The sequence below is a fragment of the Xenia sp. Carnegie-2017 genome, unplaced genomic scaffold (assembly GCF_021976095.1).
Source record: "Xenia sp. Carnegie-2017 unplaced genomic scaffold, XeniaSp_v1 HiC_scaffold_6, whole genome shotgun sequence".
Classification (NCBI taxonomy): domain Eukaryota; kingdom Metazoa; phylum Cnidaria; class Anthozoa; order Malacalcyonacea; family Xeniidae; genus Xenia; species Xenia sp. Carnegie-2017.
The window spans coordinates 14,385,637-14,444,013 of record NW_025813526.1 but is presented as its reverse complement, the minus strand read 5'-3'; the positions used below and the strand labels follow the sequence as shown (position 1 = coordinate 14,444,013).

Sequence of the window (58,377 nt, the reverse complement as noted above, 5' to 3'; positions counted from 1 at the left end):
AAGTCGATAGCAGTGGTAATCTACATACAAGTCTATTGCGCTTCATATTTTACTTACGTTTTTGCATTAATCTTTTTAATTACGTACAGTAGCTATTAAAATTATGTTTTACGTTTGTTACAAGCTAAGATGTTACTTATAATTAAGTCTGAAATGTTACTGCAAAGACAAAAAGTTTTACTTAAATACAACTGTTATTTTCATCAAATCTTTTGATTGCCATTCACCAAATTTATTGGGCGGAGTACCGAATATATGAATCAAAAGAAGTCAAAGGTTTATTCATATAAATAACTTGATTTCTTCATGCTTAACTTACTCATAAAAATATAAAGATTTTAAAGGAATAGCTGAAGACATTCTATGATCTCTTCGTAAAATTCTGTTCTTATAATTGCTAAATTGGACATTGTATATACAGGAACATACAGTTTCATGCATATATCATTCATTGCCAAACCACAATTGTGTGGTGGTTTTGTTTGACGATGTGCAATCGTGTCTATGATTTACGCATTTGTAATGACCAAAATTGTCTTCATTAAGATTATTACTACATGGAGTCCCGTTCCAAGTCCGTCCACAAGAAGTATCTGTTGAATCAGCATGAAGAATACTGCTTTCGTATTGATAAATGCTGATGTTGCAACGGCTGCACGAAGCTCCACGAATTTCAACATATTCCGCGAGAACACATTTCCCAATATACTTTGACTTTTTTTCCTCCAGTAATTCAATGTTTTTATGCGTTGCCTCAAGACGATCCCCAATATTCCAATTAATGCTTGTGTAATTGCAAGTTATGCGCCATCTGTCATTTTTGTCTTCTTTTATGCCAATCATTGTCTCCAAAGAAAGTCTGTAGTCTTTCCAAGATGGACTTGTTACGTTTCTGGGGAAGTTTTTGTAGTAAGGTTTATTTTCGTAATTTATTGAATTTTCAAAATTAAATGATTGGACAAGTGTCTATGCGCGATGCCCATGAAAATGACAGTAAACTGAAATTAATTGCTCGTCATTAGTAAATATTTTATATTGTCCGTTTTGTTGACCACGATAACTTCTGCACGATCTTGCCATAGTTTGACAAAGATCTCCAACATATCCGTCATCACAGTTACATGAAGCTCGTCTTCTACTTGATGGCTTACTGAGTTCACATTTTCCTCTATTATTACAATGACTGGACGTTCGACAACAATCAATTTTTGTTTGGCAGGTTTCTTTGCAGCAATTTTGATTTTTCTTGAAAAGAAATCTAATGTGAATAACTCAGTGACAAAAGCAATAAACAAGTAATGAATTTGATTTTGATGCCATAAGTAATGAGCAGATAAAAACGTCACTCCTGAAGAAGGATTGCAAAGCGACATGCATGCAAAACAAAAGTAAACGCAAGGGAAATGCTATAACCTACTTAATAAGTAAACGAATAAGACAAAATAAAATTCTTTCACTCTTTGTCCTTGCGGAGTTCTACTCCACAAGTTGTAGCTTATTGCTCTGAAGATGACTATAATAACTTTAGTCGAAACATGCCTTAAAAGATATTGCTGTTGTCATGATGATTCTGCTATAGAATTGGTTAATGTTATGTTTGTTAACCAATTAAGGATCTGAATAAAATAGGATTAAAAGAGTGACAGGATAAATCTACTGCAATAAATTTTGGTTAACAATACCCTGCTATAATGCCAAAGTGCTAAAGTTCAAATAACAAATTCACCATCCGCAAGATTTCGTTGTTTTGCAAGAAGAAGGAGAGAAAGGATTTTATTTTGTAATTGCTGATTTTGTTATAGCATTTCAGTGTTTAAGTTGTAGCTTATTGATTCAAAGATGATTAATCACTTAAGAACTTTTAATATCTTTTGTTAACTCATACCATTTATATGAATGTTTTCCCACCACATCTATTCTTAATTGTCGCGGTGCCGGGTCTACTAACGCGAAAAAATTGAATTTCATGTAACAAAAAATTATTTGGAATCAGATTTTTAACAATATATCTGAAAATTTCCACCTTGACATACATGAAATTTCTTATACTTTTCTTTTAAATTCCTTCGCCAATAGAGAGCTTTTTTTTGTAAAGATATTAAAAAACTCTTTGACGACCGTGTGTCGATTAGTTCTTTGTTGATAAATTTCGATATATATAGCTAAAAAAACAAACTTACCACCAAATTATATCTTGAACAATGTACTTCCTATCTGTTGAATTTTATCTGTTTTGACACTATTTCACTCGAAATATCTGGCTTTGTTTAAACGTAAAACAAAATTTGCATGCATTTAACTGTTTACAAGTTTTATTTTGATGTATTTTAATAAAATCCATTCAAATTTCACTTTTAAAGACTGAATCAATCGTCATCTTGAGAGCTTTCTTTCTAGCCTATCAGCGCGCTCATATGATGCACATTATACCTTATATGGGGGCTATTGTTGGCCTAGCCAAGGAGACGATGCAAAGTTGCGCTCATCATAATGCAATTCCGTCACTAGAACCGTAATAAGTTGGTAGGCGGTGTGTATAAGTGTATAATAATATATATTTTGCTGGCCTCACTTGACAAAGGAAAGCAGGAAACACAGCTTAGGACGCACTGCAATTAATTTTGAATATAGTTCACGGACGATCTCAGCGTAATTCCGCAAATAAATTTTTACGCCACAAATGTAATGAATGTCTTTATATGACAGGATTTTGGTAGAATCTAATTTCTTTTTTTTGGCTATTGTAGTTATCTTTGGTAAAGAATCTTGAAAAAATTAATAGACACATAAGGATATACATGAAACTTTGTGGTATATTTATTGTCTGAAGAAACAACGCATACGATAAATTATAAATAACTATATTGCTTTTATCTGCAACCAATAAATTTAGTAATTTATTCATAATCTAAGTTTAATATGTTTTTCAGTATGAAGACGTTGTATAAAAAAATCATGCGAAGTGAATAGGTATTTTACTACACTGAGAAATTTGAGACTTTTAATATAATATAATGAAGATTTTCCATTTTCGTTGAATCTTCAACTATTATAAACTCACCTTGATATCAGATATATGCATTGTGAAATGATTACATTGACTAATGCCATCTTCTTTTAGTGATCCTTCAGTTATTGTAGTGGAAAGTAGTTGACAAACTGTACCACAAATTTGAAATGATAAACACGAGCAGTTTTCCATACAGTTATGCAGACAATGGTGAATGTTGGAATTACTGATGTTTCTTATAATGTAATTAGAATGCATCCTTGCTAGATGACGTTTGATTTCCACGATGTAGTTGCTGGAGCAAATGGGAAGGAAATACAAAAGTTGGATCACCGCAATCCAACAGATCATAATTACGTAAACGTTTGCCTAAAGATAAACATTTGTATAAGTTTTATATCTTTCTAATATCTTTACATGTTTTCAAGCAACATATTAATAATATCATAGATATTTTTTGCTTTGTTGCATGGACGTGACAACGAAGTTAGAAAAATTAAAATATTAAAGTTAGGGAATTTATTATATCCACAGCAAATCTTCCATTCTTACTTACCTGCCAATGTTAAGTTAACTTTATGATTTATTTTTTACTTTTGCAGAGTTGTCGAATCTTCCATACAGTTGGCGACTCTGATGTTCAGTGAAATTTAATGAGATAATAAAACTCCTTTTATAGCAAAGCAATATTCGTCAAAATAAATTGTTTACTTGTCTTACATTTTGTTTAGATAGTTATACGTTCACAAGTTCACTTTTATAGAATATCTAGCAATAAAGCAATAATACATTTCATAACATCTGCATGTTGTCTCTTCCACCTGCAGTTAAGTGTTGTGTTAATGTTAGTGTTTGTGTTAAGTCTCATCAATATAATTTTCTTGAGTCAATTTTTATTAATTTTTTTCCATTGAATAGTTTTCATTTTCAAACGTCCCTTTCTCTCTGAAGGCTGCTACTTATTTAAGGCCATGCTCCTACTTTTAGTATAAAAAATTATATTTCAAATGCGGTAAAAGTTGCGATTCAGCCTAAACTTTCTAAAGCTTTTGTACATTTTGTGCAGAAAGTTCTTTAGAATCAACCTTGCATTCAGAATAAGCGTGTTCAAGACTTGATAGTTTACTCTTAAATATTTCAAACTCAGAAAATATATCCTCTTTATTTAACTTACTGGGGGGAATTCCAAACTTAGGACCTCTAGATAGTAAATCTAAATGATGTACTATCTAGAGGTCCTCTTAGCATTCATTGCAAAGCAACTTTCACTGGTTTGTACACGCGCTTTGACTCTTTCTCTTCGCATAGAGAAAAGATTTCTTTAGTGAAGTGTTTGATAAAGCGAACGCATAGATTGCCCTCAAAAGAGTTTATTGATAGTGATCTTATATCACTGAAGAATATTTTTGTGTTAAATGGATATCCGGAAAAGTTGCTAGACAAACGTTTCTTATCCACTAACAATGAACGGAATAAACGTTTTGGACCGGCCAAGTGCCCTGTTTTCTTAAACTTCCCTGGATGGGTAAGGCCTCTAATGACATCGAGAAGGAAACTAAAAATATCACCAAGAGTTTGTTTTTTGCATGCAATGTGGTCTTTATATTCTCAAAAAGAACTATTCTTCCACCCACTCCCAAAGAGTCTCTCCCTCCTCAAATATCAAGCAATGTAGTCTACGAGTTTAAATGTGAGTTTGATGCTTGCTATGTAGGTAGGGCTTCTATCAGGAATAAAACTGTTCCTTTACGACAACTACCAAAGCGTGGGTGTAATAGTGAAAATCCGATTCTATGAGATTCAGCGATTGGAAAGCATCTTTTGAGCAACACTTGCTGTGCCAATGCTTATTCCGATGAAACTTTAGAATTATTAAAAAATGTCGCTCGTTATTCCAGGTACGCGTCATGGAGTCGGTATTGATTAAATTGACTAATCCTGTCCTTTGCCGACAAAAGGATTACGTGTTTAATCTGTCTCTGTTTTAAGTGTCATCTCTAAAAATAGGGATGACTTTGACCTTTTGTAACGTTATAAATATAGCATGGTTTGGAGGTTCTCATTTAGCAGACGTTGACACGTGACAAGTAGTCTGCCGAAATGCATAGTGTCTCTTTCTAGCTGTAAATAACGGTTCCTTTGAATTGTTGGGTTAGTGTTCTGGTTAAAACAGTTCTTTTAAGAACTATTACATTGTTATTATCACCATTCACGATGATATTTGCTATTTTGAAATCCATCTTTAAACTATTTGTATTAACTAGTTGAAAAATTGAAAAATGATGAAAAAGAACTCCAGTCTGATATACATGTAATGGTAAAACAAAGATTTGACTAAATAAATTGTGACTTAAAAGAACTTGTCACTTGCTTCTGCTTTTTTTTGCAAAAAAAAACAAATTTTTTTTCCATGAATGGGATCATTATATCCTTAAACATTCACACAGTATAAAGGTACTACCCTATTAAAATATACGGTTTTGACAATTTTACATGGGTACAATTGATGTATTGTATTAACGTATAGTTACTTCTCTTTTCTCTTCGTTCGTAATTGATGTCTGCCTAATCTGTTTCAGATGGTTATTTAATCATATGCTTTTGTAAATAATGCTTCACTTACCTGCAAGTAATTAATTATTTATAATTGACATTTAGTGCTTTTCTCATAAATTTATGATTAACTAGAGAAAATTGTTCAGAGTTTAATTGATAAATGCATAATTGATAGAGTTTTTAAGTATTTTGTTTTTGCTAAAACATCACAAGTATTAGGAGTTTTCTTAAATGAAATAACTATTTATTTGAAAGCAAACTTTTCTCTTGTGTTTTTAAAGCAAATTATAATATTTTTCTTCCCTAAATTACGTTTTCTTCATTAAATATCTAATTTTGAATTTAAATTCATAATTTGCGCATAGTAGAGACTTTTAGAATTTATGTATATTTAATTTGCGAGGTTAGAAGCTTATAACAACTAGACTTCCTTAAACTAATAGTTAATGCATGATTCGTTTGTTCATTTAGTCTCTCAAAGTTGTCACTAAAAAGTATCAAAGAGATGCTGTTTAAATTCAATGCAGTCAAATTTTTAGGTTACGTCATGATTGGTTACGAGAATTTTCGTGACAATAAATTTTCATGAAGGCTAAATTATGCAAATCAAAGCAGTGACCGTCAAACAATCTTTAGCCCTTATTTCTGTAACTTACTACACATGATTGGCGCTACGCTACTTTCACTCTATGGTAATTATACCTCTTCATTTTTGTGGAAACGGCAGTTAGTAGAACAGCGTTTCCTAAGAAGAGATTTTTGTGTTTTGGTTAAATAAGGAGTTATCATCCCTTACCATGACACTTCTCACAAACTTTTAATAGAAATGAATCACATTGTGAAGTTTTTAAATGTACATTTGGATGCATTGAATTATTAACACGACATTAAATATCGCAGTGTCAATTTTTTACCGAGTGGTCACTTGATTCGAATCGAGCATTACAATCAGAAGTACCGAATTTAGTATACTTGTAAAAGGTGTTTTATGATAAAGGAAAATAACCATGAGATCACATATATAATCTTTTATAGATCAAATGACGTAATTTTATTATATAACATGCAGTATTGAAATAACTTAAGCAAATCTTACCAAAGTTTTATGGTTCAAATATTTTACATTAAACAAAAATATTTTTCATTTGTGTTACTTAATCACTTTATTGCAACACTAGAGTCCTGTGAGCAGAAGTTACACGTACCAACAGTAATGAGTGCAGATGTCATTATGAATAACAACACAGTAAAAATTAACAAATCCAATATGGCATCAGTAAGTCATGGCAATAATAATTACTCCAAAAACTTCTTTTTATTCTTCTAACTCACATTTTATATAGCTAACCGTTATAGGATTGAGCACTCTGGTGACTCTATACATAACAAACCATACAATGTGTAACCGTGCATCCGCAAATAATAAAAAATATAAATATTTTAATTTCTGAAAAATAAGTATACACTTTTAGACAAGAAGAGTCAAGTCATATAGGCAAGAATGCAAACATACAGATTAATAAGGTTTTAATGTTACTTTAAAATGTATTCATAAATTATGTGAAAATTCTCTTTGATTGACAGATCGATTTGATTGATTGATTGCAGAACGGTTTGTTACAAACATGGCTATCAACCAATGAAAGCACACGTTTTATTGTGCTTCTTTATAATGCTTGATACGGCAAAGCTTGTACAGGGCAAGCGTTAATTGATTTTCGCAAATGGAAAATATTCAATACTCATCATCAGATAAATCTTCTCAATTAATTTCACAATATTTTGATTTAATAACTAAGCAAAACATTTAAAAATAAAACAACTAAATTGCCCTAATTTAAGAATTACAGCCAGAATGACGTCTTCAATAAAATATCTTGGACTAGGTACATAGTGCAAATATTAAGGCAAAATAATACTGTCTGACTACAAACGATGAGTCCGGAAATACCGGTCGGAAATCAGGTTTGCGGGCTAGATTGGAAGACAATCTTGGCTATAAAACATTTAACTTCTGGTGTGTCGGTCACAAATCTGATTTGATCATAGAAGACTTCATTAAATATGTTCCAGAATTAATTATTTGGAAATCCAATTTAGTTGCTGTAGCAACCTACAAACGTTCGTCTGGTTTGCGATCCAAAGCACTTAAGACATTTATTTTAAACATAAAACTAATTTCTGCACACTACGATGTTTGAGTCGCGCAACAATTAATACAGCAATCCAATGCGGTCCTTAACAATCTTGATAGTTGTCGTCTACATTGGAAGAAAATCTTAGATTCCCCAGCAGCAGCTGGCGATGAGGAAGAGAAGGACAAGGCAAAAAGATTTCATAAGACTTGGCATCCTTCAACACTTCAGCCATGGCTAAAAGCTCTGATGACTGACATCTGCTCTATCTTCAGGTATATAGAAAGAATGTCAGAAAAAGCACATCATTCTTCTTAACGTTTTAATTTACAAACATGTGGCTTTGCAGAAATGGAGTTTATACTAAAAGCTAAACCTAACCCAAGTAAGATCAGTTTCTTTTTAGCCGAAACATGTAAATTGTGCTGGCTACTGTAAATATATGGCGTATATTTTTAAACATTTACGTGTATCTCTATGGGCGGTCAAAAAGAGAAGCTTGGAATGCCACATTCAGTTGAAGACGATGATGAAGAAGATGATCAAAGTCTTTGATTTCCTCAAAGAATAACAGCTTATTCACTAGTGACGACATTCCAGTGAACAACAGAGCCAATTTGACTTGAGCTTGTAGGGTCTTCAGAAAACTATCTAAATGTAAGTAATTCACTTAACGTTGAAGATGGAAAATTGGACAAAGAATATTTGGAAACTACACTAACTATTAACTTCAATTTCCGAGGATAGACACTTATTCGTATCTAAATAAAACTTTCTTCTTTTTTATGTTTTAGTCTCGAGTCAATGATGAACGAAATGAAGTGATGAAATATATCATCAACATAACAAAAGCCAACATTGCAGTTGAGTTTGTTAATGCATCTCTTTTCCTAGTAGCGTCATGTAACATAACTGACAGAAAAGTTCCCAAATACAGTGTTTAAAAATTTTGATTCAATGGAACCTGCAGATGAAATATTCCTCCAAGATTATGGTGTTCAGTTCTATTTTATACTAAGGTAGGGACCAAGCAACCAGTTACAGAATTCTTAACAGCTTTTTGAGCGATATTGCCTAACATCAATACGATCAACGGCCTGCTGTTCAGAAATTTATGCTCACTAAAGACTAAAGAATGAATTTGCCAACTGTCAACACGTACAAGTAAAAGGATTTTATTTTAAGACGTTTTTGAAGCAGCCCCCACAAAAATAAAACATTTATTGTAAAATTTTGTAAACTTGCTAGCTCTAGAGCTTTGTCAATCAAGGTTGTTTGTTTTGTTTGTATTCTATGGAATAAGACAACAATGGGAATAATTAATATTTTAAATAATTTTAGTATGAATATTTTATACATTTTATATTATATGTATTATATAGAAATACATATATTGTCCTAGCCAGTCATTAAATTTTGCCAATCCGCTTAAACTCCCCACTGAAAAATTCATAAAAATGGCCCTGAACAAAACTCTTCGTATTACGAGAACATGAGATTGGAGAAGAATGTACGAGGGGAGTAAAGATAAATGATCCTAATGCTCAGCTGAAAGAAAAGTTAACAACAGGAAATAATTGGGGTTATGACAGTGATAATGATGAAGATGATAACGATTGGTTAGTAAAGCATAAAAATTGCTAGTCTAGTCATAAGAAGTGACTTAACATCATCATCGTCATTGGATCCTGGAGACCGTGAAAACCAGTTCAAAGTGAACAAAGAAACTTCAAGTCTTCAACATTACAACAACGGTAACATCGAGTGTCTTTTAGTTTCCATGTACAGAGCAGGATTATTGAGTTTTATATTCAATTCCAATCTCGTCAGTTAAAGTTGGCTGACGCAGCAATATGCTAGAATTTGTTAACTATCTCTTCAATTGGCCAAGATTGACAGAAACGAGATATGAATAAGAGTTCAAGATGGCATTACAATCTTTGGGTAACATACCTTCCAAATTTAAAACACTTCGGAGATTCTGCATAGAGCATAGTACAGTAATAAACTGAGATAGATTGCGAAAAAGAAACAAGCGAAAGTATTTTAAGTCGATAGCAGAGATAATCTACATACAAGTCTATTGTGTTTCATATTTTACTTACGTTTTTGCATTAATCTTTTTAATTAGGTACAGTAGCTATTAAAATTAGGTTTTACGTGTGTTACAAGCTAAGAAGTTACTTATAATTAAGTCTGAAATGTTACTGCAAAGACAAAAAAAGTTTTACTTAAATACAACTGTTATTTTCATCAAATCTTTTTGATTGCCATTCATCAAATCGATTAGGCGGTGTACCGAATATATCAATCAAAAGAAGTCAAAAATTTATTTATATAAATAAATTGCTTTCTTGATGCTTAACTTACTTATTAAAATGTAAATAATTTAAAGGAATAGCTGAAAACATTCTATGATCGCTTCGTAAAATTCTGTGCTTATAATTGCTAAATTGAGCATTGTATAAACAGGAACATACAGTTTCATGCATATATCATTCATTGCCAAACCACAATTGTGTGGTGGCTTTGTTTGACGATGTACAATCGTGTTTAGGATTTACGCAATCGTAATAACCAAAATTGTCCTCACCATATCCATTATGACATGGAATTCCGTTCCAAGTCCGACCACAAGAAGTATAATATGAATCAGTATGAAGAATATTGTTTCCGAAATGATAAATGTTGATGTTGCAACGGCTGCACGAAGCTCCACGAATTTCAACATATTCCACGAGAACACATTCCCCACGATACGTTGAATTTTTTTCATCCAGTAATTCAATGTTTTTATGCGTTGCCTCAAGACGATCCCCAACATTCCAATTAATGCTTGTGTAATTGCAAGTTATGCGCCATCTGTCATTTTTGTCTTCTTTTATGCCAATCATTGTCTCCAAAGAAAGTCTGTAGTCTTTCCAAGATGGGCTTGCTACGTTTCTGGGGAAATTTTTGTAGTAAACTTTCTTTCGGTAATAATTTGAATTTTCTAAATTAAATGATTGGACAAGTGTCCATGCGCGATGCCCATCAAAATGACAGTAAACTGAAATTAATTGCTCGTCAGAAGTAAATATTTTATATTGTCCGTTTTTTTGACCACGATAACTTCTGCACGATCTTGCCATAGTTTGACAACGATCTCCAACATATCCTTCATCACAGTTACATGAAGCTCGTCTTTTACTTGATGGCTTACTGAGTTCACATTTTCCTCTATTATTACAATGACTGGACGTTCGACAACAATCAATTATTGTTTGGCAGGTTTCTTTGCAGCAACTTTGATTTTTCTTGAAAAAGAAATCTAATGTGAATAACTCAGTGACAAAAAGCAATAAACAAGTAATGAATTTGATTTTGATGCCATAAGTAATGAGCAGATAAAAAAACGTCACTCCTGAAGAACGATTGCAAAGCGTGCATGCATGCAAAACAAAAAGTAAACGCAAGGGAAATGCTATAACCTACTTAATAAGTAAACGAATAAGACAAAATAAAATTCTTTCACTCTTTGTCCTTGCGAAGTTCTACTCCACAAGTTGTAGCTTATTGCTCTGAAGATGACTATAATAACTTTAGTCGAAACATGCCTTAAAAGAAATTGCTGTTGTCATGATGATTCTGCCATAGAATTGGTAAATGTTATGTTTGTTAACCAATTAAGGATCTGAATAAAGTAGGATTAATAGAGTGATAGGATGAATCTACTGCAATAATTTTGGTTAACCCTACCCTGCTATAATGCCAAAGTACTGAAGTTCAAATAAAAAATTCACCAACTGCAAGATTTCGTTGTTTTTGCAAGAAGAAGGAGGGAAAGGATTTTATTTTGTAATTGCTGAGTAGGTTATAGCATTTCAGTGTTTTAAGTTGTAGCTTGTAGATTCAAAGATGATTACTCGCTTAAGCCCTTTTAATAGCTTTTGTTAACTCATACATTTATATGAATGTTTTCCCACCACATCTATCCTTAATTATCGCGGTTCCGGGTCTACTAAGGCGAAAAATTGAATGTCATGTAACAAAAAATTATTTAGGATCAGATTTTTAACAATATATCTGAAAATTTCCACCCTGACATACTTGAAATTTCTTATACTTTTCGTTTTAAATCCTTCGCCAATAAAGTGTTTTTTTGGAAAGATATTAGAAAAATCTTTGACGACGGTGTATCGATTTGTTCTTTGTTTAATAAATTTCGATACATAAAGCTAAAAAACAAGCTTACCACCAAATTATATCTTGAATAATGTACTTCCTATCTGTTGAATTTTATCTGTTTTGACACTATTTCACTCGAAATATCTGGCTTTGTACAAACGCAAAAACAAAATTTGCATGTATTTAACTGCTTACAAGTTTTATTTTGACGTATTTTAATGAAAATCCATCCAAATTTCACTTTCTAAAGACTGTAAGAATCGTCATCTTGAGAGCTTTCTTTCCAACCTATCAGCGTGCTCATATGATGCATATTATGCCTTATATGGGGGCTATTGTTGGCCTAGCCAAGGAGACAATGCTAAGTTGCGCTCATCACGATGCAATTCCGTCACTAGAACCGTAATAATTTGGTAGGCGGTGTGCATAATAATATATATTTTGCTGGCCTCACTTGATAAAGGAAAGCAGGAAACACAGCTTAGGACGCGCTGCAACTATTATTCAATATAGTTCGCGGACGATCTCAGCGTAAATATGCAAATACATTTCTCACGCCACAAATGTAATAAGTGTAATATGGCAGGATTTTAGTAGGATCTAATTTCTTTCTTTTGGCTATTGTAGTTTGTCTTTGGTAAAGAATCTTGATAAAAATTAATAGACACATAAGGATATACACCAAACTTTGTGATATATTAATTGTCTCCAGAAACAGCGCGTACGATAAATTATAAATAACTAAGTTGCTTTTATCTGCAACCAATGAATTTAGTAATTTATTCGTAATCTAAGTTTCATATGTTTTTCAGTAAGAAGACGTTGTATAAACAGATCATGCGAATTGAATAGGTGTTTTACTACACTGAGAATTTTAAGACTTTTAATATAATATAATGAAGATTTTCCATTTTCGTTGAATCTTCAACTATTATAAACTCACCTTGATGTCAGATATATGCATTGTGAAATGAATACATTGACTAATGCCATCTTCTTTTAATGATATTTTAGTTTTTGTAGTGGAAAGTAGTTGACAAACTCTACCAAAAATTTGAAATGATAAGCACGAGCAGTTTTCCATACAGTTATGCAGACAATGGTGAATGTTGGAGCTACTGATGTTTCTTATAATATAATTAGAATGCATCCTTGCTCGATGACGTTTGATTTCCACGATGTAGTTGCTGGAGCAAATGGGAAGGAAATACAAAAGTTGGATCACCGCAATCCAACAGAGCATAATTGCTTAAAGCTTTGCCTAAAGATAAATATGTATAAGTTTTATATCTTTCAAATAAGTAAGATTATAGTTGCGTAAACAGTTTTTCGCTATATGATTTACATGTTTTCAACGAACATAATACTAATATCATAGATATTTGTTGATTTGTTGCTTGGACGTGACAACGAATTTACAAAAATGAAAATATTAAAGTTAGGTAATTTATTATATCTACAGCAAATTGTCTATTCTTACACACCTGCCAATGTTAAGTTAACTTTATGATGTATTTTTAATTTGCAGAGTTATCGAATCTCCCATACAGATGGCGACTCTGATGTTTAGTGAAGTTTAATGAGATAATAAAACCCCCTTTATAGCAAAGCAATATTCGTCAAAATGAATTGTTTACTTGTCTTACATTTTGTTTAGATAGTTATACGTCACAAGTTCACTTTTCTCAATATATTTTGTTTAAACAGTAATACGTTTTTAAGTTTTCTCTTCTTGTCACATTTGTTTAAAGTTACACGGGCAAAAAGTTCAAACTAAAAGCAGATGACCGCGAATACATACAAAAAGTCTTCAATATATTTGTTATTTTACATGAACATATACATTTAAACCTATGTATATACAACAGAAAATTTATGACTGAAAGATGTTTTTCATTGCTATAAACACTTTAAGCTATTCAAATATATTCACGCATAGAAAAATGTCAACTTCACTTGATAAAATGTTTCGGACTGTATTTTGAGTTTTATCTTCTGCCAAAACAAAAAAGAGAAATTCCACATCACGGACAGAAAAACATTTCTTTTAGAAGCTGCATCAATAGAGTCACGACCACAAATATTAAAATTTGATTGAAAATTCGCGCTGCTTCTAATGATATTTGTCATGAGTAGTTTTGTGTATATTGCTTTTATTTTTAATTTTACTTGTAGTAACTTGAAGTGTGTAATAATGAAAAAGCCGTAAGCACATAGGTTTTTAAAGACAGGTGTGTCTTTCAAAATTTCAACAAATTTTGTAACAGATTATACGATTCTCTATATTTTCGTCTATATTTAAGTTTCCTTTTCGTGTTTTGTTCAACATAAATGACAAGAATACATATTTTTTTAAGTTGCTTTATGTTTTTTAAACACTCAAGGATATGAATTTTTATTAATAAAAGCCAACTTTAATAAAGCCAACTTTTATAACTTCAAGATGTTTTTTTGCAAAAGTGATGCGGGAAAGTTTTTTATGTAGCTATAAAATTTCATGTGACATCAATCTAAACCATACAACAATTATAACATGGAAAATATTATGTATAACTGTATGCGAATACCTAATTATGAATGAGCAAATTATAATATTACATTTACTTGGTCTATATCATTTCTTTTAATTTTAAAGTTTTGACTATATATGGTTTCGAAACATACTATTTTATTAAATATCATATTTTTTAGACTTTAGGCTACTTGATTTGTTCCATATTAGTTTTAAAATCACGAAAAAGTTTAATGTCAAAATTTATTATATATTGGATGGTCTTCGATAGTTGGCATATTATTTATCTGTTGATAATAAAAAATAGATGTGTTGGTATCTCAATTTCCAAAGCTTATACAACATAATTATGTCATAGAGTGGGCTGTACTTCTGAAATTAACATTTTTGTTACGCTATAATGTGTTCAAAGTTGGAATCTCATTAACATAATAATAATTAAAAGCTATACTGTCAGATGTTATTTATTATTGGTTTACAAATATTACACTTTATTAAAAACATATATAGGCGATGGGCCAAGTGATAAAAATGTGCGTAAAAACTTATTTTGAATACGCACCTAGGGAAACTATATGAGTTTTACATACTAGTAAGGCGATATATTTTTGAATACTTTTTTAATGTATGCCATGTCTGTAAGCTGCGCAATAAGTCTCAAATCAACTCAATGTTTGGCAAATATTTTCAGCCTTTGGCGACCATCTTGGATTCTGTGAGTCGAGACCATTGAACTAAATATAACTGGAAGGCTATCTTTACCTGGAAGTTTGAAGGCAAAGTCGACAATATTGTTCTCAGTCTTTCCACGCTTCTGATAAACACGGCCCAAACAAAAGATTTCAGTGTTTTGACGAAAATATATCACAAAAAATAGTTTCAGGAAGATGTAAATTTGTCCAGCTAATTTATAGCAATATTTTTACTAAAGACTGAAGAATGATTTCGGCACGCAAAAAGAACTGTCAGCACGCAAAAGAAAAATGATTATTTTTTTAAGACGTTTTTGAAGCAGCCCTCACCAGAATAAAACATTTATTGTAAAATAATGTAAACTTGTTAGCTCGAGACAACAACGGGAATAATTAATATTTTAAATAATTTTAGTATGTATATTTCTATACTTCTTATATTACATCTATTATATTGAAATACATATATTGTCCTAGCCCTACATTACTCTACACTCATTTTGACAATCCGCTTACCCTCCCCCACCAACAACATTCTTAAAAAAGGCCCTGGACAAAACTCTTCATAATACGAGAACATGAGATTGGAGAAGAATGTACGAGGGGAGTAGAGATAAATGATCTTAATGCTCAGCTGAAAGAAAAGTAAACTACAGCAAATAATTGCGGTTATAACAGTGATAATGATGAAGATGATAACGAGTCGTTAGTAAGGCATAAAAATTGCTAGTCTAGTCATACGAAGAGACTTAACATCCAGTGGCGTGCGGTCATGCAAGCGTAGGCAAGCGCCGCTTGCCTAAGCATTTTACCGAACAAAAATTTTTTGGATCAATCTCTGAGCAAAATCAGTTTAAAATTTTCTGTTCTAAACAATGTCAATGTAATCTTTTGTCTAAATTGTCTTTACAGTTGAAATGCTTGCTATTTATACGCGATTTATTTCGTGGTTTTCGGTTTCACTTTGCTACACTTGTAAGATGAGTCAAGTGGATTAAATACACCTTAAAAATTTCTTATTTATTAACCAAGGCAAGCGCGCTTGCCTTCGGAGCTCAATTTGAACATTTGCGCATGCGTTAATCTAGATTTGGAGGCTTCTTATTCGAGGAATATCGAGAAAAGGCAAGCGGCGCTTCTATGGGCGCCGCTTGATAGCGATTGGTCAGCAGTCTTGTACGCTCGCAATTTTAAACACATATCAGCGCACGAATAATATTCGTATATTCAACACATTGGACATCCGAATTATTCACGCCGTTAATGTTATCGTTTATTAAAAGATGACTGAGAGCGAAAGGTTTTTCACACTTGTTGTGTCACGTGTTACCCTCTTTTTAATAAAGTTTAATCAATCAAATCAATCAATGTTCTGATTTTTAGTTCAAAGTAGTAGTAGATTTCTAATTTATGTATGTAGAAGATATTATCTGTAGCATGTTATACTTTAGCGTTATATAAGTCTTGCGTATGAGCTCTGAACGTGATTTCAATATACTAGAACGCTATTAAATTTTGTGATTATTTTATTCACTAGCAAAGAAGTTATTTACAACAGTCGTGAGTATTCTACATGTTAATATTTATTTACAGGCTTTTTATATATTTGGATAAACAAGGTGCAGTTATTACACAGCGGATAATGTACTTGAAATTTGAGTAGTTTTACGTAATTATAAAGTTAAGTGCGTAATTTTAAGTAGCGCGTTTGAGTAAGTGTAGGATTGGCTATTTCCTCTATTGCTAATACATGAATCTAGATGAGTAATGTACGCACGTTATGTACGTCACTACAAGATATCATGTAACTGATGTAAGGTATAAATAAGATTGATGTTCCTATAAAATATATAGCATAGGAATTTTCATCCTTTTATGTTCTACTTCTACATTCGGTATTTTCACGACACCTGTACAACATGACTGAATGCATTGTGGAATCACTGTTGTCCCGCTCATTTGGATTGAGACCTTTTTCCGAGAAACGAGAGATCGTCGAAGGTGGCCGTCCCACTCCTGAGTTGCAAGGACTACATACAACATCCAAGCGAAGTGGTAAAGTCTTTATTCGAAGTTTTCAGACGTCAAATTACAAGTACAAATGGCTGGCTGGCTCCTCAAAATTGAATAAGTTATTTTGCTGGCCGTGTCTTTTTTTCAACTCAACAGACAAGACAGTCTGGTGCAAGAAGGGATACGATGATTTGGCCTACCTGTGTAATGCCGTCAACAGACACGAGAAAACGAAGACACACTTGTCCAGTTGCCTAATGAGTGCCAGTTTTGGGCGTACACGCATCGACATGCAGCTTTTTCGAAGAGGCCCGTCAACACATCTCAGCTCACAACTTGATGGTGCACAAGAATAGAGAAGTACTTCGCCGTTTCATTTATGTTGTTTGCTTTCTTGGCAAACAGGAACTTTCTTTCAGAGGTCGGGTGGAGCTGGAGGAGTCTGCCAACAGGGGCAATTACGTCGAATTGATAAAACTGCTAAGTGCATATGACCCCACGCTTGAACAGCATCTTCATACAGCAACCGTGTTTTCTGGACTTTCTAATCGTATCCAGAACGATTTGATTGTTGCTGTCAAGGACGTTATGTTGAAAGCAATACAAGATGAAGTGATGAGGAGCCCATTTGTCGCTATTTCCCTGGATGAAACCTCTGACGTTAAGACCTTATCGCAGCTAACAACTATAGTTCGCTATGTCAACCCAGATGGTAAAGCTGTGAAGCGCTTTCTTGGATTTACCGATGTAAGTGAGGATAGAACTGCGGCTAGACTGAAACAAGAAGTCGGTAAAACCCTGAACGAGTACGGATGCGGCGAAAAACTGATTGCCCAAACGTATGACGGTGCGAGTGTGATGTCAGGAGAACTGTCCGGTTTGCAAACACGAGTAAGAGAAGACTATCCACATGCTCTTTTTATCCACTGTTGCGGACACGCATTAAATTTGGTCCTTGTTCAAGCTGTCTCGTCAACTAAAGAGTGTCGTATATTTTTTAAAACCGTCACTGGTCTTTCATCCTTTTTTTCACGCCTCGTCCAAGAGAACATACCTGTTGGACACAGTTGTCGGCAGACGCATTCCCACTGGAACAGCTGTTCGATGGCACTATCAGAGCAGGTTAATCCATGCTGTACTGGAGACAAGAGCAAAGCTGCTCGAAGTTTTCGAATACATCATCGAAAATGATGACGAGTTTGACGGTACGACGTTAAACGAAGCGAGGGGCTACCGACAAGTTCTTGCAGATTTCCAGTTTGTGTTCTGCCTTAAAATATTTTCAGAAATACTTGGTCTTACGGATGTTTTGTATAATATCATTCAGAGTAAGCAGTTCGATATTGTCTTCTGTGTCACGAAAGTTCGCGAGACGAAAGATAAGATTCAAGAACAACGAACAAAATTCGTAGATTATTGGAATTTTACGTCAAGTATCGTCAAAATAGCACTGAAACACGGGCAAAGTGAAGAGGATGTAAAGGCGTCCTTCCGTCAAATGTTTTTCTGTGTAGTCGATACCATTGTCGTGCAGATTGACTCTAGATTCGAAAGTCTTAACAGCAGAGCATTCGTTTCTTTGTTGGATCATTCAAAACACGAATTGTACAGCCGGAATTTTCCCGAACGAGAGCTGCAATCGTTGCAAGATTCATATGGAACATTCTTTAATCTTCAAGCACTAAAAAGAGAACTAATCGTTGTATACGCATCTGCCGAGCTCAAGAGGTGTACCGATTGTGTCAGCTCATTCTTACTATGCCAAGTACGTCCTCCTCTGCAGAAAGATCATTTTCGGCTCTCAAGCGTATCAAAACGTATCTTCGCAGTACACAAGGGCAAGAGCGACTTTCTGCATTGGCTACAATTTCAATCGAGAAGGAGATGTTGATAAGTTTGCAGGGGAAGCCACGATTCTATGAGGACGTTATAAAGGAGTTTTGCGCAAAGGAAAGACGGATGGAATTTAAATTTAAGTAAATCTGTTGTAAGATTTTGGACTATTTCGTTCTGTTACTTCTTCACTACAATAGAAATGCACGCGTAGCCATTTACTTAAAACGACTTTATATCACAATACCACATGTAATACTTTTAAACCGTAATTGTGATATATACTCTATAAAAGTTTTTGAATTTTTTAGATTTTTTCAATACTGTTTCAGTCATGACAGATACATTTTTTCGACAAAGTACTCCCAGAAATCGCGGGAAATGCGCTCCAGTAGCTTTCAAAATCCAAAAATTTTCTGGGGGAGCATGCCCCCAGACCCCCTAGATAGCTTCGCGGCATGCCGCGAACCTCACCCCCAGCGCTTGCCTATTAAATTCGGTCATCGCACGCCACTGTTAACATCATCATCGTCATTGGATACTGGAGACCGTAAAAACCAGTTCAAAGTAAACAATGAAACTTCAACTCCTCAACATTACAACAACGTTATCATCGAGTGGCTTTTAGTTTCCATACACAGAGCAGGATTATTGAGTTTTATATTCAATTCCAATCTCGTCAGTTAAAGTTGGCTGACGCAGCAATATGCTACCATTTTTTAACTATCTCTTTGACTTGCCAAGATTTACAGAAATGAAATTTGAATAAGAGTTCAAGATGGCATTTCAATCTTTTAGTAACATACCTTCCAAATTTATCACAATTCAAAGAGTCTGCATAGAACACAATAGGGTAATAAACTGAGATAGATTGCGAATAAGAAACAAGCGAAAGTATTTTAAGTCGATAGCAGTGGTAATCTACATACAAGTCTATTGCGCTTCATATTTTACTTACGTTTTTGCATTAATCTTTTTAATTAGGTACAGTAGCTATTAAAATTATGTTTTACGTGTGTTACAAGCAAAGAAGTTACTTATAATTAAGTCTGAAATGTTTTTACAAAGGAAAAAATTTTTACTTAAATACAACTGTTATTTTCATCAAATCTTTTTGATTGCCATTCATCAAATCAATTGGGCGGTGTACCGAATATATGAATAAAAAGAAGTCAAAAACTTATTTGTATAAATAACTTGATTTCTTGATGCTTAACTTACTTATAAAAATGTAAAGATTTTAAAGGAATAGCTGAAAACGTTCTATGATCTCTTCGTAAATTTCTGTGCTAATAATTGCCAAATTGGACATTGTATATAAAGGAACATACAGTTTCATGCATATATTATTCATTGCCAAACCACGATTGTGTGGTGGTTTTGTTTGACGATGTGCAATCGTGTCTATGATTGGCGCATATGTAATGACTAAAATTGTCTTCACCATATCCATTATGACATATAATTCCGTTCCAAGTCCGACCACATGAAGTAATTGTTGAATCAGTATGAAGAATACTGTTTCCGAAATGATAAATGTTGATGTTGCAAAGGCTGCACGAAGCTCCACGAATTTCAACATATTCCACGAGAACACATTTCCCACGATACGTTGACTTTTTTTCATCCAGTAATTCAATGCTTTTATGCGTTGCCTCAAGACGATCCCCAACATTCCAATTAATGCTTGTGTAATTGCAAGTTATGCGCCATCTGTCATTTTTGTCTTCTTTTATGCCAATCATTGTTTCCAAAGAAAGTCTGTAGTCTTTCCAAGACGGGCTTGCTACGTTTCTGGGGAAATTTTTAAAGTAAGCTTTATTTTTGTAATTTATTGAATTTTCTAAACTAAATGATTGGACAAGTGTCCATGCGCGATGCCCATCAAAATGACAGTAAACTGTAATTACTTGCTCGTCAGGAGTAAATATTTTATATTGTCCGTTTTGTTGACCGCTATAAATTCTGCACGATCTTGCCATCGTTTGACAACGATCTCCAACATATCCGTCATCACAGTTACATGAAGCTCGTCTTCTACTTGATGGCTTACTGAGTTCACATTTTCCTCTATTATTACAATGACTGGACGTTCGACAACAATCAATTATTGTTTGGCAGGTTTCTTTGCAGCAACATTGACTTTTCTTGAAAAAGAAATCTAATGTGAATAATTCAGTGACAAAAAGCAAAAAACCAGTAATGAATTTAATTTTGATGCCATAAGTAATGAGCAGATAAAGAAAACGTCAATCTTGAAAAAGGATTATAAAGTGACATGCATGCAAAACAAAAAGTAAACGCAAGGGAAATGCTAAAACCTACTTAAGAAGTAAACGAATAAGGCAAAATAAAACTCTTTCCACTTTTTATCCTTGCGAAGTTCTACTCCACAAATTGTAGCTTACTCCTCTGAAGATGACTATAATAACTTTAGTCGAAACATGCCTTAAATTATGTTGCTGTTGTCATGATGATTCTGCTATAGATATGCCAAAGTGTTAAAGTTCAAAAGTGCTAAAGTGCTAAAGTTTTGCTGATTTTGTAATAGCATTTCAGTGTTTAAGTTGTAGCTTATTGATTCAAAGATGATTAATTACTTAAGCCCTTTTAATATCTTTTCTTAGCTCACACATTTATATGAATGTTTTTCCACCACATCTATCCTTAGTTATCGTGGCGTCGGGTCTACTAACGCGAAAAAATTGAATGTCATGTAACAAAAAGTTATTTAGTATCAGATTTTTAACAAAATATCTGAAAATTTCCACCTAGACATACTTGAAATTTCTTATACTTTTCGTTTTAAATCCTTCGCCAATAGAGTGTTTTTATTGTAAAGATATTAAAAAACTCTTTGACGACGGTGTATCGATTAGTTCTTTGTTCTATAAATTTCGATAGATATAGCTAAAAAAATAGGCTTACCACCAAACTTTATCTGGTGAAACAATGTACTTCCTATCTGGTGAATTTTATCTGTTTTGACACTATTTCACTCGAAATATCTGGTTTTGTCTAAACTTTAAACAAAATTTGCATGCATTTAACTGTTTGCAAGTTTTATTTTGATGTATTTTAATGAAAATCCATCCAAATTTCACTTTCTAAACACTGTAAGATTCGTAATCTTGAGAGCTTTCTTTCCAACCTATCAGCGTGCTCATATGATGCATATTATACCTTATATGGGGGCTCAGGGGCGGATCCAGCTTCTAGGCTGATCGTGGCCCTGTGACGTAGCAAGCGTCTTCGGCGCGAGGCAACGCTAGGGGGTCTGGGGGCAATGCTAGGGGGGTCTATAATCTCATCTAAAAAAAATTCTAATATCGCCATTTTCTTAATTCTGTTCGGATAGAAAAATAAAAATTTTACTTACCTTGTGGTGTCTGATGTAAAATCAACGCAGTTTCCGTACCTTTCTGTAATCACAGAATTGTTGCCGCAGGAGTGAGAGAAAGATGAAGCATGTTATTTTTGCAGTGAATAACCAAAAGACAGTTCACTACAAAAATATAATTCCCCATCATTGTTGCCCCATCAAATGGTCTTTTTCGAAAAGCAGCAAGGATGCTTTTGCTAACAGCCATAAAGATGGCAAGACTAATAAAAGCAATGTTCAAAGGTGGTCTTCTTCCAACAACAGCAAAGATGTTTATCCAACAATCGTAAAGATTGCAAGATAAATAAAAGCAATGTTCAAAGGTGATCTTCTTCCAACAGCAGAAAAGATGTTTATCCAACAATCATAAAGATGGCAAGACTAATAAAAGCAATGTTCAAAGGTGGTCCTCTTCCAACAGCAGCAAAGATGTTTATCCAACAATCGTTATGCTGGGACTCGATGACAGGATGGGTAAAATAGTATTTTGCATTTTCAAACATTTCAACACTAGTTAGGAATCTCAAGTAAATAGAGAGAGTCTCATTCCCAACTAATGCAATAGAACATGCATTGAACAGAATATTCCCATTGGCTAAAGTACTAAAAGAAAAATTAGTATTTAAGTATCAATGGCTGCTTTGTTATACCAAGCTATACCTGGAAACAAATCTGCTAGACTGACTCTGACATTAGAATAAATAAGGGTAACCAATACAGTTAAAGATAGACTAATAATATTAAAATTGAGAAAGTTATTTTGTCTTTGTGTTAATTTGGTAACATCATGATAAAGTCAAAGTCACAGGCAGGTAGTCTAAGATTTGGAACTAGTCTAGGCATGTCGAACAGGATTCAGATGACTTATTGATTCCATCTACTATAGCATCAATACTCTATACAAATCGCGAAAGAAAGTAACAGTTATTCAAAATGATATGTTAGTTTCTTTAACCAGGGGATAACATAAAATGCCAGGAATACAAGGATAATACATTATTGATTGGGTTAAATTTTAAAAAGGACTAGCTTTGACTAATATTGAAGTAAAACATTTTTTTTTAACAGACAGTAACAATTAAAATTATTTAGGCCGTACATTAGACAGATTGAGTATGCAAAATAATGACAGCTTTAGACATATCTTTTACATGATACACTAAATATGAATAGCTGAAAATTAACGGATTGATCATATATTTCAGGCCAAGATGTCAAACGTAAATAAAAATATAAATTAATACCCCAATACATGTAAATTCTTACCTAACAGGGACATTGGGGCCTGATCTTTCAATTTGGCTTTCAGGGAACTGCATTTTTGAAAATAAACAAGTTCGTAGCATAATATCGCCAGTAGAATTTATACGACGAAGCCTTTCCTCGTTGATTATTTTAACACAGTGTTGTCTCAAGTTAGACAATTCACCAGAAATAATTTCGCAAGCGTTCTCTTTCTGAAAGGTTTGGACGAGCTTTTCAAGAACATCGATCTTTTTAGAAGTTTCCATTGATCCTAATCGCTGAGTAGAACTAGAAGTAGCGTTTTTTCAAGTCGACAAGAACCGAGCTATTGCATATGACTTGTATTTATTGCGCAATCAAAATACATTCACCGTGGCTCACCGTGGCGCACATGACCAAAACGTTCCTGTGATTGGCTTGCAACGCTGCACCGTGGCTGAAGGTTACTATATTTAGCAACTATTGCGAAATTTTCTGAACGCTGACCGTGGCTCTTCATTCTGAGATTGCAGGTTCGAATTTACGAACATATTCCGAGCATATTCATGGCGTATTCGGCAAGATTCGAGACGCTTTCGGTGATTTTACAGTTCAGAGTTTAACTGGATGATAATACTATTTTAACAAGACGTTTAATTTAAAGTTTTTGTTCTGTTAACACAAATTTTTGACAAAAAAATTACAAAATTCATTCAATTTTTGCTTTTGATCGAATTTTGCTGTATTTGAGCGAAATTTTTAATCATGAAAAAGTCAACCATGGAAAACTTAAGTGTCAGAATTCTGACCGTGGCTCAAGCCACTTTCGCCATGGCCTAGATCCGCCCCTGGGGCTATTGTTGGCCTAGCCAAGGAGACAATGCAAAGTTGCACTCTTCACGATGCAATTCCGTCACTAGAACCGTAATAAGTTGGTAGGCGGTGTGCATAATAATATATATTTTGCTGGCCTCACTTGACAAAGGAAAGCAGGAAACACAGCTTACGACGAGCTGCAACTAATATTCAATATAGTTCAAGGACGATCTCAGCTTAAATCTGCAAATATATTTCTTACGCCACAAATGTAATAAGTGTAATATGGCAGGATTTTAGTAGACTCTAATTTCTTTCTTTTGGCTATTGTAGTTAATCTTTGGTAAAGGATCTTGATAGAAATTAATAGACACATAAGGATATACACCAAACCTTGTGATAATATAATAGACTTTTAATGTAATATAATGAAGATTTTCCATTTTCGTTGAATCTTCAACTATTATAATCTCACCTCGATGTCAGATATATGCATTGTGAAATTATTACATTCGCTGATGCCATCTTCTTTTAATGATCCTTCAGTTATTGTAGTGGAAAGTAGTTGACAAACTGTACCACAAATTTGAAATGATAAACACGAGCAGTTTTCCATACAGTTATACAGACAATGGTGAATGTTGGAATTACTGATGTTTCTTATAATGTAATTAGAATGCATCCTTGCTAGATGACGTTTGATTTCCACGATGTAGTTGCAGTAGCAAATGGGAATGAAATACAAAAGTTGGATCACCGCAATCCAACAGAGCATAATTACTCAAACCTTTGCCGAAAGATAAACATGTATAAGTTTTATATCTTTGAAATAAGTAAGATTATAGTTGCGTAAACAGTTTTTCGGTATATGATTTACATGTTTTCAAGCAACATAATGATAATATCATGGATATTTTCTGATTTGTTGCATGGACGTGACAACGAAGTTACAAAAATTAAAATAGTATAGTTAGATAATTTATTATAATTACAGCAAATCTTTCATTCTTACTTACCTGCCAATGTTAAGTTAACTTTATGATGTATTTTTTACTTTTGAAAAGTATCATAACATAAACAAATCTATGTTTTAAAATGTTATTTACGAAAGGCATCGTAGTTTCTTCTCATTCAGCTCGTATGAACCGAGCACAAGAATTTTGGCATTTGTACGTTTTCTGTACAAAAAAATTACTTGGTGTGCAGGAAACTTCAATCTCCTATGTTAATAACTCAGTACAAGGCTCTGAAACAGAAAAATTCCAGTATTTTTCTTTCCTTTAGCGTGGCAGAATACTTTCTATGTTTTGTTTACAATCAGTCAATCACGCATTGCGAATTGTTGCAAAGCTAAAGCTGAGCACGCGTGTCTGTGAGTCAGATCACGAGGAATTTTGGCTTCATTTCGTGTGTTCCCGATATATCAGGTAGCCTTCCACTTATATTTAGTTCAGTAACTAGAACGTGAAAATGGCGTGGCATGGCATGCTTTCATTTCTGGTCAAGTTTAATTAGGACGGCGTTTTTTTGAAATTGAGGATGTGAAATTGGGTGATTTGAAGTCGTGCTCAGGACATGAGCATTTAGAGGCTATTTTTTCCTTTCAAAAGGTGAGTGTGTGTTTCATTTTAATGCATACTAAACCTTTGCAATCTTTTTTTGCATTGGTGACTACCAATTGTCACAAAAGCCAAAGAAGATGCAAAAAAGAGACAAAAACATAGAGCGGAGTTTTCCTTGAAATGTGCACTTTTTTCTAATAAAATTTCGGCCTTGTTTGCAGCTAATCTTAAAAAAAACATAAGTTTTTCTATAGTTCTTTAAAGATTTTTACATATCGTACACTTATCAATACAAACTATTGACAAAAACTCTTTGTATTTTTACAGCTATATACTTATCAAGTTGTCGAAGGGATGGCAGAACCACCAGAGGAATCCCAGATAAAGAAGACCAAAAAGTATGGACAAATGCGATATTACTTGAACTTATTAGCTTGAATAGTAACGATTCCAATATCATTCAGACACTTACACTCATGGCTGTTGATGCTTATAATTACTGCAAAGAGCTGACACCAACAGCCAGATCTTGGCCGTCACGATCATCAGCCCAATCTCATGCGGGAGAACAATTTGATCATACAGTTATACTTCCGAAGGTGAAAAAGGATTGATTTTCTTGTTTTCAACCTCAAGCTACCCACTTGCACTGCCATTATCCTAATCCCTACGATAAAATGCTTGGCGTTGAAGGCGACCTCGAACGAGAGAATTTGAAAGGCGAACTTCTAACTTACTGTTGTTTTGCGGCTCAGGTCGATGGGTTTGAGGATACTAAAAATTTGCATTCGTTCGTTTTAATCATACACGCACTCTCTCTCTATCTAACCACGTTTAGTATGTGTTAAGCAATTCAAGAAACGTGGGGCAGAAGTTTTGTTAGATGCTGTAGTTTCTTCATTAAAATGTCTTGGACTAGGTACATGGTGCAAATATTAAAGCAAAATATTACGGTTTGACTACAGACAGTGAGTCCGCAAATACCTGTCGGAAATCAGGTTTGTCCTTAACAATCTTGATGGTTGTCGTCTACATTGGAAGAAAATCTTAGATTCCCCAGCAGCGCCTTACGATTAAAAAGAGAGGGACAAGACAAAAAGATTTCTCAAGACATGGCATCCTTCAACACTTCAGTTGTGGCTAACATCTCTGATAACTGACATTTGCTCCATCTTCAGGTATATCGAAAAAGCAGAAAAAGCACATCATTCTTCTCAACGTTTTAATGTAAAAACATGTGGCTTTACAGAAATGGAGTCAACTAAAGCTAACCTTACCCAGTTAAGATCAGTTCCTTTTTAGCCGAAACATGTAAATTGTGTTGACTACTGTAAATATATGGCGTATAATTTTAAACATTTACGGGTATCTATATGGGCGGTCAAAAAGAGAAGCTTGGAATGCCACATTCAGTTGAAGACGATGATGAAGAAGATGATCAAAGTCATTGATTTCCTCAAAGAATAACAGCTTATTCGCTAGTGACGACATTCCAATGAACAACAGAGTCAATTAGACTTGAACTTGTAGGGTCTTCAGAAAACTATCTAAATGTAAGTAATTCACTTAACGTTCAAGATGGAAAATTAGAAAAGAATATTTGGAAACTACACTAACTAATAACTTCAATTTCCGAGGATAGACACTTATTCGTATCTAAATAAACTTTTCCCCTTTTTTGTGTTTTAGTCTCGAGTCGATGATGAACGAAATGAAGTGAGGAAATATATCATCAACATAACAAAAGCCAACATTGCAGTTGAGTTTGTTAATACATCTCTTCTCCTACTACCGTCATGTAATATAACTGACAGAAAAGTTTCTAAATACAGTGTTTGAAAGTTTTGATTCAATGAAACCTGCAGATAAAAGATCCCTACACGACTATGGCGTTCGGCTCTTTTTTATGTTAAGGTTATGACCAAGCAACCAGTTACAGAATTCTTGACAGATTTTTGCGCGATATCACCTCACCTCATTACGATCAACTGCCTGCTGTTCAGAAACTCATGCTTATTAAAGACTGAAAATAGATTTTGCCAACTGTCAGCACGTACAAGTAAAAGGATTTTATTTTAAGACGTTTTTGAAGCAGCCCTTACAACAATAAAACATTTATTGTAAAATATTGTAAATTAAACTTGTTAGCTCTAGAGCTTTTTCAATCAAGATTGTTTGTTTTGTTTGTATTATATGAAATAAGACAAAAATGGGAATAATTAATATTTTAAATAATTTTGGTATGAATATTTCTATTCATCTTATATTACATTTATTATATAGAAATACATATATTTTCCTAGCCCGTCATTACATTTTGCCAATCCGCTAACCCTCCCCACTGAAAAAATTCACAAAAAAGGCCCTGGAAAAAACTCTTTATAATACGAGAACATGAGATTGGAGAAGAATGTAGGAGGGGAGTAAAGATAAATGACCCTAATGCTCAGCTGAAAGAAAAGTAAACTACAGCAAATAATTGGGGTTATAACAGTGATAATGATGAAGATGATAACGACTCGTTAGTAAGGCATAAAAATTGCTAGTCTAGTCATAAGAAGCGACTTAACATCATCATCGTCATTGGATCCTGGAGACCGTGAAAACCAGTTCAAAGTAAACAATGGAACTTCAAGTCATCAACATTACAACAACGGTATCTTCGAGTGGCTTTTAGTTTCCATACACAGAGCAGGATTATTGAGTTTTATATTCAATTCCAATCACGTCAGTTAAATTTGGCTGACGCAGCAATATGCTACAATTTGTTAACTATCTTTTTGATTTGCCAAGATTGACAGAAATGAAATTTGAATAAGAGTTCAAGATGGCATTACAATCTTTTGGTAACATACCTGCCAACTTTATAACAATTTGGAGAGTCTGCATAGAGCACAGTACAGTAATAAACTGAGATAGATTACAAAAAAGAAACAAGTGAAAGTATTTTAAGTCGATAGCAGTGGTAATCTACAAACAAGTCTATTGCGCTTCATATTTTACTTACGTTTTTGCATTAATCTTTTTAATTACGTACAGTAGCTTTTAAAATTATGTTTTACGTGTGTTACAAGCTAAGATGTTACTTATAATTAGGTCTGAAAAGTTACTGGAAATACAAAAAAAGTTTTACTTAAATACAACTGTTATTTTCATCAAATCTTTTTGATTGCCATTCACCAAATTGAATGGGCGGAGTACCGAATATATGAATCAAAAGAAGTCAAAGATTTATTTATATAAATAAGTTGATTTCTTGATGCTTAACTTACTTATAATAATGTAAAGATTTTAAAGGAATAGCTGAAGACATTCTATGATCTCTTCGTAAAATTCTGCGATTATAATTGCTAAATTGGACATTGTATATACAAGAACATACAGTTTCATGCATATATCATTCATTGCCAAACCACAATTGTGTGGTGGCGTTGTTTGAAGATGTGCAATCGTGTCTATTATTTCGGCATTTGTAATGACCAAAATTGTCTTCATTAAGTCCATCACATGGAGTTCCATTCCAAGTCCGACCACATTTAGTTTTTGTTGAATCAGCATGAAAAATATAGTTTTCGTTTTGAAAAATGCTGATGTTGCAACGGCTGCACGAAGCTCCACGAATGTTAACATATTCCACGAGAACACATTCCCCATCATACTTTTTTTCATCCAGTAATTCAATGTTTTTATACGTTGCCTCAAGACGATCCCCAACATTCCAATTAATGCTTGTGTAATTGCAAGTTATGCGCCATCTGTCATTTTTGTCTTCTTTTATGCCAATCATTGTCTCCAAAGAAAGTCTGTAGTCTTTCCAAGATGGGCTTGTAACGTTTCTGGGGAAGTTTTTGTAGTAAGGTTTATTTTCGTAATTTATTGAATTTTCTAAACTAAATGATTGGACAAGTGTCCATGCGCGATGCCCATCAAAATGACAGTAAACTGAAATTAGTTGCTCGTCAGGAGTAAATATTTTATATTGTCCGTTTTGTTGACCACGATAACTTCTGCACGATCTTGCCATAGTTTGACAACGATCTCCAACATATCCGTCATCACAGTTACATGAAGCTCGTCTTCTACTTGATGGCTTACTGAGTTCACATTTTCCTCTATTATTACAATGACTGGACGTTCGACAACAATCAATTATTGTTTGGCAGGTTTCTTTGCAGCAACTTTGATTTTTCTTGAAAAAGAAACCTAATGTGAATAACTCAGTGACAAAAAGCAATAAACAAGTAATGAATTTGATTTTGATGCCATAAGTAATGAGCAGATAAAAAAACGTCACTCCTGAAGAACGATTGCAAAGCGACATGCATGCAAAACAAAAAGTAAACGCAAGGGAAATGCTATAACCTACTTAATAAGTAAACGAATAAGACAAAATAAAATTCTTTCACTCTTTGTCCTTGCGAAGATCTACTCCACAAGTTGTAGCTTATTGCTCTGAAGATGACTATAATAACTTTAGTCGAAACATGCCTTAAAAGAAATTGCTGTTGTCATGATGATTCTGCTATAGAATTGGTAATTGTTATGTTTGTTAACCAATTAAAGATCTGAATAAAATAGGATTAACAGAGTGATTGGATGAATCTACTGCAATAAATTTTCGTTAACACTACCCTGCTATAATGCCAAAGTACTGAAGTTCAAATAACAAATTCCCCAACTGAAAGATTTCATTGTTTTTGCAAAAAGAAGGAGGGGAAGGATTTTATTTTGTAATTTCTGAGTAGGTTATAGCATTTCAGTGTTTTAAGCTGTAGCTTATTGATTCAAAGATGATTAACAACTTAAGCACCTTTAATATCTTTTGTTAACCCATACATTTATATGAATGTTCTCCCTCCACATCTATCCTTAATTATCGCGGTGCCGGGTCAAGTAATGTGAAAAAATTAATCGTCATGTAATAAAAGATTATTTAGAATCAGATTTTTTACCAATATATCTGAAAGTTTCCTCTTGACATACTTTAAATTTCGTATACTTTTCGTTTTAAATCCTTCGCCAATAGAGTGTTTTTTTTTGTAAAGATATTAAAAACTCTTTGACGACGGTGTATCGATTAGTTCTATGTTCTATAAATTTCGAGATATGTGGCTAAAAAACAAGCTTACCACCAAATTATATCTTGAACAATTTACTTCCTATCTGGTGAATTTTATCTGTTTTGACACTATTTCACTCGAAATATCTGGCTTTGTGTAAACGTAAAAACAAAATATGCATGCATTTAACTGTTTACAAGTTTATTTTGATGTATTTTAATAAAAATCCATTCAAATTTCTCTTTCTAAAGACTGAATAAATCGTCATCTTGAGAGCTTTCTTTCTAGCCTATCTGCGTGCTCATACGATGCGTATTATACCTTATATGGGGGCTATTGTTGGCCCAGCCAAGGAGACGATGCAAAGTTGCGCTCATCATGATGCAATTCTGTCACTAGAACCGTAATAAGTTGGTAGGCGGTGTGTATAATAATATATATTTTGCTGGCCTCACTTGACAAAGGAAAGCAGGAAACACAGCTTAGGACGCATTGCAATTAATTTTCAATATAGTTCACGGACGATCTCAGCGTAATTCCGTAAATATATTTCTTACGCCACAAATGTAATGAGTGTCTTTCTATGGCAGGATTTTGGTAGAAGCTAATTTTTTTTTTTTGGCTATTGTAGTTATCTTTGGTAAAGAATCTTGATAAAAATTAATAGACACATAAGGATATACATGAAACTTTGTGGTATATTAATTGTCTGAAGAAACAACGCGTACGATAAATTGTAAATAACTATATTGCTTTCATCTGCAACCAATAAATTTAGTAATTTATTCATAATCTAAGTTTAATATGTTTTTCAGTATGAAAACGTTGTATAATAAAATCATGCGAAGTGAATAGGTATTTTACTACACTGAGAAATTTGAGACTTTTAATATAATATAATGAAGATTTTCCATTTTCGTTGAATCTTCAACTATTATAAACTCACCTCGATATCAGATATATGCATTGTGAAATGATTACATTGACTAATGCCATCTTCTTTTAGTGATCCTTCAGTTATTGTAGTGGAAAGTAGTTGACAAACTGTACCACAAATTTGAAATGATAAACACGAGCAGTTTACCATACAGTTATGAAGACAATGGTGAATGTTGGAATTACTGATGTTTCCTATAATGTAATTAGAATGCATCCTTGCTAGATGACCTTTGATTTCCACGATGTAGTTGCAGTAGCAAATGGGAAGGAAATACAAAATTTGGATCACCGCAATCCAACAGAGCATAATTACGTAAACTTTTGCCTAAAGATAAAGATTTGTATAAGTTTTATATCTTTGTAATATGTAAGGTTGTAGTTGCTTAAACTGCTTTTTGCTATATGATTTACATGTTTTCAAGCAACATAGTAATAATATCATGGATATTTTTTGATTTGTTGCATGGACGTGACAACGAAGTTACAAAAATTAAAATATTAAAGTTAGGAAATTTATTATATCCACAGCTAATCTTCCATTCTTACCCACTTGCCATTGTTAAGTTAACTTTATGATTTATTTTTTACTTTTGCAGAGTTGTCGAATCTTCCATACAGTTGGCGACTCTGATGTTTAGTGAAATTTAATGAGATAATAAAACTCCTTTTATAGCAAAGCAATATTCGTCAAAATGAATTGTTTACTTATCTTACATTTTGTTTAGATAGTTATATGTTCACGAGTTCACTTTTATAGAATATCTAGCAATAAAGCAATAATACATTTCATAACATCTGCATGTTGTCTCTTCCACCTGCAGTTAAGTGATGTGTTAATGTTAGTGTTTGTGTTAAGTCTCATCAATATAATTTTCTTGAGTTAATTTTTATTAATTTTTTTCCATTGAATAGTTTTCATTTTCAAACGTCCCTTTCTCTCTGAAGGCTGCTATTTATTTAAGGCCATGCTCCTACTTTAGTATAAAAAATTATATTTCAAATGCGGTAAAAGATGCCTTTCAGCCTAAACTTTCTAAAGCTTTTGTGCATTTTGTGCAGTGTTATTTTTATTTCTTTTGTAAGAGAAAGTTCTTTAGAATCAACATTGCATTCAGAATAAGCGTGTGCAAGACTTGATAGTTTACTGTTAAAGCCCGGCACTGCTTCGCTATCATTTGGCTGAAACTTTCCCAACTGCGACCAAAACATTTCAAACTCAGAAAATATATCCTCTTTATTTAACTTACTGGGGCGAATTCCAAACTTAGGTCCTCTAGATAGTAAATCTAAATCATGTACTATCTAGAGGTCCTCTTAGCATTAATTGCAAAGCAACTTTCACTGGTTTGTACACGCGCCTTGACTCTTTCTCTCCGCATAGAGAAACGATTTCTTTAATGAAGTATTTGATAAAGCGAACGCATAGATTGCCCTCAAAAGAGTTTATTGATAGTGATCTTATATCATTGAAGAATATTTTGTGTTAAATGGATATCCGGAAAAGTTGCTAGACAAACGTTTCTTATCCACTAACAATGAACGGAATAAACGTTTTGGACTGGCCAAGTGCCCTGTTTTCTTAAACTTCCCTGGATGGGTAAGGCCTCTAATGACATCGAGAAGGAAACTAAAAATATCACCGAGAGTTTGTTTTTTGCATGCAATGTGGTCTTTATATTCTCAAAAAGAACTATTCTTCCACCAACTCACAAAGAGTCTCTCCCTACTCAAATATCAAGCAATGTAGTCTACGAGTTTAAATGTGAGTGTGATGCTTGCTATGTAGGTAGGGCTTCTATCAGGAATAAAACTGTTCCTTTACGACAACTACCAAAACGTGGGTGTAATAGTGAAAATCCGATTCTATGAGATTAAGCGATTGGAAAACATCTTTTGAGCAACACTCGCTGTGCCAATGCTTATTCTGATGAAAACTTTAGAATTATTAAAAAATGTCGTTCGTTATTCCAGCTACGCGTCATGGAGTTGGTATTAATTAAATTGACTAATCCTGTCCTTTGCCGACAAAAAGATTACGTGTTTAATCTGTCTCTGTTTTAAGTGTCATCTCTAAAAATAGGGATGACATTAACCTTTTGTAACGTTATAAATATAGCATGGTTTGGAGGTTTGTTTAGCTGACGTTGACACCTGACGAGTAGTCTGCCGAAATGCATAGTGTCTTTTTCTACCTGTAATTAACGTTTCCTTTGAATTGTTGGGTTAGTGTTCTGGTTAAAGCTGTTCTTTTAAGAACTATTACATTGTTATTATCACCATTCACCATGGTATTTGCTATTTTGAAATCCATCTTTAAAATATTTGTATTAACTAGTTGAAAATTAACGCGTCGAAAATTGTGAATAGGTGCACGTTATACGTGCATAGTTATACGTGCACAAGTTCACTTTTCTTGATATATTTTGTTTAAACAGTAAAGGACATCAAGAACATCTAGCAATAAAGCAATAATACATTTCATAACATCTGCATGTTGTCTCTTCCACCTGCAGTTAAGTGTTGTGTTAATGTTTTATTGAACAAGTCTCATCAATATAATTTTCTTGAGTCAATTTTTATTAATTTTTTTTCATTTATTTTTCAGAAAGTTAAACCTAATTTTTTCAGAAACTTAGCAAATATTTCAAGTATCTCTTAACAAATATCTCTTATTAGCATTTAACTTTAGCTGCATTTAGTGACGTGATCATTGACAGAATGTTTTCGTGGACGAAATTGCAGCATCTAATGAAGCAGAAAACTATTTACAAGATATAAAGATAAATATGATAAAAAAACTCCAGTAATATACATGTAATGGTAAAACGAAAAATTGACTAAATAAATTGTGACTTAAAAGAACTAGTCAACTGCTTCTGCTTTTCTTTGCAAAAAAAACGAAAAATTTTCCATGAATGGAACCATTATATCCTTAAACATTCACACAGTATAAAGGTACTAGCCTATTAGAATATACGGTTTTGACAATTTTACCTGGGTACAATTGATGTATTGTATTAACGTATAGTTACTTCTCTTGTCTCTTCGTTCGCAAATCGATGTCTGCCTAATCTGTTTCAGAGGTTTTTTTAAACATATGCTTTTGTAAATAATGCTTCACTTACCTGCAAGTAATTAATTATTTATAATTGACATTTAGTGCTTTTCTCATATATTTATGATTAACAAGAGAAAATTGTTAAGAGTTTAATTGACAAATGCATAATTGATAGAGCTTTTAAGTATTATGTTTTTGCTAACACATCACAAGTATTAGGAGTTTTCTTAAATAAAATAACTATTTATATGAAAGCAAACTTTTCTCTTGTGTTTTTAAAGCAAATTATGATATTTTTCTTCCCTAAATTACGTTTTCTTCATTAAATATATAATTTTGAATTTAAATTCATAATTTGCGCATAGTAGAGACTTTTAGAATTTATGTATATTTAATTTGCAAGGTTAGAAGCTTATAACAACTAGACTTCCTTAAACTAATAGTTAATGCATGATTGGTTTGTTCATTTAGTCTCTCAAAGATGTCACTAAAAGTATCAAAAAGATGATGTTTAACTTCAATGCAGCCAAATTTTTAGGTTACGTCATGATTGCTTACGAGGTTTTCGTGACAATAAATTTTGATGAAGGCTAATTTATGCAAATTAAACAGTGACGGTCAAACAATCTTGAGCCCTTAGTTCTTGAACTTACTACACATGATAGGCGCTACGCTACTTATACTCTCTTGTAATTATACCTCTTCATTTTTGTTGAAACGGCAGTTAGTAGAGCATCGTTTGCTAAGAAGAGATTTTTGTGTTTTGGTTAAATAAGGCGTTATTCATCCCTTACCATGACACTTCTCACAAACGTTTAATAGAAATGATCAAATTGTGAAGTTTTTAAATGTACATTTGGATGCATTGAATTATTAACACGATATTAAATATCGCAGAGTCAATTTTTTACTGAGTGGTCACTTGATTTGAATCGAGCATTACAATCAGAAGTACCGAATTTATTATACTTGTAAAAGGTGTTTTATGATAAAGGAAAGTAACCATGAGATCACATATATAATCTTTTATAGATCAAATGACGTAATTTTATAATATTACATGCAGTATTGAAAGAACTTAAGCAAATCTTACCAAAGTTTTATGCTTCAAATATTTCACATAAACAAAACTATTTTGTATTTGTATTACTTAATCTCTTCATGTCAACACTAGAGTCCGGTGAGCAGAAGTTACACGTACCAACAGTAATGAGTGCGGATGTCATTATGAATAACAACACAGTAAAAATTAACAAATCCAATATGGCTTCAGTTAGTCATGGCAATAATAATTACTCCAAAAACTTCTTTTTATTCTTCTAACTCATATTTCTATATAGCTCAGCGTTACAGGATTGAGCACTATGGTGACTGTATACATAACAAACCATAAAATGTGTAATCGTGCATCCTGATAAACAATAAAAAATATAAATATTTTAATTTCTGTAAAATAAGTATGCCCTTTTAAACAAGAAGAGTCAAGTCATATAGGCAAACATGCAAACATACAGATTAATGATGTTTTAATGTTACTTTAAAATGTATTCAAAATTTATGTGAAAATTCTCTTTGATTGACAGATCGATTTGATTGATTGATTGCAGAACGGTTTGTTGCAAACATGGCTATTAACCAATCAAAGCACACGTTTTATTGTGCTTCTTTTATAATGTTTGTACGTTTTATACGGCAAAGCTTGTACAGGCCAAGCGTTAAATGATTTTGGCAAATGGAAAATATTCAATACTCATCATCAGATAAATCTTCTCAAACAATTTCACAATGTTTTGATTTAATAAGTAAGCAAAACATTTAAAATTAAAACAACCAGTTTGCTCTTATTTGAGGCTTACAGCCGGAATGACGTGTGGCGCTTTGCAAACAGTTGTAGTTTTTAAACTTAGAGTTTTAGCTCCTTTCAATTCCTTGAAATCATCGTGCTAGCTCGCTATCCGAGCCAGCTCGCCTCCATATAATCAGGCCCTAAGTCTACAGTAAAGTACCATCTTTTAGTTTCAATGAAAAATTAGAAAAAAATTTACATAAATTGTAACTTACAAACAAAAGAAAATATGACGAATAAAATAATAACCTAGGCTACATTGATAATATACATAAAAATGATAATATACAAAAGCTACTTGAATTAATGTCAGGTTATAGGGGTAGCGTGAATCATCCAAAGCTCCTACAAAAACAAAAATAAAATACATTTTTTTGTGAATAAGTCGCGCCCAGCATTTACAAATAACGAGCAGCGTTTGAAAATTAAGATCTTATTGCACGCAGCTTTTTTTGTAAAACAAGATCAATTAGATCTTCTAAAGGTAAGCATTATTCTATACATGGTACTTTTACATGGGATATTTCTAAAAAATTGATTATGAAATTAAAATAATTATCTTTTTCTGTGGTTACTATCCCATCCCTTTCATTATCAACGTTCAGTTTTGTTCTCAAATGGGATGCAAGTTCACATTAAAACCAGAAAATTTTATAGCTTATACATGTAGCTACGACTATCGCTTTGGCTTGAGATCAAAGCTAATTAAAGGAATGGAATAGTAACCACAGAAATTAAAGACGAATTTTTGTAAATGATCATTTACTCTTTGCTAATTATTACTTAAGTTACTCTTGTTTTGTTTTAGGAAAGCGTGGTGGCACTAAAATGATGACTTGAAATTGTTAAACAATTTCTCATTTATTAAATAGTACAAAGAAGCTTTGAAAAAAAATTTTCTACAGTTCACAAAACTTGCAGTAAGTACTTGAAATATGATTTTACGTGCTATTATACTCGTGCGTTTTTTCTACAACCACAGCCTACCAAAAAACTAATAGCAATTTTATGTAACAATACTAAACGGAATAAAAAATTGCAAACATTACAAAAAAACTCTTACCAACTCATTGACCCGAAGGTAGTTAAAGTACTGAGGGATATTGGTATCAAGCTTCTTGAAATGGACTTTAAGATTTTCATTTTCTTTTGATAGTTTCTCTAATTTCTTTATGAAATAATCATAAGCCGGAGAGACAACGTCCAAGGCTTCCAAAGTGAAAATAATCCTGTTACAAATACAGACAGTCTTACGTTATTGAAACATATTCAAACAAAATCTCATCAATAACAAAAAGGTTAATCAAAGTTTTTAGACACAAATAGGTTAATCAAAGTTTTTAGACACAAATAGGCAAATGAATTTTTATTGCCGTGTGACAAAATTTCGATAGCTTGCTATCATAAACTAAAGATTTCAAAACTAAAGATTTTAGTACAAAGTTAAGCTTTTTACCTCTTTTCAAGTGATACGTACACAATTGCACTGGGATTCATAGACAACAAATACATTATGCATTCCAAAAAGGCATCCGTCAAGCCATCATTGTAAATAACTGAGAAGAATACGGAAAATTATGTCAACTTAAAAAGAAACAGTTCTCATAAATAGCAAATTTCTTACCATCTGACGCAAAAACCACCGATAATTTTTTAAGGTGAATCTTATCGTTTGTAGTCCAACTGTAACTGCACTTTAAGGAGCTATCTAAAACGAAACGATACAGAGAGAACATATTTAACACTAACTTTGGAGGTATGTGCAATATAAGCATGAAGCTTGGCTTGGTCATGCTTACCCTTAAAAGCATGTTTTGCTATAAGCTAGGGTCTTGTAAGCAAGTCTTTCTCTCATTAAGCAGTTAACAGCACCCAATTTTTGCTCATAACCGCAAATCAAATTGGAAAAATATTTGGGATACTTTCCGAAATTGTGTATAAGAGTGCTTTCTAATCGGTCGGGTGCATTTGTATGTATGGACTCTCCTGTCGGGGCGACAGATGAGTAGGAATGCAGGTCTATCTGCGAGAGTGGGAACTCATGCGTGAATGGAGGCCAATTTGTGATGCACACGAACGTCCGCAAACGCTGCAGGGGTACGAGACAAGAGGGGCAGAGCGTTGCTTCCTTCGGACCCTCTTCTCCTTGAAGGCGGCTGCTCTACCGGCTTCGAAGTTCCGAACGCCCTGGGAGCATAGATGCCTCCACTGCAGTCTGTCTCCCGCGAACTCCTCCCAGGTGTTTGGGTCTATGTTGCAGCTCTTGATGTTGGCTTTAAGGGTGTCTTTGTATCTCTTCAGCGGTCTTCCTTGTACACGGCTCCCGTCTTGTAGTTGACCATACAGCAGCATCTTTGGGATTCTGCTGTCATCCATCCTTACGACATGGCCTGTCCATCGGAGTTGAGCTTTGATGATCAAGCTCTCAATGCTGGAGAGTCCACACCTTTCAAGGACTTCAAGGTTGGACACTTTGTCCTGCCACTTGATGCGGAGGATTTTTCTCAGGCAGCACTGGTGGAACTGCTCCAGCTGTTGTATGTGCCTGCGATAAGTGGTCCAGGTTTCACAGCAGTACAGCAGAACACTCAGGACCACAGCCCTGTACACAGCAATTTTGGTGACGATCTTGATGCCGTGTTCCTGCCAGAGCCTTCTCTTTAGTCTCCCGAAAGCAGCACTGGTCTTTGCAATACGCAGCGTTACCTCTGCGTCCAGAGAACCATTGTTGCTGATGGTGCTGCCAAGGTAGCAGAACTTGTCAACAGTCATGATGTTGGTGTGATTAATGATGACAGGAGGTGGTGGTGAGGTGTCACGTGTCTGGGATGGTGGAAGCTGGACCAGGGTCTCAGTCTTGCCCAGGCTGATGGTCAGCCCAAAGCGATCACATGCAGTTGCGAAAAGGTCTGTTATGCACTGGATGTCTTCATGGGAGTGGGCAGCTAGTGCACAGTCATCTGCGAAGATAAATTCACGCAGGAGTGCCTCGTAGACTTTGGTCTTGGCATGAAGTCTTCTGAGGTTGAAGAGCTTTCCATCAGTACGGAACTGAATGTACACCCCTTTGTCGAAGTCACGGAAGGCGTCGAGCAGCATCGCTGCGAGCAGGATGGAGAAGAGAGTGGGGGCAAGAACACAACCTTGCTTCACACCGTTCTTCACAGGAAAAGGGTCCGATGTCTCCCCACTTTCCTGGACTCTTGCCTGCATGCCATCGTGAAAGGAGGCTACCAGAGAGACTAGTTTCTTTGGACACCCAAATTTTCCCAGGATTTTCCAAAGGCCTTCCCGATTAACGGTATCGAATGCCTTAGTTAGGTCTACGAAGACCATGTGGAGTTCCTTGTTTTGCTCACGGCACTTTTCTTGCAACTGGCGAATAGCGAAAACCATGTCAGGAGTTCCCCTGCCTGCCCGGAAACCACACTGAGATTCAGGGACGATGGCCTCGGCAACATTTGTGATTAGCCTGTTTAGGACTACTCGGGCCAAAACCTTGCCTGCGATGCAGAGGAGGGATATGCCTCGATGGTTGTCACATAAGGTCTTATCGCCTTTCCTCTTATAGATGTGCACAACGGCAGCATCTTTGAAGTCCTGGGGGACCTTGACAACTTTCCAAACCTCCTGGAGCAGGGATGTCAGTTTGTCCAGGAGCGCCTGGCCTCCGTTCTTGTAGACATCAGCTGGAATGCAATCTGCCCCAGGAGCCTTTCCAGACCCTGTCTGCTTGAGGGCTTTCGCAACCTCGTCTCTGGTGGGTGGGTCGGCAATTTCCTCTTTGATTGGTAGCTGGGGGAGGGACTCAATGGCTTCTTCGTTCATCTGTGACTCTCTATTCAGCAGCTTGTTAAAGTGTTCAGCCCAGCGTGAAAGTATGTCAGCTTTGTCTGTTAGCAGTGTCGTTCGGTCTGCAGACCTGATGGGGGTAGAGCCTGACGATTTTGGACTGTAAACCGCGCGAAGCCCATCGTGGAGCTTTTTTGAGTCGTGAGCATCAGCTGCCACTTGGATTTCTTCGGCTTTCTTTTCCCACCAGGCGTTCTTCATTTTCCGCAGCTTGTGTTGCACATGCTGCCTCATTTGCTGGTAGTCTTGCTTCTTCTTCTCGCAAGCTTTGTCCCCTATAAGGTCGCTGTGAGCTTTATGGAGCCTGTCAATAAGCTCGTTGATCTCAGCGTCATTCTCGTCAAACCAGTCTCGATGTTTTCGCTCAACGTATCCAAGGACACTCGCTGCAGAGTTGTAGACGGCTTCTTTGAAAGTGCTCCAGTCTTCCTCTATATCCTCGCCCGTGATGTTAATGTTTCCCAGGGCTACCTCTAGCTTCTCTTGCAGCTCTTCTTTGTTGGGTGGAATGCGAGCTACATTCAACTTCCTCAGTGGCTTCTCTCTTGCTGATTTGTTCTTTCTGGCGAGCTGGATGTTCATCTTGCTCCGTAGCAGGCGATGATCAGACCAACAGTCGGCACCACGCATGCAGCGTGTGAAGTGCACGTCTCTGCGGTCCCTCTGGCGGACGATTACGTAGTCCAGCATGTGCCACTGTTTGGAACGAGGGTGCATCCATGTGTTCTTCAGCTTGTCAGCTTGTTGAAAGAGAGTGTTAGTAATGGTTAGCTCGTGCTGTGCGCACAGTGATAGTAGCATCAGGCCATTGGAGTTGCACTTGCCAGTTCCATGGCGACCCAGGATGTTTGGCCATATGGTGTAGTCTACTCCAACTCGTGCGTTAAAGTCTCCAAGGATGATGAGTTTGTCTCTGCGGTCAACACTGGAGAGGAGCTGGTTGAGCTCTTCGTAGAAGGCTTCCTTCACTTCATCTGGGTTTGTCATTGTAGGGGCGTAGGCGCTGACAATTGTTGCGTTGCAGTCTTTCTGGAGTTTCAGCCGCAGGGTCATGAGGCGATCGCTGATGCCCTGTGGCAAGCTGACTAGTCGCCTTGCGAGCTGAGTGCGTATGGCAAATCCCACGCCTGAGTGTCTTGGGGCGTTTTCCGGTTTCCCAATGCAGTAGAAGGTGTAGCCACCACCGACCTCTTCCAGGTGAGTTTCATCTGCAAGTCTGGTCTCACTCAATGCGGCTATGTCCACCTGGTATTGTCCAAGCAACCTTGCTATAAGAGCAGTGCGTCGCTCTGGTCTGTCTCCTCTGTCCAACAGCGTTCTCACGTTCCATGCCCCAATGGTTAAGGGCTTTCTTGTTTTGTTATCCTTAGTTGTACGACCGCTTAGTTGGATGCCCAGGCAGGTGCGGTTCCTGCCAGGTGCAAGTAGGGCAGGCTTTGTTTAGGGATCCTTTTATCTCCCCTTCCCCATGTGGGGAGAGCAGTGCTAACCCTAAAGACGGCTGCTCTGTCACTGCGAGAGGATACGGGCGCCGTATCTGCCCTAGGTTTACGGCGGACGACCATCAATTCGCAGCCGCCTGCGTGCAGAGTCATGGCTAAGAACTTCCAGCAGCATCCTCTGCCTGTTCCCGTCACCATTTTTCCATCGCCACAGGACTTTAGATAGCTGGCGCAAAAAAGGCATGCACAAAAAGAAAAACAGACAAGTGTTTTAAAAGAACATGTAGATTTTTTTCAAATATGAGTAAAGCTACTGCTAGAGATAGGAATAAACGTGGATTGTTTTTATTCTTTGAGAGTTTGAAACCACTTCTCGTAACAATAATTAAGATTTTTGAGGAACAAAATGATCCCCAGAACTTAAGTTTGGAAAAGTTCACCAAGACATCGATTGACTGAATGTTGCTGTACACACTTTCCGATTGCTGCTACAGAGAATGAACGCAGTTTTTGCGAGAAATGTTATCTTTATATTTTCGAGTTAATTTTATAGTTACTCCTCATCTGACTTTGAAGATGTCTACCGCTAAGGTTGTCAAAACGAGAGTGAACATCAATTTAAACAGTCCGTTTTTAGGAATCTACTAACCTGGATGAACTACATCAACAAACACATAAATATATTTATGATTGTATTTTTAACAACAGAATAGAAGTGACCGCGCAGGACTGATAATTGCGCGTGGGGTGGAAGTGGTGTGGGGCGGGGTAAAAGCAATATTTATATATTATGTTTTAATATGCGTTAATCCATTAAAACAACTGATTTCAATAGAAGCTACTTAAGTAAAACAAGCATACATGAACAAGTCCATTCCTCAATTAAGAACCTTCCACGGCCTCTGAATAGCTGTAAGAATTTTTGTGAAGTTTTCGACAACAGACAGGCGTCACTGTTGCAAATTAATTTTATTTTGCATACGCAATGTAGTTCCATTACAAAAAAGTCTAAAGACACATTTCTTTTTGTACATTTTAACTTTTTGTGAAAAATATAGCATTATTCTAGACTATGAATTGTTTTCGGAATGTGAAAATTGGCAAAGCAAAGCAAGTATCGAGCAAATATTTTATAGTCACGTGATCAGTCTTCCAAGCAAAGTGAAAAACCCGTAGCTTTCATGGGGCAGATGTAGATACTTTCACACTCTGAATAGTTACAATTGCATTGACACTGCCCTAAAAACTTTAATTTTCAAGAATTTTAATAGGTTTTTTCCTCTTAGCCTTGTTATCACGTGGTAGAAACGAAATACCAGAATCAAAGCCTCCTTAACACGTTTAGAGATCATATAAGAAGCTTGAAACAGTGATATCCTTAAAAAGAACCACAAGTCGGTTATTTTTAAGCTCTGTTTCCTGCTTTCACTATAAATGTCAATTAAACGTTTTTTTAAGAATGGCCTCCAGACTATATGTCCATGAAAAAGACCATATAGAATTTTTAAGAGAACTTTCCTTTCCTTGGACAAATATTAGTAGTCTGCTTAGAGTAGATGAGAGTACACTAAGAGAAAAAGATTGTTTAGAGTAACTGCTGAAGAGGAGCTGAAGTGGATTGCAGATAAATATTTAGAGAAAACTGTTAAGAAATATTTCCTCCATTCTTCTGAGACAACTAGTTCACTAACGGGAAACCGTTACACCAAGCATTGTTCGTCCAGGTCGGATCTAAAATTTTCTCTTTCTCCTTTGACGCTTCTTGCCGAACCGCTAGACAGTTACCCTTCCCGCACAAGGTAACACAGTTGGAGAATATTCATACGACCCTGAATGTAATCTGCGTGAGAATTCAAGATCGTAATATAAAGCCGGACCCACAACAACCTTTCGCCTTCCGCCATGTTTAAAAACGAAAATGGCGAACACCAAACTGGTTCATAGTTAATACGTCATAATTTTTATATTTTTACGGTTTTATCCTTACGCACGAGACTAATTTTGTTCAGTTTTCAAAAAATTACACTGTGGAAGGCGTTTTCTAAAGTTTACGGTTTGTGTGGGTGCTTTACATGGATATGTGTGGATGGAACGTATATCCTTAAAGTTATTTTTGCGTTTTCAGATTTATCCTGAACGTGTAGACAGGGATTTATCACTCAAATAGGTGAATGTACATTTTTGAGAGTCATATCACGTCGAGCTAAGGAACAAGTGACACTCACCTGAGTTCAGTTCCGAATCAAGTGCTGTCTTGAACAAAACATCTGAGGAATGAAAGAAGTCCAACTCACGAACAAACATGACGTCATTATCTGCAAAATATATACAGCAGACGTTAATTTGACATTTTCCTTTTCCGAATGACATTTATGCAATGTAAATTCCTGATCAAACGGTAAATGTTCAATCGCACAAAAAATTTAAAACATTTTTTGTTGAAACATTTTCCCGTTAAGCCACTTCATTTCATGTGGTTTAAAAAACATGTTTCGTCACGTTTATAAACTTTGTTAGCATTTGATTAAACAGCATAACACATTTCCAGTGTTTAAATGTTTGTTGAACGATATTTTCTTCGTTCAAACAGAAGCGTAAATCATGTTGGCGACGCCATTTTGGCATGGATAGGAGTTGCAACGCTTCCTCAAAATATCAAAGACACCGTTTCAAATTTTACCAATCTATTTAAAAAAGTATTCGAACATGTTTGAGGAAAGTTCCTGTTGATTGGACACATTTAAAATAGAAAATCGCATGAAAGATAAGCGTAAAAAAATGCAGAAAAATATGATATACGGCCAGGTCTAGATCTAGGGAAGGGAGTTATTGGCGGTCGCCAGGGGCCCCACGCAAAGGAAATATGTTGAATGGAAATATCGCCTTCGCATTACAAGAGCAATTAATCAAAAAATCCCGAAACGGAAGATCGGTTTTCACTTATTTAATATTATAGTGTGATTGCACGTGACGTCGCAGCTTTACTGTCTGCCACAATGAGCACTACAATAAGTGGAAGGAGAAAATTGCCCCATCTTTGAAGCCTGCATGATCGCTGCCATTGAGGGTACGGAGGCGAAATACATCACGTCCAAATTGCCGGATTTTTTTGCATAAAACAGGTTTCCGTGAGCCAGCATAATGGCTAAAGACCTAATAGTGTTTGGACTTTTCTAGAAAATAGTTTTAGAGGACATCTGTAAATGTTAAAGCCTGCTTTTAGAACGATGAAGAGCAAACTCTGTTTCGGCATGTTGTAATATGCTTTGTATACAAAACTGACATCCCTCGTTCTTTTTCTAGAAATGATGTAAAATACATTGAAAGCATAACTGTCGAGACAAAAAACGTTGTTTTTCGGTAATTTTTGTGTTTCCAAGCAAAATTAGCTAGCCCCAAACCTTCTATAAATGTCAGAGCGCAAAAAAAAAGAAAAACACAGTGCGAAATATTGGTAAAAGTTGGTGAAAATAATACGTTTTTAAAATCTTTCTTAAAACAGGTATGCCATATTTATGTGTGATTATTAGATGCACCATTAAAGACACAATTTTTAAAAAGGGTCAATACCCAATTAAAAAAAAGAGAAAAACACAAATGACACTGCACAATTATGGCTCTTAAAACACATTTATGATAAAAATTTTACACCAGTAGATATAAAAAAAATTATTGTCATCGAATATTACAGAATCATCATTATTTTTCACAAACAAATATGACCAAACACTGTAAATACGCATGCTAAATTATGTAATTTATCGCATATACATTCGTAATCTTCTGTAATACAAGAAAAACCTAATTTTACAATCAATATGATATACTTTACAGTAAAATTTAATAAATGATACAACTTTGGTTGCTTTAAAATCATTTTTAAACACTGGCTCGTACGACTGAGGATGAGTGCTGGTTTTAAGCATGTATGTAGAGCAGGTAATCATAGCATTATTTGTTCTGCTGGACAACTGGCTATTCATTTATAAGCATGAACTTGTTGATAAAAACCAAGTCAATACACAAATTTGGATGCATGTTCAATATTCCACCAGTTCTTAAGAAGTGGGAGAAGTGAGTGACAGAGAGCAACAATTACCCACAGTTCAAATTGAGATTTTAGACCTTTTGACGACAAATGAGAAATTCATATTTCGAAGTAATTCTCACTTTTATGTTTTACTATAAAGCAATACATATACTGAACATGTCCTGGTACGTACGTCCACAATGCATCTTATAACATTAATAACCAAATATCGCCAAAGATTTTCCAAAAAACAAAATGCTTTCACCGTATTAACATTCCTCTTACAAGCAAACAGTTTTTGCAAACTATTTCGTGACGCAAATAAAACAGTCCACACGAGGCACACATCAAGCAGTAAAACAGCTTCCAATTGACAAGTCTAGACATGTTCTTTGTACGTAAATGCATAGCATCAAAATGAAAGCAAAAATAAGAAGAAACTGATATCAAACAGTTTCAACTGAATGAATTCATCAATCTACGAAGTGAACAAATCTACATACTCTTTTTACAGAAATAAAGCATCTCACGAGTTTCATAATATCACTTATTAACTGAGATTGAGTGAGACAACGACTAGTTGAGGGTAAAAAACGCACTTTTTCCGAGAATTTTTCAATAAGCCGTATTTTCCCAAGAATTATTTAATTAGCCGTAACTTAACAGCCTTTAAGTTATCAACCTCAAACATTACATGTGTTCATTTTGTATCTACTGTAAATATGAAAATCATATTAAAGTGCATATAAACCTTACGTGGTTTTCACACTATCCAATGTACAAAACCCAAAAGCCATATTCCAAAATTATGTTTTAATCGGACAAACAGTTTGGGCTGTACAGTCCGTCAAAGTTGCAAATATATACCATTTTAAGCGGTCAGTTTTGCCGCTAAGAGACTGGGACTGCGCAGTCGAGTGACGTCATGCAAGTAACCACTTGTCTGAACATTATAGTAATTTAACAAGCTATTTCCTTACTAATGTCACATCATGCTAAATCGATGTCTTATTGCGGGCTGCTCTAACGTTCCATGCCAAGAAAAGGGCATAGGCCTTCACCGAATTCCTTTTTTGGGTCCGACAATCGTGTAAAAAAAAGACGAAGGAAGAATTGGCTCCATTTTGTCGCGTCAAAGCGACCAAAATGCCCAATATAAAAAATGTCTAGTATTTACTTACATTTCAAAGCAGAAGACTTCGCAAGGCGATATACCTTTTGCAAGGAAAGACACACGTAAAACACTGTCCTTCGACTCAATATCATAATTCGCATTTTCTGATGAATCTGAAGATGATGGTTCCGACCCGGACGAGGACATTTTTAAAAAAATACGACGCAATACTCGAAACTTGGCGAAACTATTGATTATTTAAAAAGCAAACAATTTGTTTTGAATAGAGCCTACGCGACTGTGTTCCTTATATGACGTGACAACATGTATTAGATACCAGACCCCATAGGGAAAAATGTAGTGAAAATCTGGACTTTTAAACCACAATTGCGATGAAAGCTTTGATTACTGTTCATTTTTTTTTTAATTTGTAGTTTTCAAGAACTGCTCATTCAAACTATACTATAATCCTATAAGGTTTATATGCACTTTAAGTTTTGTTTACAAGTGTCCCATTTGTCATGGATTAACTGCAACATAAGTTAGTAAAAATTACAAAGAAGACATCACGAGACATCTTCGTGAGCATGCATACAAAGATCGAAACGGGTAAAACCAGAACTAATACCTGAACTTGAATATTTAAACAATTCACAATTTCTTAATCTGTTTAGGTTACACATCTCTAAGACATCGCCCACATCTACAAAAACCAAAAACCAATGACCAATATGCTTTCAAATGTTTACTATTTTAATGTAATAAATTTGCAGAAACGATTTGTGACCAACATACTGTAATAATTGGGGAGCTTCTTTATTGTTAACTAAGTTAATCTCGGTTAAAATGTAGCTACTCAAAAGATTAAAAAAGCTGAACGCCAACGTCGAGATTCTTTAAACAAAACTTCCAGCAAATGCAAGCTTCGTTTTTAGCGCTTTGTCATACAATAAAGAGTACTACTTACAACAAAACTCACCCGTGCAAAATACTCGCTTTGCAACCCTCGCCATTACAACACTACACATACCAGTTCCAGCTCCTAATTCCAAAGCAGTACAGCCATCAAACCTGCTTATAAAAAATGCAAACAATTTAGTAAAGTTATCATAAAAAATACAAGAAAATATATAAATTCATCAACTAACTCGTTTTCCTTAAAAACAATATAATCCGACAGCAAAAACGATCCTCTCCATATCTACAAATAATTAATAAAGGGGTGATTTAGGTTCACAATGTCGGCAATAACATACTTTTTCTTTTATCTTTTCCTTAAGTAGCTAGAGCAGGAGCCGAAAATTGCGGGACAGCTTGTTTTAAAAGTTGTCTTCAAATAATTGCAGTTAGTCTTCCGTACTTCCGCATCTTAATGCGAACCGAGGAGACTCTCGGAGGAAAACTCCAGCGTTGATCAATGCAAGCCCGAAACTTTTCCCATAACATGTATTCATGATCGATTGACAAATTCTCTTTTACAGATTGATGGTTTTGATTGATTTGATTGATTTGATTGGTTAATATGGTTGACGCGTTTTATTGTTTTTATTTTATAATCCTAACTAAATAGTGATTACAGTTAATAAAACAAATACTAGATTAACACAAAGGTTACAATAGTTGCACAGTTGAAGACATCGCAAAAATAGGTAAGTAAGATAATAATCTATGCATTACACTTATACTAAAAAAACAGTTCACTCAATTAATGTTTATGTTGTACATACGTATTTGTATGACAAAAAAAAAGTATATAGAATACGAAAGAAAATACATAAATACTAATCATGAAGTAATTAATGACTGAGGTATGCATACATATGTTTCATTATATTTATATGTAAATACACCTCAGGCATTAGCTTTTCAATTAATATGTATGTACTCTCTTTGATTAGTATATATGTATTCATAGAATATATATGTACTCAAAAAACCATGGACATAAGTCTAACAATATATTTTCGATGTACACTTGCCTGCGTACCAACCCCAGACAATGATGTAGCAAGTGTGTGCTCTGCAATTCATATCAGAAAAAAAGTATCAATAATCATTAAATGCCAATTAATGACAAAAAAATCATCCTGGGTGGCAGTTTTATAAAAGAAATATAAAAAATGACAAGTTACTTCACAAATGAGCACCTAGCCAATCAAGAAGTCTGAATGGAAAAACTAATACAAGCACCGCTGAATTTAGGCCTGAAAGTTTCAAAATTTAAACACATAGTTTGAGCAATACATGCGCTTGTGGAAAAAAACATGCTTATTATCATTTTATTAATTTGCAATAAATGTGCATTAGAAATGTTTTTCACAAACAAGAAACTCTTCCTTTCCAAACTACATGTAGAAGGGATTGAGACCGTATTACCTAAAAATTTCATAAAACATGAAACTTAGCTTTGCAATTTCATACTTGTTGAGTAAATACTCTACAGACATTAACAGCAGATGCAAAAGGCCTATATGCACATGCTAGACTTTTTTGTGCACTTTCTCATTTGTACCACTTCTAACATTCCAAAACAATACATATTGCAAGCTATTGACCTCACCGATTGTTATTGTATGATGTTCGATGCCATCTTTAGGTTGTGATCTTTCAACAACAAAATCCCCATCTGCATCAGTTTTAACTTTTTTAGCCTCCTTCTTATCATCCTTATTTATGGTTTTGGCATGGTTGGGAGATGTAAAATGAATTCTTGACAAAGCTAAAAATCAGCAGAAAAAACAAGCTGTTGAAAAAGTACGAACTAAGTGTATTAATTTAAGAATTTACAAATTTATAGTTTTAATTTCCCTTTCCCCCAAATTAAATGTTCGTAACTTAGACATCTAATAAAATGACCAGATGATTCTGACTTTACACCAGGGGAAAAACTAGAATGGTAATTGAGGTGTGAATATTCATATATTTAGCTCTGCCCACAAGATTGCTTTTGAAATTACAATGGAAGAGCTGAATATATGAATAGTAAACAATTCTTTCTCTTTCCTTTAAGCTTTCCCTTTCCATCACCTCAAAACGTGCAAAGATTCACATAATTCAAAAATAATCAAATAGTGAATGCAAAAAAATATTAAACTTACCAAACCTTAATTAAAGAAATTTCATAAAATCTTACTTAAATAGTACTTATTACACACTTGTACTTCACACATTTCATAAGATCTTAACCATCAACTATAAATCTTCAAGACTTGTCATGGGCATATTTTGTCTCAACTCAAATAATTTTAAATACAACAAGTACATACATTTTAAACCCAACAGTAAGAAACCCAATAATACTAACACAGTAGACATACCATGTTCACCATTCTTTATGCGAGTAAATGGAATTGATAGGTGAACATCTGATAGAACAACCTCTTCTGAATCGTATTCTTTCCATTTATTATCTGACATTCGAGAAAAATGAAGAGAACTTTGGACAGATATTCCAAGATATTCGGATGTCTGTGCATTTACAAATCATACAAAATTCGCGGGCGCAGATATTCGACGCACTTCATGTCGCTCGTACCCATGGTCATAACCTGAGCCATTGAGCAAAAATACATGGAACGCTGTAAAAGAAAAGCATAATAATTTTTTGAAGCCAAATTTTACACCCAGACACGTGTGTTGATATTTAATAAAACTACTTCATGTATCTCAAATGTTTGAAACCGTAAAAATTACTCGCCCTCAGCTTATTTTTCCGACACTCTTTCATGTTTTAATTGGATCGCCTAAACGGAAATATTTGATCACAAGAGCAGGCGTGCACGCCTGAGCAGGCGTCTTGTTTATTTTTATTTTTATAAACTAGAAGTTGCTATCGCAAGGGGGGAGTGATGCCCCGACCCCTTTTCTGGAAAAAATTGCACTGCTCAGACTGTAGTCACAGCCATTGGAGCCACCTCCTTGTACAACATTCTAGGTGGTTTCATACATACGTTATGATTGGGTGATTAGAATGATAGACAAAGAAATTTTACATGCGTGTCTCTTTAACTTTTAGCTTTGCGTTTATTTCGGCAAGGTTTATTTCGCCATGTTTAGAGTTTTCTTTCTATCTGAAGGCCGGTTTACACGTTCCGATTTGTCAGATCCGACTGTTTCTGTTCCGTCTTTTGATTGCTTGTTCAGACGGTCAGATAGTTTTGTTGATATTTAGATACGTTTAGATATTTATAATCTTGAGAGCAGCCGTTTGTGTTGTCCAGTAATTTATCGATATATTTGCGTACTTTTCTTCTTGTTTCCAAGTCTTTTTCAAACATATATAATAGAACAAGTTCTATTTCTATCCTCTTTTTTAGATTGACGTATCCGACTGTCGGAGACTAACCTTATATGTGCTCACACGATACGTTTTTAGGATATAACAAAATCGGATCCGACAAATCGGATCGAGTGAACGGGCCTTAATCAAACGTGCCATACCTTACTTGGAATACATGCAAACAAAGGCACTCGTTCTGAAAGTCGACGGTTGATTTCCGGCAAAAAATAGCTCCTGTGCTTTACATCTTATTTCATTTAACGTTTCAAATAATTTTAAAGATAAATTCATTACCATTTCGAACAAAAATAATTTTTTGATAACATGTTTATATCTCGAACAAATTTGTCTTTAAAATACTTTTTGATTAAAAGTAGAAACGGACAATATTATAAAACTGTAGTTTTGTTTCCATTATTTCCTTTATAACATTTTGATAGAACCTTATTTCCGATGATTCTGAGCGACTACGATAAAATGATATATAGTTATCGCAAAGAGCAAACGTTCATCGTATTCATAATTCATATTTCATGGTTGAACTCGCACCATGCGTTTTAATTATTTTTGACGTTTTGTCCACACTGATATTTCAAGTAACAATAAAAGCTCGAACGAAAATAAATACATGCTTACACAACATTTTTCTCACCGTGTGACCATAGAGCGCAATATAAAAAATGTGAACCGACCGGCTAAATACGGCACGGTGAACCATTTCATGTGTTTTTCGCCAAACGAGGTATTTATAATTGATATCGGTGATCACTCGATTTTGGTATCTACTGTATTACGTTGCTTAGGCCGCATATCAATTCGGATTCCAGACATTTAAAATCAAATAGAAACTTACAGAAGTTCCGAAAGGTTCTACCTTATTGTGATTGTGCGCTACCCCTCATTCCGTAAAAATCTCCCCGGAATTGTTAACAGACAGACAGACACAAATCGAGATTTCACTGGTATATAGGTCGCGTGGGGGAATGGGTCGAGTCATGTCAAGAGTAAATAACACTGTTTTCTCGTGAAAGGAATGTCATATGAAGAATGTTTAAATTTCAAACACCGCACTGCATAAAACAATAAATAACACTGTCAAGAGTGACCCCCTTGCAAAGCAATTGCTAGCATGACCGTCGCTCTGATTGTGTTTCTTTACATGGTGCACAAGAAATATCTCCATGCATATTTTTTCACCTGCTGCGCATTTTCTATGAAGAATACAATAAAGCATTTGTTGAGCTCAAGATCATTAAATTTCTTCAAACATCAGTTACATTTACATTGCTTTATATAATCATTTATTGTTTCTATGATACTTTTTATTTTGTGTTTGAAAGAAATTGGAAACAATGTAAATATCTAAATCCGTGATGACAACAGATAATATAACATTAATACAACGTAAAGTATGGTTGCATATCAAATCAGATTTTAATTCGTACCGTCAATAAAATATATTTGCATTGTAGTATTCATAGGTGAGTAATATAAATATCTAACGAAGTTTTTGTCTTAACTTATCGTTGAATTAAACAAATGAAAATGCAAATGATAATATTCCTTCCATGACTCCGTTCAATAATATCATCTATCCATGCATCGCGCCTTTTTATTGTTAACTATTAATTATTAGCTTTTTTAGCTTTTGTTCAATTATTATTTAACAACCATTTTACCACTATCTAATACGGTCAATAATATACATGTGTTTGAAACAAGCTTACAATTTTCGATAAACATAAAAGTTTGCGCCACGATCGCTGACATACTTTGGTTCATAATATTTAAATAACTGCTCCCATTTTCTGTGCTTTGTTAATTCGTTCATCTTTTTATCAAATTCGTAATGAGGATCATTTGACACATTATCATTTATGTTAAATACAATCAGACCACCTTTCTTGACAGAATAAATGAAATCATCGAGCCCTTTTCCCTTCACATGACCTGCTGTAAAGACACCAACACATATTACGGCATCATATTTGTCAGCAGGTACGCCTAAGTCGGTCGAGTTTTCTGATCCCATACTGCCTTTATGAAGTGATCTGTTGAAAAAGAAATGTAAAAAGATGCTAGAAAACATAAATGTATTCAGCGGCGCAGCCAACCCGAATTTTTGGTCGTGCAAAGTACATATTTTGTTTTTCACTGGGTGTGTGAAAATATTAGTAGGGCATAAAAAAATTCAAGTTCACAGGTTACAGAAGTTAAGTCATGTGAACTTCATCCTAACTTAATAAGTATGGACTTGTTTAGTATAAACAATGTACCTTTTGTCGCACACAAAATACATCGTTGCGTTTGTGCGTAAAATAACGTCCTTTTTTACCGTGACAATGAATTAATACAAATGTGAGCTTTGCAAGATTTTGGTGTTAATATTACCGTACTAATAATAATCCTAACTAACTTCTCATCTTAGAAGCGCTTTTGATAAAACGCAAAATGCCACAATTTAGTAGTGGTCTCAAAGCCTGAAAGAAATTATCTCAATTTTAAATATAACTACACTCCCTAATTGTTAAGTCTTATATTTCTCTCAATTACGTAACTGTTACTTCCGCTTGTAAATAATTATAGAAACGTTTCACAGCTTGCTATGTAAACTATTAGTCTGGTGATGTCTTTGGAATAATGACGAAATATTACACAATCTGTTGTCTAAACTCTAGTATACTCTTAAATATCAAGAAAACGAAATGTCTGTATTCGGAATCTGTTTTATTTTGTTTTATTATAAACATACATGTGACATGATACTTGGCACACACGACACTTGCAGTCATTTGATATGTGCGAAGGCTTTGTGTTCAAAGATTGACAAATAGCAAATCAACACCAACACTACTTGGCGCAAAACATACAATTTTCGGGCAGTAAATTGATATAAATATGATATAGCCGACCAATCAGTCCTGGTAATCAATTATTTCGATGTAGTCTCACTGTATAGAACAAACAAAAAGTTTTCTAAAAAATATGTAATGGTAATGCCCATAAAAAGTGTTATAAAAAATTGCTTTCTTGCTACGCCGTTTAAGACATCAAACTACTTAAACAAGTCTTGCTTTATTATTATATAGTAAGGTTTGACGTTATTGCTGATAAAGTTTCCTTAACATTATATATATATCATAAACTCTGTAAGGTCTTAATTATTGTCGACACAGAATTAACAACAAAATTAACTGTATATGTCAGACAAGTAACCCAAGATTTTCCCAAAAACAGTTAAAATTATTCTTTTGCAAAATTACGATGGAGTTTGGTGAGTTTTCCATGTCATTTTTAAATATGATAAGCGTTTTTGAAAATGTTACCTGTAAACTCCTTTATCTTTGCAAACTTGAAGCATGTGTTCGCTGAGGTCCATTCCGTCAATATTTTTATATCCCCTTTTGTAGAGCTGTTCCCCCACTAATCCTGTACCGCAGCCAAGATCAAATATTTCAACGTCATTTTTGTAGCTGAATTCCTTCAGTTTTTGATCGAGCAGTTTAGCACCAACTGACGGTCCGATGTATGCAATATCTCTGAGAATCTGGCAAAACAAAAAATATCATCTTCATGCATCGATTTAAGTCGAATTATTTCATCTCATTTGTAATATTGCCCAATCTTAAAAATCAAATATAATAGCTGTCTTTGTTCGTTTATCTGTAAGACATAGGCTTCTAGTAGCAAGACATTTTCCATGGCATATTTTCAGGTAGAACATAAGTTTAAAAGTGAAAAGCTAATTCATGAAAGCTATGAAATTAAGTTACTATAGCTGTATTATCCCAGATATTGGTTTGAGGAAATATTACCGCGGCAGTCTTTTTGAAAAAAAATTGTGAATCATAGTTGTCATTTGTCAAAAACAATTCGATTGCAAGCAACTGTGCTCTTCACCCTGAATGATAAATTTTTACGCTATTTTATCTCATATGCTGAGATTCTTCTATAACTTTACAATTCATGGTATCACAGTTTTGTTACCCATAAAGCACACACACACACAGATATAGAATCTCTAAGGATTTATGATTGCGACATGTACGCTTATGTCAAAAAGTAAGGAAAGATAAAAATCGTGCACAACCCGGAAAATATGAGAATATAGACAATTTCAGAAGATGATGGTTTTGAAATAAAACCGAAAGTTTACAGTTATTTGTCGGGTTTATGACTTGAATTTGAGTTAACAAGATGTCCTTTTTCGGATTACGCTTGATTATAATTTACTCAATGAATAGGAAAAATTTGTCCGCATTCAGTTCATATATATACATGCGCATACACAATTGTGAATATATTTCAAAGAAATCCACAGCGATTAAAAACAGAACAAAACCGATTCCTCAAAATTGGTGTACTTTGCCCCCGAATAATCTATCAATGATTTCTGATTTGATAAGCCGGTTTGTGTGTATGGAAAAAAGCCTGTCGTGTAAACTTTTGTCTATTTAAGTTCACTTTCATTGCCCATTATAAAGGAATGAAATAAAAATATTTACATTGTCATAGCTTGGTCCCCATTCTGCGTAAGCATTTATCACGTCTTCTTTCGTTGTAGTTGCATTGAATTGTTTTATTTTATTGTATCCCGCGTTGCATGTTAGAGCCATCTCGCAAGAAGAGAATAATATACTTTGACTTTCAACTTCACGCTTTTGAACAACGTAGATATCGTGGTACTTTCAATTAACTGCATCTTCTTTGTATTTCGACTTGCATTTATAAGTTATCTAGCACGTGAAACGCTTTTGGGTATTTTACTAAGACTGTTCTATTTACAGTCAAACCTGTATTAAGCCGTTATGCATCTGGCGGATGTACCCTGTATAAACAGACAATTCGTAAAGTCGTAAATTTTGTCTCAGACAATTCGTAACAATAAAACCTGTATCAAGCAAACACCTACATACGGCGAACACTGGTCTATTCCCCTAAGGTGTAAATACAGGTTTGAGTGATTGTCTTTACCGATTAATGGGAAGATTCCCGTGTTACGCGATTGATGCTCGTTGTCTTTTGTAAATTATAGGAGCGAAGCTATCATAGTTAACGTGAATCATGCACACATTCCAAAAGGCTTTGCGTATGAACAGAATTTCTTTTAAACTAATCAATATAAAAGGCGTGCCATAGTTATTATTTTAACGTACAAGACGTAGATTGTAACTTTGTAAGAACGCTTTACCAGTAAGCCGGCAATTTGCAATAAAATAATTTCTGATGACAACATGTATGAAAGCTTGCCTACTGTGGCAATGGTTGTGTACAAAAGAATTAGAACTATTTCGAATTTATGTTGCATATTTTTGCCTTATATATGTTGGTTTTTTAAATTTGAACAAATGAAAGACTGTTCGGAATTTTATACGCGTAATAGGCCTTTGTTGAAGTGATACAAATTTGCCCTGTTTTGCGAAAACTGTTAAGTAACTATTTAAATCTCATAAACAATTTTTGAGCCATTTCATTTTTATTATAAAACAATATTTCACCGATGTGTAATGATTTTGAGGTACGTAGTTTTGTTCGGGTAAGGTATAGTGTAATCAAATCGAAAGTATCTTGATTTTTGTGATCTAAAAGTCTTAAAACATTCAACCTTTATGCAGCCGGCTTAACAAATAAACGGCCTGTTATGGCCTGAAGTATGCATTTAATTTTAGGTAAAATGAGAAGTCGCTTTGGAAATTCCCAGGCGTCTGGTGCATGTAGAATTTCGATGAACAAGGCTTGCTTTGTGTGAATTAACTGGCACGTGACTCCTGGACTATGAATTTTGCATTTACCAATCTTAAAAAAACGTGAAATAACTAGCAAAGGGTAATTTTCTTTATCTTGTAATAAAATGTGATTCTAGAAAGAAGGCTATCGATAGAAAGCAAGAAAAATACATTTTCAAGGCTTTCGATCATAAGTTTTTAAACAGATTTATGTATGATATAAAGCGGTATAAGTAAGCTATTAAAGTGCTTATCTCACAATTTTTTTTTCGAATTTTCTGATTGAGGTAAAAAAATCATTTTAAAAGTTATTTTACAATTTTCTGATTGATGGCTTTGTTTATGAGATAAATGCGTTTCTTTTCTCAAAATCGGCAATAATGGAGAAAATTGCTGCGCGTTCAATTTGCTTGATGAGAGCCTGAATCGAGAAGTGTGTGACGTAACATAAGGGCAGGAAGTTTTTCTGAAGTGTGACTTTTGCTATAATTTCTACTTTATTTACTACGGCTCTGCATCAAAATGCCTGATAGATGTGCAGTTTTCGGCTGTTCAAACCGAGCAAATTCTGCGGAAAGAATTTCTCTTCACCGCATACCATTTTACGGTGATGAGCGTCCTGAAGCGAAGCGAAGACGTAAAATCTGGGTGAATTTTGTTGCAAGAAAACGCGCTCGATGGACACCGACTAAGTATTCGGCTGTTTATTATTGTGATGGCAAAGTAATTTGGGCAAAGTTCAAATCTTTCCTGAGTCACATAGTAGACAAGCACACCAATTTGGATAATCCACTGTTTTCAAGTTGTTTTCATGGCCCTGATATTAAACCAAGGGAATATTTGTTAGAAGGTTTGTGAAGGCATTATTTAAAGATAACTTCCCTAACAGTTTATCATCATTCTTAATTGTACTGTTTAAGGTTCAGTTGCTCATGAAAAGCTTAGTGCTAAATTGTTAAACCCACAGCTGATGAAGTCAATTCACCAGGCTTCACCAGTTGCTCAAACAAGTTGTTTGGAAGGATTCCTTTCTGTCCTGAATCATTTTGCTCCAAAAATGATTCATTATTCCTATGTTGGAATGTATTGCAGGTGGGCGAAAATTTCCAATACGACAATGTTAGTTGTT

General features: G+C 34.5%; 6 protein-coding genes across 8 annotated transcripts in view; 2 read left to right on the top strand and 4 right to left on the bottom strand.

Moving 5' to 3' along the window:
- Positions 1 to 10,196: 10,196 nt before the first annotated feature.
- On the bottom strand, positions 10,197 to 10,595 carry LOC124457144. The gene has a single exon (XM_047007432.1). It carries the CDS (start codon positions 10,593 to 10,595, stop codon positions 10,197 to 10,199), a length of 399 nt encoding a protein of 132 aa, XP_046863388.1.
- Positions 10,596 to 16,991: 6,396 nt separating this feature from the next.
- On the top strand, positions 16,992 to 19,007 carry LOC124457143. The gene is made up of 4 exons (XM_047007431.1): positions 16,992 to 17,167; positions 17,505 to 17,976; positions 18,050 to 18,850; positions 18,915 to 19,007. The coding sequence occupies exons 1-4, from the start codon at positions 16,992 to 16,994 to the stop codon at positions 19,005 to 19,007; spliced, it is 1,542 nt and encodes a 513-aa protein (XP_046863387.1).
- A 9,880-nt stretch (positions 19,008 to 28,887) lies between these two features.
- Positions 28,888 to 34,969, bottom strand: LOC124457719. Its single transcript, XM_047007911.1, has 3 exons — positions 34,896 to 34,969; positions 31,909 to 32,226; positions 28,888 to 30,091 (listed from the first exon to the last, which is right to left on the bottom strand). Exons 2-3 carry the CDS (start codon positions 32,206 to 32,208, stop codon positions 29,300 to 29,302), a joined length of 1,092 nt encoding a protein of 363 aa, XP_046863867.1. The 5' UTR covers positions 32,209 to 32,226; positions 34,896 to 34,969; the 3' UTR covers positions 28,888 to 29,299.
- Positions 34,970 to 36,737: 1,768 nt separating this feature from the next.
- LOC124457720 (methyltransferase-like protein 22) lies at positions 36,738 to 50,737 on the bottom strand. Of its 2 annotated transcripts, none has more exons than XM_047007912.1 (11): positions 50,561 to 50,737; positions 49,804 to 49,962; positions 49,223 to 49,263; positions 48,392 to 48,444; positions 48,223 to 48,317; positions 47,872 to 47,946; positions 44,325 to 44,414; positions 38,430 to 38,513; positions 38,262 to 38,361; positions 37,869 to 38,034; positions 36,738 to 37,150 (listed from the first exon to the last, which is right to left on the bottom strand). In XM_047007912.1, exons 1-11 carry the CDS (start codon positions 50,658 to 50,660, stop codon positions 37,115 to 37,117), a joined length of 999 nt encoding a protein of 332 aa, XP_046863868.1. In that variant the 5' UTR covers positions 50,661 to 50,737; the 3' UTR covers positions 36,738 to 37,114. The 2 variants fall into 2 exon arrangements, with proteins under 2 accessions (XP_046863868.1, XP_046863869.1); XM_047007913.1 differs by having other exon boundaries at positions 48,223 to 48,314; positions 50,561 to 50,722.
- Positions 50,738 to 52,932: 2,195 nt separating this feature from the next.
- LOC124458152 (methyltransferase-like protein 27) lies at positions 52,933 to 56,309 on the bottom strand. The gene is made up of 3 exons (XM_047008231.1): positions 56,028 to 56,309; positions 54,849 to 55,069; positions 52,933 to 53,573 (listed from the first exon to the last, which is right to left on the bottom strand). The coding sequence occupies exons 1-3, from the start codon at positions 56,136 to 56,138 to the stop codon at positions 53,246 to 53,248; spliced, it is 660 nt and encodes a 219-aa protein (XP_046864187.1). The 5' UTR covers positions 56,139 to 56,309; the 3' UTR covers positions 52,933 to 53,245.
- Positions 56,310 to 57,437: 1,128 nt separating this feature from the next.
- Positions 57,438 to 58,377, top strand: part of LOC124458281 — a 1,874-nt gene continuing 934 nt past the window's right edge. For both annotated transcript variants that reach the window (XM_047008326.1, XM_047008325.1), the window contains exons 1-2: positions 57,438 to 58,098; positions 58,169 to 58,340. In XM_047008326.1, coding sequence (XP_046864282.1) covers positions 57,771 to 58,098; positions 58,169 to 58,340 — 500 coding nt within the window. In that variant the 5' untranslated portion in view covers positions 57,438 to 57,770. The remainder of the gene's footprint in view (positions 58,099 to 58,168; positions 58,341 to 58,377) is intronic.

Bases quoted from the DNA above. Each gene is read 5' to 3' on its own strand.
- LOC124457143 (XM_047007431.1), top strand. From the start codon at position 16,992: ATGACTGAATGCATTGTGGAATCACTGTTGTCCCGCTCATTTGGATTG. The intron at 17,168-17,504 runs GTACAAATGGCT...ACTTTCTTTCAG, and splicing joins TTTCAGACGTCAAATTACAA to AGGTCGGGTGGAGCTGGAGG. The intron at 18,851-18,914 runs GTACGTCCTCCT...GTATCTTCGCAG, and splicing joins GCTCATTCTTACTATGCCAA to TACACAAGGGCAAGAGCGAC.
- LOC124457720 (XM_047007912.1), bottom strand. From the start codon at position 50,660: ATGTCAGATAATAAATGGAAAGAATACGATTCAGAAGAGGTTGTTCTA. The intron at 48,318-48,391 runs GTTAGTTGATGA...ATTTTTTATAAG, and splicing joins ATTGTTTTTAAGGAAAACGA to CAGGTTTGATGGCTGTACTG. The intron at 47,947-48,222 runs GTGAGTTTTGTT...TGGTTTTTGTAG, and splicing joins AAAGCGAGTATTTTGCACGG to ATGTGGGCGATGTCTTAGAG.
- LOC124457719 (XM_047007911.1), bottom strand. From the start codon at position 32,208: ATGCTCTGTTGGATTGCGGTGATCCAAATTTTGTATTTCCTTCCCATT. The intron at 30,092-31,908 runs GTGAGTTTATAA...TTCTTTTTCAAG, and splicing joins TGCATATATCTGATATCGAG to AAAAATCAAAGTTGCTGCAA.
- LOC124458152 (XM_047008231.1), bottom strand. From the start codon at position 56,138: ATGGCTCTAACATGCAACGCGGGATACAATAAAATAAAACAATTCAAT. The intron at 55,070-56,027 runs GTAAATATTTTT...TTGTTTTGCCAG, and splicing joins GGGGACCAAGCTATGACAAT to ATTCTCAGAGATATTGCATA. The intron at 53,574-54,848 runs GTAACATTTTCA...CTTTTTCAACAG, and splicing joins AAAGATAAAGGAGTTTACAG to ATCACTTCATAAAGGCAGTA.
- LOC124457144 (XM_047007432.1), bottom strand. From the start codon at position 10,595: ATGATTGGCATAAAAGAAGACAAAAATGACAGATGGCGCATAACTTGC.